Source organism: Micromys minutus, assembly GCF_963924665.1.
Source record: "Micromys minutus genome assembly, chromosome: 17".
Classification (NCBI taxonomy): Eukaryota; Metazoa; Chordata; class Mammalia; order Rodentia; family Muridae; genus Micromys; species Micromys minutus.
Genome location: NC_137952.1, coordinates 36,251,814 through 36,323,281, shown reverse-complemented (window position 1 = coordinate 36,323,281; position 71,468 = coordinate 36,251,814). Strand labels below are relative to the sequence as shown.

The 71,468-nt window shown below is 48.2% G+C and overlaps 1 protein-coding gene across 2 annotated transcripts; it reads right to left on the bottom strand.

The window, feature by feature from the left end:
• Nucleotides 1–21,478: 21,478 nt before the first annotated feature.
• On the bottom strand, nt 21,479–57,115 carry SIRPA (signal regulatory protein alpha). 2 transcript variants are annotated; one of them, XM_080931697.1, is made up of 9 exons: nt 57,068–57,115; nt 56,449–56,539; nt 39,635–39,991; nt 36,692–37,003; nt 35,952–36,287; nt 34,031–34,144; nt 31,619–31,643; nt 25,730–25,769; nt 21,479–23,734 (listed from the first exon to the last, which is right to left on the bottom strand). In XM_080931697.1, the coding sequence occupies exons 2-9, from the start codon at nt 56,528–56,530 to the stop codon at nt 23,477–23,479; spliced, it is 1,524 nt and encodes a 507-aa protein (XP_080787823.1). In that variant the 5' UTR covers nt 56,531–56,539; nt 57,068–57,115; the 3' UTR covers nt 21,479–23,476. The 2 variants fall into 2 exon arrangements, with proteins under 2 accessions (XP_080787823.1, XP_080787824.1); XM_080931698.1 differs by lacking the exons at nt 35,952–36,287; nt 36,692–37,003.
• Between the last annotated feature and the right edge of the window lie 14,353 nt (nt 57,116–71,468).

The following is a 71,468-nucleotide window of genomic DNA, read 5'->3' as shown; positions in this document are numbered from 1 at the left end:
TGAAGTAAATTATACACTCCTCATATTATTCAGCCCCGTACTGTATAATGATAAATTATACAGTTATAGGCCTCAGCCCAAGTTATAACAAATTATACCACAGTGTATAATTATCCAGCACCGCACCGTGTAATAATAAATTAGACAGCTACCAACCTAAGTTGAGATTCCTGGAAGAAACGGCAGAACAAGCAGGAGCCACTGACCTAGTCCTCTGATGGAGTCCTTGTCAGACAAGTCAAGGGTACAGGAGAGAGGGGGTGACTGATTCATTCCTTTTCTCCATTATGTGATGCACCCCTGGGTTGTGGGTACACATTTGGCCTTGGGGCTATGAATTAACCAGCACTCAAGAACCCTTGGCTAAAGAAAACTAAGTGTAGATGGGAAATGACCCACAAGCTTGCATTCTCAGCCTGTTACATTGCCCACGCTGTTACATTGTGCACACTTTAACTTTGCCCACAACTGGCCTGTTTTGCCTACCACACAGTGTGTCAGTCACTGAAACTGAGGAATGTTGTAAAAGATAAAAGGTTTATAATTGACACACCCACAAGAGAGTGGACCCAAGCCCGACTCTGCTTTTCAGGAGCAGGATTTGGGATGTTTACGGGTTATACTGTTTGAATATAGTTGCGGGTTTGAATGAGAAATGTTCCTCGTTGACTTGGGTATTTGAAAGCTTGGTTCCTACTTGGTGGTTCTGCTAGGAGGAAGTTTAGGTGGTGTGGACTCACTGGAGAATGTACGTCACTGGGAGCAGGATTCGTCATCCTACTTCTAGCTCAGTCTCTTGGCTCCAGACTTATAGCAAAGGATATGAGGACCCAGGGCTCCAGCCAGCCACCATCACGCTTGGTGCCATGCCTTACAACTGCTGATGTATTTTAATCCCTCTGAAACTGCAAGCCAAATAAACTCTTCCTTCTAATTCGGATGTTTCTTTGTTTGTTTGTTTCTGTCTAGACAATCTGTATATTAGAGAAAGTGAAGTCAGTATTGATACTGCCTACTATTATTGGGTTGGTGTAAATCTGTATCTTTAAATCCAGCAGCAATTTTTATTTTATGAAACTTCATGCTCTAGATTTGGTGCTTATAGGCTTAGAAAAGTAGTACCTTCTTGGTTAACTTCCCTTAATTAGAATACAGTGCCTCTCCTTATCTCTTCTTATTAGCTTATTTGAAGTCTAGTTTGGCATGTGTTAGGATAGCAAATGCCTGTTTGATTCCCGGCCCCCTTTCATGGGGCGCTGTCCATCCCTTTACTCTAAAGCAGTGCCCAACTTTAAAATGAAGACATGTTTGTCTTACGTAACAGATTTTGTTTCTTGATTTGTTCAGTTATCTGTGTCTTCTGATTGGAGAATTGAAACCATTGATATTTAAAGTTATTATTGAAATGTGTGTTGACTTTTGAGATTGTTTGTATTCTTAGTGATACTTTGTGTCTAATAATTATGGCTTCATATTTCCTTCCATGATTTCTCTGTTATGGTCATTCATTTTTTCCGACTGAATGAATATTTCTTAAATTTTCTGTAGGTTAGGCTTTTTGGCCATACATTTTGTAGGCTGTTTATGTTGTAGAAAATTTTTCTTTCTCCTTCGGCTTTTGCAGATACTTTTTCTGGACATATTAATCCATGTTAGCCATCACAGGTATTTAGAACTTGGAATTTATTCCTCTAGGCACTTCTGGCTTTCAAAGTTTCCATTGAGAAATTAGTTGTTCTGATGGGCTTTCCTTATATGTGACGTGTGTTTTTCCTCTTATAGCTTTCAATATTGTTACGGATACTTCATGTATTAAGTATGGTCTGCTGTGAGGATTTTCTTTTCTGCTATTGTCTGTTTTGTGTTCTGTGTGCTGCTTGTATCTGTATGGGGTTACATGCATCAGTTTGAGGAGGTTTTCTTCTGCAATCTTATTGAAGAGATCTGGCCCATGACACTGACGTAGGATTCTTCAATCTCATCTAATGTGAAGGTTTGATATTTTTCATGTCTCTCATTTCCTGTGTGTTTCTTTCCTGTGATTAAAAGAATTTCCATATTCCTTGCTTAGTCTGTCTAGATCCTCTATCCCCAAGTCCGGACAGTCTTCCTTCTGTTTTATTCATTAGTTTTATTTATTCATAAGGCTTTCCTGGCGTTTTCAGGTAATGGGTTTTTCAATTCCATCTCTATTTGAGATCGAGTCCTCTTCAGCATTGCTGTCTCCTAGTTGGGTTCCATTCCCAAGTCTTAGATTGTCCTCATTTCTATCAGCATATGTCTGTGTTGGGGGGGCATCATTCAAGCATTTATCAGCCCTAAACTCTTCCCACTTAATCTCACTGAGGTGTTTCTTTGAGTCCTTCTTTAACTTCCTTGACTTCCTTCATGACATTTATGACTGTTCTCTTAAATTCTATGTCCTGAAGTTTAACTAGGAAATTTTCATTGGCAAACATTTCCACAGAACTGGTAGTTTTTGGAGAGAAGGTACTTGATAGATCTTTCATATTGTTGGTATTCTTGAGATGGAATCTGGGCATGTGGACTTCCCTTGTTAGCTCAGGCTAGACCCTGGAGGAGAACATGAAAAAAACTGAGTATTTTTCTTTCTATTTATAGCATTATAAGTATATTCACAAATGTGATTCCATTATAATAAAAGGGTCTGAACAGCCCAAAGGCAGGAGGAAATGAAAGTAAGTGCTTGTCCGCCATCAGTGGTCAGCTCTCTGGGAGGAGGTGGCTCTAATTACATACAGGGTGAAGAGGAGTCTGTACGGTATTCACAACACCATATTGTGGGTGAAAAGAAATAGTCCTTGGGGACTACTCATCCCTCCCAGGTGACAATGAAAGTTTGGCAGAAGGTGAGCTCTGTCTGACTCTATCCAGAAGGCATATGTCCCTTGAGAACTTCTTAGCTCTACAGTGTAGCCTAAACAGTGAAACCAAGCCTTGCTCCAGCTAGGCTTTCCCGTATTCACTGGCTGCATATGCTCTTCCTATAGCTCATGAGACCTGCTTAGCTTTGTAAGCAACCTCCTGGAAGGGGTCTCCTGAGGCATCTGGCTTCACAAATTGAGCAGCTACTGTGTTCTAGCTCCTCCATGTTGCATAAAGCCATTGTTGGACTACCCGACCCCTGTCATGTGAGGCAATGCTATAAATCCTGTTATAATAAGTATATATTGGTTCTGTCGCTGTAGAGAACCCTGCCTAATCCACCGGATCAGTTTTTGAAGATAACAGGAGGCATCGTCCAAACAGCCCCACTGCCAACACTAAAAACAACTTGGTACATGCACACTGCCTGCCAACCTTCAAAATCGTAGCTACCCACTCCTTCCCCCAGGATGAACTGGAGAATAGACTCAGAGTGTGGGGAAATGATAAAACAATGCTTCAGTCTCAGCTGCAGTGGTTACTGATGAAAAGAAAGTCCTTTCGAAAGCTGTGTGTGAAAAGGAAACCTTGGCAGCAGATGTAACTTGAAGAAGAAGCCAGAAGATCATTGACCTGCAGGTGGTGGCCGCAACCAGGAACCCCAAGGAGATGGGATATGAGAAAGCCAGGTGGGGCTCCAGATGGGCACCAATGAGAGGGCTCCAGACATCAATGAATCCCTGGATTTCTGGTACTTGGAGCGGGTTTGCAACAGACCTTCCACTATCTGAAACTGCAGGGCTTTGTCTCACTGCAATCTTAAGGCAGGGCCTTGCTTTCAGGGCTTAACAGACAGAAAAGTAAATTCTGCATGATTGGAAGAACAACTGTAAATTGACCCACTTCCTGGGAGTTGGCAGCTCCATGGTGGGTGGAGACCCCAAGGGTTTGCATATCTGATATACTGTATATCTGATGTTTACGTTACCGTTCATAACAACAGCAAAATTATAGATATGAAGTAGCAACAAAATAATTTTGTGGTCGGGGGTCACTGCAACATGAGGAACCGTATTGAAGTGTCACAGCATTGGGAAGGTTGAGGCAGTCTTAGGCACTTAGCCTGTTTCTCAGTTTCTTCTGAACTATTGGCGATTCCATGTTGCATCAAAAAATCCAAGTGCATTCACAACCGCTGGGTTTGTGCCAGGGACAGAGGGTGTGGGCAGAGTGTTCTCAGAGGCATAGCATCTGAGAGTTGGTCAGGTTGATACAAGCAGTGTGGCATCATGGGAGCAATGTTCATTGCTCTGACCACACCGTCTTACTCCTTAAGATTCTTGTGCAATGATATTGCGACAAAATTGACGATAAGCGTTGTAAAATAGAAACAGCCCAAGTCTGCACGGATGGAATTTCAAGTTTATTATGGAGGCAACCTGTTTCTCTTTTCCTTCATCTCCTCCCTCCTCCTCCTCTGGGCCTGCAGGTTATTTCACAGAGGTATGCATGCTCCCAGCTGGAAGTGACCTCCGGACTTCTCCCACTGACACCATTTGTCTCTTGTGTCTGGGTGACTCCAGGAGTCTAATGGTCTCCACATTTCTCTGTGGTGTGCCTCCAGTCTATTTCTATACACAGTCAATGTCCCCATGCCAGTGAGAAGTGCAAATGTCACCTCTTTGCTTCCTCTCCAGCCCAGTATCTTTCCACAGCTTTTCTAGCCTACTTTTTTTTTTTTTTTTTGCATTAAACTCAGCATAATCCTGTTCTTTTTTCCCCTGCCCCCCGGGACTGAGAGTAAGGATTCAGTGGACAATGCGCCCTTGTCTGGTGTTCTTGCTTGGAAGCTTGCTCACTCTATATGTTTGGCAAATGAGAGAATTAATGTACGTTGTTGAAAAGTAAGAAAGTTGTCTCTTATGAGATGTCCCGAATCCGCACAGTCAACAAGGAGCTGCTACAGGAAGCACAGAGACTGTATCCTTGGCACAGCTGTTGGGAGAACTCACAATCATTCGGAATTTAGTTCTAGTCACTATCATGTTTATTGATGTATAATTTGGGCTTCACAGTAACTTCCTCAGATTGATGGTGTTTGGGACCATTTACAAAGAAGAAAATGGGCAGAGGGGTTAAGAACCTTGAATGACTTTAACTCCAGCACTCTGGAGGCAGATGTAGGCTGTGAGTTCAAGGCCAGGTTGGTCTATGTATTAAGTTTCAATTTCAGTTCAGCTAGGGCTACAAAGAGAGACTCTGGAGAGAGAGAGGGAGGGAAGGAAGGAGGGAGGGAGAAAAGGAGAGAGGGAGGAAGAGAGAGAGAGAGAGAGAGAGAGAGAGAGAGAGAGAGAGAGAGAGAGAGAGAGAGAAGAGAAGAGAGAGTTGAACAAGAACAAGGTACACAACTGGGTAGTAGACCTAGGAAGTCGTCAGAGGGTCTAGCCTCCTGAAAGGTTTTGCTAAATAACTTTACAGTGGTCATCTTGGTGAGCGGGAAGGTAGAAGATAGCAGGCCATAAAGTCAGGAGAATATGTCAACTCTGGTTACCCCGGCCCAGCACCCAGTGACTAGGACAAACCCTTCCCTTCTCTATTCTCACTTAGGAGCCAAAGATGCTAAGAAGAATACACTGGATGACGTGCTCAAAGTGCCTGGCTGGGGCCTCATCGCTGTGGAGTGCATAACAGTACAGCAGCAGACCGTGGGAAGCAGGCCTAGAAGCCACATCCCCATGCCAGGCCACACAGGGCTCTACAAGCTGCTTGGCTTAAGGCATGAGTTCCTGTGGAGCCCCAGCTGTCACCAGTGCTGTTGTTCCTGTGTGGCAGAACATGACACTTGGCATGTCCCCAGGGGAATGTACGTGGGCCATTTGTGAAATAGTTGGGATCCCATGGCCTCCAGGTGTTAAGGAGGTGCGACCTCTAAGAGATTTTGCAGTGGCCGGGGTGGGGGGGGGTAATGAACCCTCTCTACTTGGCCAGAGCCGAGCCTGTCTTGCGAAAGGGAAATGGAGTGCCTGGGAAATGTGATGCGTGCCGGGCAACAGCTTGTTTCTCGAAGAAATCTCCCATGCAGGCCTGGTTGGCGCAGCTCTCTCTGTTTAAGTCCCTTTCCTTCCTTCTGGGTTGACACTAACCTTGGCTCACAATTCTTTTTTTCTTCCTTCCTTCCTTCCTTTCTTGTTTGTTCTTGTTTTTGAAACAAGGTTTCATAGACTAGGCTGGCCTTGAACTCAGAGATCCACCTGACTCTGCCTTCTGGGTGTTGGGATTAAAGGCATGCACCACACCACCTGCAGTAATATTTTGGGCAGTTTGCTATGCTCCCAAATAGCTGCAAGGCTTTTCTATGCCTGCTCTATCCTCTTTTAGTTCCCAAGTCAATGACACAGGGGCCTTATATTTTTATGAATAAGTTGCTGACACTATCCTGGGCAGGTTCCAAACTACCCCGTCCTCTAAGGCTGCCTAGTTCCTAGTCTCATGGTCCTTTACCTTTTATCTGAGTCGTGCCTGGCTTGCTCTTCTCCATGAGTGTCCTCATGGTGACTCAACACAACCCTCAGCATGACCTCATGGCTAATCCTCCTGGCCCATCAACCCTGTCTTTTCTATACCTTCTTCTCCTACTTCTCTCTCTGGCTCATCGGGATTCCCTCACAGGGATTGGAAGTCCCTCCCTATTCTTTTCTCTGCCCAGTTATAGGCTGAATCAGTTCTTTATTAACCAATCGGAGATGATGGAAATCAATTTTTATATAACTTTGATACCAAAGATGCTTGACCGTGCCAGTGTTCAGACTGCAGACAACATCTGGGCACAGAAGTCAGCATCTGAATATACAGTGCACAAGACCAACGCCCAACAACCACTGCACTATTACTTTTCTTAAGCTTAGTTTTATTAAGGTATATAAATAGTGTAGCAATTTTGAGTTTATAGTTTGACCAGCTCTGCTATCCAGACACTCTCACTGAAGCTGCATACAACAGAACATGTCCCCTCTCCCCAGAGCCCCCTCTGCTACTTCTGGCCCCTCCCTCCCATCCCCTGTCTCCCGAGCTCCTGACAGATGGGCTGGGCTGCACTGGTTCTTGGTTGTAGCATTTCACATAAACAAAGATCCACATTTGGCTCCTTTGAATCGACATCATTTTCTGTAATTCCCCCCCTCAGTCGTTCACGCCTTTTTTATTGTTCTAAGTCAGGTTATAGTCAATTATTTTCTCAGCCTGAGTTTCTTTATTTGTAAAATGAAGCTCGTGCCTTCTACCCTCTTGAAGGTGGTAAGGCCACTGAGGTTTGGACTCCTCACTGAGAACACACTGTCCCCCTCCCGTACCTCTCCCTACTGCTCTGAAAGAGGCCCCTACGTGCCAGGAAGCTTTAAGCCCAGAGGGTCAAAGGCGTCCTGGAGTTGAGAGGGGTAGAGAGCTGCAGAGTAGATTCACAGCTGCAAACTGATGGCTTTGTTTATCGAAGAGACTGTTATTTTTTAATTCTTTGTCTGGTTATCCTTTCTGCTACCTCCCTCTTCTAAGCATAATTAAAATGCAAGCCGGCACTCCCCAGGAGGAGATAGCTGAACATTTAATTGCCCTGAGCGAAAACTTCTAGCAAAAGGTCATGTTACAATGGCAACCCAGGCTCCTCTGCATTTCCCACACAACATGGGTGATAATGCATTAGGCTGCACGCATGTGGGACCCAAGCTGGAGACCAGCAGCAGTCAGGCTCTAGAGCTGCCATTAAACACTCACCCAGCCTCACTTTGAAGAATGTTTCCCTAGCTTGGATTCATGCCATTGTCTGTCACCCCAGCTGACCTCGACTGAGTGGACAGTCAGGTTCAGAAGGCCTTGGCCAGAGGGGACGGCTCCTTTTACCATAATGTCTTGGCTTGTTGTCCTTGAAGTGGGGCCAGGAAGACATGTCTGCTGAGTGGCAGATACTGGAACTCTCAGAATTAGGTCATTACCAACCAAGTCTCAAAATAGGGAAGGTTTCTTGCACTCCCCCCACCCCAACATATTTAAGAAGGACAAAGGTGAGTTAAATATAAGCAAAAGCCTGTCTTTAAATTTATGGCATCTTAGGACCGCTGTAAAATCATGCCTGGAATGTCATTAGCAATCCCTGTTCAAGGTCAAGGAGAACTAGGTGAAGTTCAGGGATGGCTTTGCTTTTTGGCCAGGGTCTCACATATCTCAGGCTAGCCTCAAATCACTACATAGGTGAGGATAACCTTGAACTTCTGATCTTCCTGCCCTTGCTTTTCCATGTGTCCCGGCACCTGGTTTAGCCAGTGCTGGGATTCAAACCCAGAGCTTTGTGGGTGTCAGACAGGCACTCCAGTAGCTGAGCTGAACCTGCGGCCCATGACATTTATTTATGAAGAGTAAACAAAGATTAGATAACAGGATCAGTTAAAAGCTGATCTCAGGATTTATTTAGGCACTCCATGATACCTCCAGAGACAAGGATTTTTCCATGTTTCTGCTCCATTTTCCCCAGCAAGACGATTTCCAGCACCCTCTCCCATTGATACTGTGAACATTAAATCCTTCATCTCTCTCTTCCCCCAAGCTGTTGGTGGCCACTGATCTATTTTCTGCCTGCACATTTGAATGTTCTCACCATCTCATACACGTGAATCAAAGAATACTTTTGTGTCTGGCTTCTTACTCTTAGTGTGTCCTCAAGTTTCATTCTTGTTAAAACATGTGCGGGATTATTTTCCCCCTAATCTGAATAGACTTTTCTCAAAAGAAGACATACAGAAGGTTGTCTATAAAAGCATCGGCCATCAGATGTATATAAATTAAAACAATAAGGCATTATTCCTTACCTGTCAGGATGGCCACTATCAAAAAAAAAAAAACCAGAACAAAAAAACAAAAAACAAAGTGTATGTGAGAGAGTATGGAAAAAACACAACCCTTGAACACCGTTGTTGGAAATGGAGACTATCCGAATAGCATGGACCTTCCTCAGACAATTAAGAGACTGGAGAGGTTGCTCAGTGATGGGGTATTTGTCTAGCCCACCCAAGGCCCCACGTTTGACCACTAGCAAGGTTAAAATTAAAGACAGAACCATCCTATGATGCAGAAAACCTGCTGTTAGGGATGTAGCCAAAAGAAGAGAGAATCAATATGTGAGAGAGAGCTGCAATCCAAATTCACTACAGCATTATCCATGACAGACAACACATGGACCTAAGTGTTCATTAGGCAGTGTATGGATGCGATATGTATGCTTAAGGTAATCTTTAAAGTCTCCACTTTAAACGCACGAGAGGGCCCACTCTCCCATAGGCAACAACAGGGACAACCAAGGAGGAAATCCTACCTAACGTAAAACAGACACAGAGAAAATTGCTGCATGTGATCTGAAAAGGCCAAGCTCACAGAAGTGGATGTTTGAATTTGGTTCCCAAGGGTAGCGTGAGAAGCTTGGGGAGATGCTGGTCAAGAAGTAACTCAAGCTGGATAAACTCTAGACGTCTATTTATAGTGTAGTGGCTATAGATAATAACGGTATACTGTATTCTTGACAGTTGCTTAGGGAATAGATTTTTAAGAGTTCTCACCTCTAAAAGAGATGAGTAATACACCCACTAATTAGCTTGATTTAGTCACTCCAAAATATATGCATTTCAAAACATCTTGTTCACAACGTGTATGATTTTCGTTAACTAAATACGTTTTTATTTTTAAAAAGTCCAAAAAAAATTCCTTCCTAAAAGACGAGTAATATCTCATTAATGTATTTACCACGTCATTTGTGGATGGACCCTTGGGTTGCCTCTGCCTTTCATCTGTTGCATCCAGTGCTGCTGCGGACATGGATAGGCAGCTCTTCCGTGGTGGATGGGCCCTGCTTCCGGTTCTTCCGGAAGTAGAGCAGGAGGACACAGGGGCTTTGTGTTTGTGGAACCCACCCTACTATTCTTCTACAGCCACTGCGCCATTGTCTATCAGCGGTGAGTGCATTTCCTCGTTTCTTTCCATTTTTGCCAATGCCCACTCTTTCTTATTTACCTGACAACACCAAATACAGCTAGTATGAGACGGCATCTCATGGTACCTTTTCACTTTCCCAGTGTGGGGTTTGAATGGAAACGGCCCCCATAGGCCCAAAGGAAGTGGCACTATTAGGAGATGTGGTCTTTTTGGAGGAAGTGTGTCACTGGGGGTGGGCTTTGAGGTCTCAGACCCCCAAGTCAGGCCTAATGTCTCATTGTTGCCTGTCAACCGGGATATAAACAAAACTCCCAGCGACCTCTCGAGCATCAGGTCTGCCTGCATGCCATCTTGCTTCCTGACCTGAGGATAATGGATTGAACCTCTGAACTGTGAACCAGCACCAGTGAAACATTTCCTTCTAAGAGTTGCCATGGCTGTGGCGTCTCTTCACAGCAGTACAAACCCTAAGGCACCAGTGAAGCTGAGCATTGCTTCTTGCCATTATTGGTTATTTATGGGTTTTCTACAGAGAATTATCTACTCCAAGAACCTTGCCTGCTTTGAAATTTCACTGTTATTTTTCTCTTATTTTTAAGATTATAATAAAATTATACCATTTCTCTCTTCCCTTTCTTCCCTCCAAGCCCTCCCAAATATCTCTTCCCATTCTCTTTTAAATTCATGGCCCCTTTTTTCATAAACGAATTATCCTTAATATAAATATAGAGGATGAATTACTAAGGCAGCTGTGTTTCTTTACCTTATGCTATTCCCCAATAACCACACAGAAGAAATAAGATTAATTCAAAACTGTGCCTCAATAACTGAGCAGTTAAATTTTTACCTTTACCTCCTAAGTTAATCTGGCTGCCTCCCAGCCCCATCCCATGATACTTGCATATTACTATTGATCTGGCTCTTCAGACCCCTTCTTCATGGCTCCAAATTCTCCATCCTCCTCACTGATCTGCCTCCCCCCCCCCCTTCTCTGCTGGCAGAAGCCCCAGCCTATTTTCTTTTCTGCCCAGACATTGGGTGATTAGCATTTATTGACTAGGCAGAGAATAAATGCTAAGAACTGTTTACACAAACTCAGAGACAGGAGATTCTTTGAATAAGCATTACAATGCTGTGCCCAGGATTGAAACAAGTTATGAGGGCAGGGAAATCAGCATTTGAATAACACAAGGGTAAACTTTACACAGTGCATAACCCACTATGCCTACAATAAAAGAGTTAATAATGATTCCTTAAGAACTTTTAAGACACCTGTTGCTTTTTGCTCTCTCTTCCCTCCCTAAAGAGCCTCCTCCTGCTCCATGTCCACTATGAGACCACTGTGTCCTGCCTTCCCCCTTTACACTCCCCCTGCTTTCTGAATATTTACCCCTTACACTCTCACTAAAGAGAGCCCCTTTCCCGTTAACCTGAGCAGATGGCTTGTTCCCCACTAGTCCCCTCTATATTGCTTAGCAATCAATCCCCTTCTCCAGGAATGACTCTCCCCCTTTTACTTTCTTGCTTTCTGCAGTTACTCTGAGATATGGACTCGCATCTGAGGATTTGGAGCGAGGAACTTCCAGGAGAGAACATGGGATGTTTGTCTGTCTGGGTCTGGGTCACCTCATACAATATGACTTTATCCAGTTTCATCCATTTATCTGCAAATTTCAAGATTTTAGTTTTTTTTTTTTTTTTTTTTTTAACAGCTGCCTAGTATTCCATGCTGTGTATGTACCACATTTCATCATCAGTACACAGGATGGAAGACATTTTGTTTGTTTTCATTTCTTTGCTATTGTGAGAAGACCAACAGTGGATGTGGCCAAGCAAGTATGTGTGCAATAGGATGTGAGGTACTGTGGGCATGTGCCAAGGAGCTGCCAGAGCCGTAGCGCATGGCGCATTGTGTTCAGCGCTGTGAGAATTCTGCCCACTGATTTCCACAGTGGCTGAACCAGTTCGCAATCTCACCTACAGAGAGTGCAGGTCCCCTTCCCCTCATGCCTCCAGCAATTGTTCTAGTTGTTTTTGCTGATCTTCATCATTCTGACTGGGGCAAGACGTTGCTAGGAATGAGGAGCATTTTTTTGAGATATTCCTTAGCCATTTCTGAGAACTCTTGTTTGAACCCCTGGCGCATTTTTTTTTTTTTTAAAATAGGTCATTTGTTTCCCGATGTATAGCTGCCAACGATTCTCTCCCATTCTGTGGGCTTCCTCTTCACCCAGTTGAACATATATATATATATATATATATATATATATATATATATGTTTTGAAGAAGATTTTTAGTTTTAGGAAGTGCCACTTGCCAATTGTTGGCCTCAATTCTTACACAAATGGAGCCCTATTCAGAAAGTCTGTTCCCACACCTATATTATATATGGTACTGTCTGTGTTTTTCCTCCACCTATATCCTCCTCCTCCACTATATATGGTGTTGTCTGTTTTTTCTCCACCTATATAATATATGGGTGTTGTTGGTTTTTTTCTCCACCTATATCATACATGGTACTGTCTGTGTTTTTCCTCCACCTATATCATATATGGTGTTGTCTTTTTTTTCTCCACCTATATAATACATGGTATTGTCTGTTTTTTCTCCACCTATATCATATATGGTGCTGTCTGGTTTTCTCCACCTATATCATATATGGTGCTGTCTGTGCTTTTTTTCCACATATATCATATATGGTACTGTGTTTTCTTCTCCACCTATATAATATATGGTGTTGTCTGTTTTTTTCTCCACCTATATCATATAAGGTACTGTCTGTGTTTTTCCTCCACCTATATCATATATGGTGTTGTCTGTTTTTTTCTCCACCTATATAATATATGGTGTTGTCTGTTTTTTTCTCCACCTATATCATATATGGTGCTGTGTTTTATTCTCCACCTATATCATATATGGTGCTGTGTTTTATTCTCCACCTATATCATATATGGTGCTGTGTTTTATTCTCCACCTATATCATATATGGTGCTGTGTTTTATTCTCCACCTATATCATATATGGTGCTGTCTGGTTTTCTTCTCCACCTATATTATATATAGTGCTGTCTGTGTTTACTTCTAGTTTCTATGCTTTAAGTTTCACGTTTAGAACTTTGATTATTTTGGTGTTAGTTTTTATGCAAGTTGACAGATGAGGCTGTGATTTCTCTTTATCACATTCAGTTTCCCAGCACCATTTGTTGATCATGTTTATTTTCACCAACTCGTGTTTTTGGCATCTTTATCAAATATTAAGTGATGAAGATACATGTACATCGATTTGGGTCTTTTCGGTTTTGTCCCATTGGTCGCTATGTCTGTCTTTGTAACAGTACCATACTCCTTTTCTCCGTATGGCTCTTTAATATATACTAAGGCCTGGGATGGTAATCCCTTCAGCACTGCTCTTCCTCCTCAGGAATGTTTTGTCTATCCGTGGTGCATTGTAGCTCCTTATGAATTTTAGGATAGTTCTTTTCACAGGCTTTTTCTGCATCTATTAAAATGGTCACGTGTTTCCTGTCCTTAAGTTCACTTCTACAGTTTATAACATTTATTCACACACACACACACACACACACACACACACACACACACACACACGTTTGTCCTGAATTTCATAGATAAAGCCAACTTGGTCGTGGAGGATAATCTGTTTGTTTCATGTTTGTGTTCTACTTGCAAGTATTTTATTGAAAATTTTTGAGTCTATGTTTATCAGAAATATTGAAATTTTCTTTATAGCTTAACAATGATTGGATGGAGATCTCCTTGGATTTCTGGCAGAATTAATTTTACCAGGACCAGACTTCATCTGCTGCTGGGCTTTTTAAAGGATTTTTTAGAATCACTGTTTCAATCTCACTTGTTATGGGTCTATTCAGGATGTTGACTTCTTGGTTTATTTTTGGTGGCTTGGCGGAATCTAAGAATTATCCATTTCGTCTAGATTTTCCAGTTTAATGGAGTGCTATTTTGTAAAATATTCCACTATAACATTTTGAGTTTCTTTGGTGTCTGCTGTAATGATGCCTGATCATTTCTGATTTTGTTAATTTGGTTCCCCTCTTTCTTTCATTTGGTTAACTGGGCCAGTGGTCTGTCAATCCTTGCATTTTCTCAAAAAAAAAAAAAAAAAAAAGAAAGAAAAGAAAAGAAAAGAAAGAAAAGAAAGAAAATGAAGGAAAAAAAGAAAAGAGGTCCAAGATTTGTTGATTCTTTGTGTTGTTTTTTTCTTTCTATTTCACTGATTTCTGCTCTGAATTTTACTATTTCTTACCATCAACTGGGCTTGGGCTTGTTTTTGTCTAACTTTTCTGAGTTGTATTATTAAGCCATTTACCTGTGCTCTTTCTGTTGCTAGTGGTTTTCTTTATTTGTCTGTTAGGTTTGGTTTGATTTTTGAGACAGGGTTTCTCTGTGTAGCCCTGGATGTCCTGGAACTCACTCTGTAGACCAGGCTGGCCTTGAACTCACAGAAATCTGTCTGCCTCTGTCTCTGCAGTACTGGGATTAAAGGTGTGCACCACCTCACCCGGCTTCTGTGTTTGTGTTGTTGTTGTTGTTGTTTTAATGTAGACACTTAGTGATACAAACTTCCCTCAGAACTGCTTTCCTTGTGTTTGAGAGGTTTTATTGGGTTGTGTTCATTTAGTTCCAGGAGATTTCTTCTTTCTTGATGTCTTTGACTTCTTTAGCACTCAGTCATGAGTTACTTAATCTCCGTGAGTCTGTGCATTACTAGGGTTTGTTTTGTTTTGTTTTGTTTTGTTTTTGCTGTCAGTTTTGTTGCATCGTGGCCACATGGATACAAGGAGTGGTATGTATCTTTTTGAATTTGTAAATATTTGCTTTGTGCTCCAGGATGTGGTCTATTTTAGGAAAGCTTCCCTGTACTGGGGAGTCGAGTGTGTATTCCTTGGTGTTTGGGTGGAATATTCTATAAATATCTGTTAAGTCCATTTGATGTTGAAAAATTCCCGTGTTTTTCTAATTATTTTTTGTTCAGATGGCTCGTGTACTGGAGAAAATGGGGTATTGATGTCCAGTACCAGATTTTCTAATGAAACTGTGCGCCCTAGAATTTGGTGCATGTATGTTTAGGCATCTGTAGTTAGCAGTTCCCTTCATTAGAATACAGTACCTCCATGCACCACAATGTCCATAGCGGCCCTATTTATAATAGCCAGAAGCTGGAAAGAACCCAGATGTCCTTCAGTAGATGAATGGATACAGAAAGTGTGGCACATTTACACAATGGAGTACTACTCAGCCACTAGAAACAATGACTTTATGAAATTCCCAAGAAAATGGATGCATCTAGAGAATATCATCCTGAGTGAGATAACCCAGTCATAAAAGAACAAACATAATATACAGTCACTGATAATTGGATACTAATCCCAGAAAGCTCTGAACACCCCAGAAACAACTCACAGGCTATATGAAGCTCAAGAAAAAACAAAGGCCAAAAAAAAAAAAAAAAAAAAAAAAAAAAAAGAAAGAAAGAAAGAAAGCCTTAGTCCTTCTTAGGAAAAAAATAAATGTATAGCACCCTATCAGAGTATGGTACACCTGGACCTTAAATCATTAATAATCCAAGAGCTAAAATAATAGCCTTGTGGCAATTTTTGCTATTCATAGATCATTATGCTTAATCTATACTCAACAAGAAATCTGTTTTCATGTTACATTCTGTCCTACATGTACTTTATGCTTATGGTAACTAGTGGGATTTCAATGCATGCTATCAAACCTCTGAAAGAATTAAGTACTGACAAAAATATTCATATAATGTTATGCCAAAATGCCTTTAAAAATCTGTATATGTATCCCTCTTTTTAAAAAAAATAAAGTTTTAAGAAAAAAGAAGAATACAGTGCCTCTCTTTGTCTCTTCTTATTAACTCTATTTGAAGTCTAGTTTGGCATGTGTTAGGATAGCAAATGCCTGTTTGATTCCTGCCCCCTTTCATTGGGGCGCTGTCCATCCCTTTACCCTAAGGCAGTGTCCAACTTTTAAATGAAGATGTGTTTGTCTTACATAACAGATGGATTTCGTTTCTTGATTCATTCAGTCAGCCCGTGTCTTTTGATTGGAGAATTGAAGCCACTGATATTTAAAGTTATTATTGAAATGTGTGTGTGTTAATTATGGTCATTATACCATTGACTTTCGAGGTTGTTCGTATTCTCCATGATATTTTGTGTTTTGATAATCATGGCTTCATATTTCTTCCCATGCTTCCTCTGCTCTCCTAACTCCTCTTCTTACTGAATGAATGTTGCCTGCATTTTCCATAGGTCTGGTTTGTTGACTGTAATTTTCGTTTGCATTGTAGAGAGCTTGTCTCTCTCCTTCAACTTTTACAGATAGTTTTTCTGGACATATTAATCCATGTTAGCCATCACAGTTTTTAGAACTTGGAATTCATTGCTTTTGGCTGTTCTGGCTTTCAAAGTTTCCATTGAGAAATTAGTTGTTCTGATGGGCTTTCCTTATAGGTGACATGTGTTTTTCCTCTTATAGCTTTCAATTATATTATATTCCTCATTTACTTCTGAGATCCTTCACTATCTTTGAGGCCTGATCGTCTATATTACATTTGGTTATTTCCAAGACTTCAAGTTTTCTAGCTAAATCACTGGGTTTCTGAGTCGCACCTTCCTTTCAGCCGAGGTCCTCTTCAAGTTACTCTCAAATCCTTAGCTGACATCATTTCCAACTGCCTTATGTTTGTGAGGTCTTCGTTTTTCCTGTCACTCACTGATATTCACTAAGTTCTTCCTCCTTAATTTCTTTTTAATTTGTTGAAAAGCTTCCCATACAGTATGTTCTAATCATCTAATCATGGTCTTCCCTTCTTTCAAATCAATGCTAGTGCAACTGCGGGTACAAATACCGTAGGAGTAGCCAACCACTCTCTGAGTAGACTTGTGATGAAGCCCCGTGGCTTACACTACTTGGGTACCCAAGAACTTGTGAATGGATAGGCCACAGGCCTACAGAAAATAAAACCTGGCAATCTAAAACCTAGCAATAAAACCTGGTTTCTAAGGCTATTGTGCCATGCCCAGAGCTCTGTGCCCTGTTTGGTTAACACCAGAGAAGCTTCCTCTTCTAGATGGAAACTATCACAGAGACCTACAACCGACCAACTGCAGAATGAGAGGTTTGGTCACATTCATTCTTTCTACATATTTTCACTGACTTTGTTGTTTTATTTTGGTGTGTGTGTGTGTGTGTGTGTGTGTGTGTGTGTGTGTGTATGTGTGTGTCTTTTAAACTCCTTCAATTTTTGGTGAACTTTATGATTGTTCTCTTAAATTCTGTCTCTTGGGGTTTATGTAGAAAACCCTCATTGGCAGACATCCATTCCTACAGCACTACAGAGACGATGTTGGCTTGCTCCTTTGTGTCATTGGTACTTTCGCAAGAAGACCTGGTCATGTGGACTTTTTTATCTTTAATTCTTAGTCTGATACGTCAGGAATGAGGAGAAGATGTTGGGCGGGTGGAGACGTTGGGCCTAGAAGTTGGAGATGGCTTGGATAGAATGAATTCAGGTGTGTGGAGGGGACTGAGCTGGTGTCCAGTGTGTGCTCCTGGCATAGGTCTATAGTGGGGGGCATATTTGGCCAGGTGGAATTTGATATTGTATGGAAGGGTCCTGTGTGTTGGGGAATAGGTAAGGCTGGTCTTGGCAGAAGTATAGAGTTCATTTGTACTGCAGGCAGGGTGGTTCTCAGACTAGATTTGTGTGGTTGTGGTAAATGCATGAACGGGAAGGTCAGGGAGACTCAGCAGCTAGATCCATGAGAAGGAAGTGGTCTGTCTGAATGGGTTGGATGGTTGTAAGGGATCTGTGTGTTGTTACAGGTAGGGAGGTCCTGGAGGAAGTCTACACTGGACACATTGCAGGCAGGCATGGTTAGATTAGGCTGGGCCACTAGATATGAGGCCAAAATCTGGGAGGTTTCAGAGAAGACATGGAGAGGGAAGTCAGTGAGATTTCTTGGGCTAGGCCATGGAGGTAGATGTGTAAAGTTTTATTATCGAGTTTTAGGAGTTCTTTATATATTCTATATACTAATATCTTAGTGGATATATGACTTATAATTATTTTATTGTAATAAGTATGTTGACTTCTGTTAATAGTGTCCCTTGATGAACATAAATATTTACTTATTTTTGACATAGAAACTTCCTATTCAATCCTGGATGTCCTGTAACTCACCATGTAGACCATGATGGCCTCAGACTCAGAGATCTGCTTGCTTCTGTCTTCCAGTGTTGGGATTAAAGGCTTGTGTTGTGATGTCTAGCAAGTTACTGATTTTGATGAAGTGCAAATTATGGCTTTATTCTTTTTGTTGTCTGGAGTTTTGTATTATATCAAAAAATGTCACTGTTATATTCAGAGTCATTAATCCTCCCTCCTATGTTTTTTCTTTCCATGAGCTTTATCATACCAGATCTTAACATCTAAATTTTTTGACCATTTGGATTTTTGTCTATGGTGTTAGCAAAGTGAAAACTATTATTTTATTAATTTCTTTCTTTAAAACCTATTATCTATTTATTTTTAATTATTTATTCTGTATGAGTATCTTGTCTGTCTGTCTGTTGGTCTGTGAACTAAATTCATGCTTACTTCCCATGGAGGTAGGAAGAAGGCATTAAATCCCTAGGGCTGGAGCTACTGATGGCTGGGAATTGAACCTGTGTCCTCTGCAAGGCCAAGTGCCCTTAACTGTTAGGTTGTCTCTTCAGTCCCGACAATATGTCTTTTATTTAGCATTGTGTTTAACACATCAACTCAAATATTTATGTTTATGCCCTTTAAAATGTTTCCTGAGTTTATTTGAATACGGTTGTATTCTTCCATCATGCTTTCTATATATAGCTCCCACTTTCCAAAAAGAGGCACCAGGGCTTATATAAACATCACCAGCTCCTTGCCAGTTGGGAAAATGTACCCAGGATCATGACAAATGACTGAGAAACTCATTGGAAAAGTCAGGGGGGGGTCTAGTGCTTGATTCTAATTCCTAACCTGGCAGTTAAGGATCTTAGTGTTCCTAAGATACCAAGCAGGCTTTAAACTATGTCCTTTCTCTTCCTTCTTAGTTTTTCCTCTCATACATACATACATACATACATAATGCATACCTACATGATCCACTACCTAATCATTCTTTTATCTAACAATTTATCTATATCCATCACTGACTTCCCCATCTGCTCACCCTCTATCCCCCCACTCTTTTATCCATTCTCCTACCCCTCAAACAAGTATTTGCTGGATGTTCTCTAGGGGCTGGTCATGGGAATTATGTGTAAGGAACATATTCCAATACTCTACTATCAGGCAGCACCCAGGGTATATACCCACTGTATAAGAGGGATCTTAATCAACCAACACAAAGTCCATGTGTAATTTACACACTGATATAGGTTCCAAAACATTCCAAGATGGCTAGAGCATGTATTATAATGAAGTAGGCCCAGCCTCCAGACTGAAGGGCAAGTAGAAAGTGGGTGTTCTGGGCAGAGCTTCGATGTACAAAGACCCTTTGACCCATTTTTTGAATCTGTCAGGAGGCTGATGGCCAGTGCAGGGGTGATGAAGAGTAATATGGAAGGGGGGACAGCTCTGATAGGGCTCAGTACCTGCAGGGAAGGCTGGTCTCTGCCTAGATCTGGCTTTCCTGAACAACCTGACTCATCCTTACTCAATATTTAGATCTCAGCTTGGGGATTTCCTATCTGGGAAACTGCTTTACCTCATGCAGGCTTAGCAAAGCCTGTGTATTTCCATCTGATAAGAAAAAAAGTATCCCAAACTTAGAAGTAAGGCAAAAGGAGGGAGGGTTTCTTCTCAGTAGAGCGCTGTTCAAAAGCATTGCTAATGGATTAGTTAGTCCTGACAAGAAAGATACCTGAGTTTGTTTATGCTGTTTGATTAGGTCCCAGCTATGATGTACGTCCAATTAGAGAATTTTGTCTCTCTAGGTCTGGTTTTATCACCTTGGAGAATGTTAACAATTTATATCTCAAAGTTCGACTCCCCCTCCCCCCTACATTCCTTTCCTAAAAGCCCTGAGGGCACCTATTTCCTCTTGGCAGCAGGGCTGCCCTCCTGCAGCGGACCCTTGTTCCCTGACTGATGTTCTCATTCCGTAGGCAGCCATGGGTAGGCTCAGCAGTGCTCCGTCAGGACTGGCAGCTGCTCTCACTTCCTCCCACTCCATGAGCTCATACGGGTGTGGCCCATCTTTCGTCAACACTGCATTCTCAGAATTTTGCATAAAGGTCTGCTTCCAAGCAAGAGCTTGAGAAATAGTTATTAACTCAACGATCTGGGGTTTGTCCCTTGGCCTCTCTCTCTGAGCCTCGTCCTTTGCTGTGAAAAGGACACCACAGCACCCATCTGCCAAGATTCCACAAACTGAAGAATGCAAGAGAGCGCTCAGATGGCATGCCTCCCCAGATGACTTACATGCTGAAGGCTTGGTCTCCAGCTGGTCGGTGTACTCACTGCGGGGTGATGGACCATGGGGACTATGGCCTCATCAATAGGCCCTTCCACCAAGGTTCCTAACCTGATGGCACTGGTGGGAGCTGAGGTGGGGCCTGGGTTGAGAAAGCATGTGATTGGAGGCATGTGTTTGAAGGGTGTGCTTTGACTTTCGACTCTTCTTCCTGCCAAGGAACCTCTGATGACATGCTTTGTCCCTACTGCCATGATTGTCTGTATTGCCACAGGCTGGCTAACCACAGATAGAGATCTTTAAATCCCAGAGCCTCAAGTTATTCTTCTTTCCAGTGTTTGGTCATGGTGACAAAGAGCTAACACACAGGGTACACTAAAGCCTCCCTCAGTCTAGGGTCTGGACATCAAAGGTGGCGAATGAATCCCTGCAGTGGGGAGCTCCTGGTCAGATGAGGACATCAAGCCACAGGGGGAACTCTATGGTCTCAGCATTAGTTCTTGTCCTTCAGCAAAATAAACCCTTTCCTCCCCAATTCATGTTTGGTCACAGTGCTTTACTGCAGCCATAGAAAGCCTAAGGGGTTCATTCGTGAGCACCATTGGGCAGGTGGTGGGGAACAGCTCAGCATTTAATGTAGACCTGCCATGTAGCACGGGGTGTTCTTTTCTTTAATCCCCAGGGAATCTTGAGAGGGCCACAGTTAAATCCTACCACCAAGGTTCCGGAGATATCAAGTGGGTGGGTGAATGGTCTAAATTCCCACAACACTGAAGTAGTAGAGAAAGTCTGTGTCTGAATTCTCAGCACAAATGATGCAGCCATGACTCCCTCTGAGCCAAGGGAACAGAACCTCCGCATCTGCAAAACCTAGAGAGGACCAGGTCATACAGAACTTTTCGAAGCCTTGGCACAATCCATCCTCACCCCCAGCCCCAAAGGACAGGCAGACCCCCAAGGACAGAGCATCGAGGACAAAATGAAACACCCCCTAAGGCATCATTGTTACCCAGAAATCTTTATTACAAAAATATTTTGCAAGCCAAAAATTTTAAGTTGCAACTATGTACAAAATGGGGCCTTTTTCCTTCTCATCTGGTCTACAGTAAATCCCACTCCTCACAGGGCGCTTTTGCCTCTTTGTACCAGGGTTCCATACACAGGCCTGGGGGCCCCCAGGCTGCCTGGCTAACGCTATAGCTAAGCACCTTCCCTGCCTCGTTCCTTTCTCCCTCCAAAAAAACTGAAGAAAAATTAGGATGTCAGCGAGGACATTCTTTTAACTCATCTATACACCCGTGCGTGTGCGTGTGTGTATATGTATGTGTGTGTGTGTGTGTGTGTGTGTGTGTGTCTGTGTGTGTGGTGTCTCTAGGCAGAGGAGAAGGGGATGGAGTTTTACCAGCCAACCCTTTGGATTTAGAAGACAGCTCAAGAACATGGCCGGGACAAAGACTAGTTCTGGTTTGCTGGACTAGTGAGGCCAACTCAGCCTATTGGGTCAGCTAACTCCTGGATACTATTATGGGAAGTATCAGGTCACCAGCCCTACAGAGCTGATATCCCTTGCTGTGCTCCTGACATCCCTGTCACTCCTACAGAAACAGGCAGGTTGACTCAGCTTCTTACTTAAATAGCCGGAACCAGGAATCCCCTAGGATTGGGGACATTAGCGCCTCAACTTACTGAGATACACGTTAAGACCAGATCGTCACGGTTGCAACACCTGCTTGCCATTGGGCCCAGCCAGGCCCCAGCATCCAGTTTGAAGGGTGGGGGTCAGAGCTGCTGTCCCAAGCCAGTGACAGTGGGGTGGTTTGCCCTGGCTCACAGCTGTGTTGTCACAGGTATGATCAGGTTCTGTTCCAGTGTGATCCTGCTGAGGTTTGATGGCAGTAACGGACTCCTCCTGCACTGATTACCTCAGAGTGCTGGGATACCAGCTGCTGGCCGAGCGTCCCTTCTCTCTGCATGCCTCTGGAGTGCTTGCGAGTGAACGGGGAGGTGTCACCGACCTTCTCCCCTCGATGTGGAATGGCCAACATTATGTTAGCATTGGATCAGACAAGGCTGCACTTACCACAGTAGCTAGCCATGGAGGCAAAGGGCCAGCCGTGTGGCTCTGTCAGAACAGAGCCTGGTTCGTCCCAGTGACGCTGAGTGCTAAAAAGTAGCAGCTGAGGGGTCCTTCTTGGTCCTCAGGGTTCTGGGAAATGGAAAAAAATCTGTTTCTGCTGTAAGAAAATCCTTCCAGGACAATAAACTGTTAGACCTCAGACTTCACAAGACCCAACCATTCGACACATGACAAAGAGCCAAGATGCTGCTGCTGTTGTTTAAAGTGGGAAAAAAGAAAAGAGAAAGAAAAAGAGAGAGAGAGAAAGAGAGAGAGAAAATAAACCCAACAACAACTAAACAGCACAAATCAAAATTTCTAACACCTTAGCTTCAAGACTGCACAGTTCACATTTCTCAATAATTTACAGGCGTCCACGGAGCGATGCTGCTGAGTTAGTGCTAGCTGGAGGAAGCAAGCCGGGACTGGAAGGGAGGTGGGGCCACACTGAACATGCCCAGGGAGTCTCTGCTGGTCTAGGAGGAGAGGGTTCCTGCTCCCCAGGGCTAGTCAGCCTGGGAGGGGGGGCAGCACTGTTGGCTGAAAACTTGCTGACTCCTTCGGTGGTTCTTCCACAGACGGGGCGGTTTGATCTAAAGGGAGTCTGGCCCCAAAGCTCAAGTTGGGTGGAGGCTGTGAGCTCTTCTCCACACAGAAGACCAGGCTCTGGAGCGTCAAGGAAGCAACCCGGGGGTTGCCAAGACCAGGATCCAGACCCACTTGTAATGGGCTGAGGCACAACGCTTCTTAAATTCCAGGCAGCTGTCTCCTGTTCCTCCCTCTGGTTCTGCAACACCCAGCTTCCAGAAGAAGGGGACACGGGTGTCCGAGAGGTGTTGGAGAGCCACGGAGGGAAGACAAAGGCCACCCTGGCCCCTGGTCCTAGGACCTGTGCCACCTGGCCTTCTGGGGACAGGACTGGCTGGCTGGTTGTCCTCATCACGGCCACTCCATGTGGGACAAGAAAACTTGTGGGGATGAGGCCTAGAGCCGACCACAGCGCCATTCACTTCCTCTGGACCTGAACACTGGCATATTCCGAGAAAGACGGCTCAGGCTTGGGGGCTGGCTGTGCCCGGCTGAGGTGGACCATGTCCAGGTCAGCGTAGGTGAGGGTATCCTCCGGCCTAGGCATCTTGCCTGTCTCAATGCTTGCATACTCTGTGTGGTTGTTGGGCTCAGGGACCCGGGGGGCGGGCTTCTTCTCTTTGGGCAGATTCAGGTCTGCATAAGTGATGTCATTGATGTCATTTGTGTCCTGGATCTAAAAGACACAGAGAGAAAGTCATTCTGGAGCCCCAGGCTGCTGACTCATCTACTGGCCACAAATTCTGCATGCTCCTTTTCCAGAGGGCCCAGCCTTCATTCCTGCCCTTCCCCTGCCAATGGTGTCCCATTTCCAGTCTTTCACTTTCCTCCACACAGAGCCTGAAGGGTCTTTCTGAAACACTATGGTGGTTACCAGTCCCAGCTTGCTTCCTTCATGTCACCTCCCTCTTTCTGGGCGGAACCACCCCCAACTATCCTCCCCTCCCCCTTCCCAAGTCTCTTCCTTGGCCCAGATCACCCACTCTCACCTCTTCCATGTGAGAGACTCCAGTGTACCCAGTACAGTTCAGCTCTCTAGCACTGCTCCACCCTAAGATACTTCTCGGTCCTCAATACCCCTGCCTGGGCCCAGAGCTCCTCTGAGCTTTTCCGCTCACACCTCCCTAGCATAACTACCACCAAAGGCTATGTCTGTTTTGCCACCTTAGTAAATGTGATCTCCCAGGAGATAGGGAACATGTCTTCATTTCCATGTTTATTCCACAACATGTATTTTTCTAAACTGGGCCCTTGTTATATTGCAGACAACAAAGCTAGCACAAAGGCCCAGTCCATGGTGACGGGATAGATGGATGGAAAGACAGACAGACAGACAAACAAACAGACAGACAGATAGGTAGATAGATAGATGGAAAGATGAGTGCATAGATGGCTAGACAGAGAGATGAATGGGATCGCACAGTCAGAAATCATTTCACGAAGGCTTGCCAACAACTCTGATCAGGAAGAATGACTGACCCTATTTCATAGGTGAAAAATGTGACCTAGGAAGCAGATATAAATTTAATGATTTGGTCTAAGTCACCCTGCTGAGAAAAAGAAATGAAGCCTGTTGGAACCTAACACGGTGGACTTCCCATACAGTGGCACCTCTGTCCTGAGCCCTGCAGGTACTGCCGTCTGGGAAACCATGAAGATTGAACTGCTCTCCCTCCCTGGCAAGATACAGAGGCTGGTATTGGGGACCTAAAGCAAAAATCTTCTGGCTCCCCAGGAGAAAAGTGGCCACCTTGCTCCAGGGCCTGACATTTATTTGCATACTCAGAAAGTCTTGGAATGTGAATTTCTTCAGGCTTCAGAAACCAATTCTTTTACCCAGAAGATTCTAGAAGGAAGTACAAAAACAAATAACAGGGGGAAAGGACTCTGGCTGCCATGACTTGAAACTGTCTCATATTTGCTAATTACCGCTCAGCTCATGTCTAAGGCTGGCAGGGGTGGGCACAACAAACCACGGTGTCCCGACCTACAAATACCACACCTCTCCAAGCCTGGCTGTCAGCAGATTATGTCTAAAGTGGTGTCAACTGCTTTGTAAATGCCAGGAAAGCTGGGGCTTTCATTCCAGGTTCGGGACAGGGTTTGGTTTGTTACAAGGCTCCGAGAGACCCTGTGTCCCCAGAGGTGACACTGCTGGACAGAGACAACAGGGCTCAGGGATCTGGGAAACAAACGAATAATAGTGCCTATAAGATCCCCAGCAATGAGGAAGAGAAGCTACCGGGTCAAGGACGGTACCCTTGTCATCTATCCAGGCCATTCGTGACACAGGCTTCTCCTCCTCCACAGCGGTGAGAAAGGCAGGAAAGGGGAAGGTGAGCTACTGAAGGCTCCCCAGTGGAAGAACTGGCTAGAGCTAAGCCCAGAAGCAGGAATGTGCAACAACAAAAGAGGGTGGAATCTGACTCCAGGGCATCGTTTCCTTGGGACACTCTGCCGCTGGTACCCCCTGAAGTTACGCAATGGCTAACAATGAACCCAGAAGCCCCAGGCTAGATAAGGATGCGGAGGCCTCATCGGTGATTCAGGGATGTGCAGATCGTCCTCCCTACCCCAGAGTCTTAATTTAGAACTGGATCTGCAACTCCGGCTGAAGCAAGGAAATCACACCCCAAGTTTCCCAGGAAGGGCAGCTCACCAAAGACTGTACCTGGGTTATTTCCCTGGCGTTCTTCTCGGGCTCGTGCAACCTGAAATGGAAAGAGACTCAGATAAAAATATCTGTCTGAAGAGCTTATGCAAATCAACCAGAATAACATTCAGGTCCTACTTCCTACATGAGCGGAGGAGGAGGAGGGACCGTAAGTGCTTATCAAATGTCTGGACACCGGAGCCAGTCTCACTGAGGAAATTCTAAACAAAGCACACTAGCTTTTCGAAAAGCCTTTGTCGGAAGGATCTTTAGAAATGACGGTATTGGAAAGACACGCGGTGAGGAGGGTGGGATGAAGAGGGACTTCCACACACTGCGGTGGGGGACAAGCCAGGGCAATCCTTTCCGGAAGTGATGGGTGAATTATGAGTAGAGATGATGCACCATCTTTTGAACCATAACTGTACTTTTGGGGGGATTGAATATACAGAGACCTGTACCCTGGACAAGATACAGAAGTAAGTTTTTTTTTTTTAGAAATTAGCATTCTTCTGTGTTCAAAAAGTAGATGAGGAGTTTCCGTTTTATTTTTGTGGTGCTGGGGTCAGGGCTCAGTGCCTTGTTCATGCTAATAGAGTGGCATGTCTGAGTCACTAAGTAAGGTACTCTCAATGAAAATGTGTGGGAACTGGGAAGCAAAATGCTTCCAAAGTGGTGGGCAGACTAATTGCTCCTTGTTTTAGTTTCCCACACCTCCCAAGTGTTCTACATTATAGATATACCTACATATTGTTGTTAAAAGGATCGAAATGCCTTGATTAATAAACAACAACAATCACCGTTTATATACCCAATCCTGCCGTCAGAGCCCAGGCGTGGCTCCCTGGAGGGTCACAGTGACAGTGACTAGCAAAGAAGGGTCCTGCAGGAGTCATACAAATTTTCAAGCACTCGAGCATGAATAATGTCAGAATGAGCAATGGGGTTTGGCAGCAGGGTGTTTGATAGAGCTGTCATGAGTGCCTGGATCATAAGGTGCCCCATGTGGCCAAACAGTCCTCCAGGAGCCAGGAAGCAACAGATAGGGATCATGCCTCTGTCTCCCCAGTAAGCAGTTCCAACCTTCTGCAGTCTCTGCTGCTTGTTTGGTTCATATCCAATCACCATCTTGTTTAGTGTGAATGCGCGTGTACATGCGCGCGTGCACACACACACAATGTTCTGTGTCTGCTCACTTAGCCACTCTTACTCTGCCCCACGTCCCATGCATGAGGGCCTACTGCTGGTTTGCATTTTCCGTTTAATCAATAGCCTTGGCTAACTATCCCCCCCCACTTCAGTGATAGCCTTGGCTAACTCTGCTCCTTCTGGTCACCATGGCTGTGAGGAGACACCATGACTAAAGCAACCTGGAGAGAAAAGGCTTTGTAGAAATTATTCTTCTTCGCACTGTCAATGAAGGAAGTCAGGACGGGAACTCCAACAGGGAAGGAACCCGGAGGCAGGAGCTGATGGAGAAGCCATGGAGGGTGCTGCCTACCGGTTTGCTCCTTCTCAGCCTGCTTTCTTATAGAACCCAGAACCATCTGCCCAGGAGTGGCACTACCCACAATGGGCTGGGCCCTCCCTCCCCCATCAATCACTAATAAAGAAAACGCCCCTCAAGCTTGCCTACAACCCAATCTTTTCTTAACTGAGGTTCCCTCCTCTCAGATGACTTTAGCTTGTATCAAGTTGACACAAAACTATTCAGGACAAATTTCTTACTACTTTTTCTCTCTGCTAACTTAGCTGTGGCTGCTTCTCCATGACAACCTCACATCTTCTTGCATATCTTCATCTCTGTTTTCTGTTCCTCTTTGCCACACTGCCTTACCACATAGGCACAGGCTCCCAACCTTGAAGCTAGCGCCTGTCAAACAGCCCCGAGGCCTCTGCACAGAGAACTCTCCCTTCAGATCTGTGAAACCTTCTTTTAACACTTTTCTTTGGAGACAGGGTCTCACTTTGTAGCCTGGGCTGGCCTTGAACTCACAGAGATCCACTGAGCCCTGCCTCCCAAGTGCTGGGATTAAAAGCACATACACCACTGTGCTCGGCTGAAATCCTATTTTAAACGGCCTTATCTGAACCTTCACAGAACTCCCAAACGCTGTTCTCAGGAGATCATCCCTATCTTTCAGAGCAGTATTCCACACTGTGAGCATTTGTCCATCCTGTTTTAAAATGTGGCCCCACCATTACTCATGTGGGATTCAGACCAGTGTTGGACATATCCTGGATTCTTTTCCGTCTTACACAAGCACCACAAGGCTAACTGACCATCTCCAAAAACTGTATCAAATTCTGCCACTTGGTCATCTTATCATCCTGGTCTCAGGTCCTCGGGCTGTGAAAGGTCTTGCTTTCTCTGCCTCCACTTTTGTGCTTGTAATGCATAAGTGGAAACCAGGTGTGCTGGCTCGCCCCCATAATCCCGATACTCAGGAGGCTGAGGCAGGGTTTCAAGTTCAAAGCCTGCCTGGGTTTTGAGACTCCTACCGCAAAACAAAACAAGAGGAGAGGGAGGAAAAGAAGAAAAAGAGGAGGAGAAGCAGCATTAGAAGCAATTCTTTTTTTCTGCACAGAAACCTCACCATTTACAGTGCAGTCATTTCTACGTCCTGACTGGTGAGCTTCCGCACAGCCTGCTCCTGCCCCTGCTCTAGGCTTCCTTCCCTGTGCTCCAGCTAATGTAGCCTTGCTGATGCTCCTCTCTCAAGCCCTTGGCATTAGCTACTCCTTGTCTAGTGCACTCTGCCTGATCGCCCCACACCGAGGCTCTCACCCACTGCTGCCTGTGTAGGGAGCACTCCCTGATCACCCCACACCGAGGCTCTCATCCACTGCTGCCTGTGTAGGGAGGACTCCCTGATCGCTCCTGAACTCTGGTTATTTTGTCTTTTTTATTTTCCTAGCTCTTGCTGCACATTGATTATTAAGCTTGTAGTTTAAATGGCAATCTGCCTCCCAAGGGACAATGAGACCCTAGCACCTAGTCCTGGGCTAGCCTATGGTGTATAACCCCCATCTTTAAGTACTTGCTGAATGAATGGTTGAGTGTTTTCTCACTGGATTTCCCCCAGTGCCACTCATGTCTGGCTCTGAGCTGAGCTCAACCCAAAACAAATAAACCACTGGGGTAGTCCTGGCGTTTTGAGAATAAATGCAGCGAACGTGTCACAGTTCAACAATGGCTGTCCAAATGAACCTCCGCGCCCAATAAAAGAGCAGACAACACTCGCATGTGGGTGGGGATAACAGGGTTCTGCCTGTCTGTCAGAAGCCTGGGCCCGCAGCTAGCCAGCAGTCTGCAGGGTCCTTTGAGTTCAAAGGCATAGGATCCCCAAGTCACCCTCTCTGAGGTGCTAGGCTGTCTCCCACACAGGCACCAATGTCTTTCGGAAAGTATTTGATCCCATGCTGGGCTAGAGCCACTGCTGCCCAGGAAACCACCATTAAAGCCTGCTCCACACCATCGCTTTGGTCTAGAGACATGAAAGAAGCTAGTGATTTAGCTCCCTGGGTAGACTAACACTGGAATGATATGAAAGGACAGAAAATGTCCTGCTTCTCTGGAGGGAGGAACAGGTGGCAGAGGGCAGGGGAGCAACAATGGGAAATGCGGTGTTGGAACCAGAAATCCTGCACAGACCTGGGCCAGTTTGCTACCACACTGATTTCTCAGATCCCGGCTGCCGCAACGCCAGGAAGGGAAGCTGTGATAATCTCCTGAGCCAGGGGCTCCCTAAGGATGCCATGGAGTCTGAATCATACGCTAAGGTAGGGTCTGTGTGTGAGCGCCCCATGAGACTTCAGCTACTCACAAGTCTGGGAAGCCCTGTCCTTCAACCAGGACAGGAAGAGAGACTCATGATCACCAGTAGGATGACATGAGTAAAGGGACAGACGGCCGTGGGACACAGTAAGTGCTCACTAAACAGAAGCTGCTACTTCCGCCGCCACTGTCTTCTTGCAATGCCAGTTTCTGTCAGAGCTGTACCATCTAACAAAGGCCAGTGAGACCAACAGGAAAAACTGGACGGCGCCCCCTCCCACGGGGAAGGAGTTGCAGGGGCTCAGATCTCACAGGCCCTGCATCCCAGGGATGGCACTCAGGGATGGTTCACAGCTGCTGGCTGTGAGCAGGAAGGACAGAGTCCCAGTGTTCAAGAGATGTGGTCAAGAAAACACAGACAGGCCCAGAGCCACTTCAGACATACCGCGATGTCCAGACAGAGCGGCAGAGGCTCACTGGAGGCTTGAGAGAGTCCTGGGCATCACTGAGGAAGATTAGGAAGGGACAACTCTAGCTACTATAGCGCATACCTCCAGAGGTGTCGTTAGCAGAACCCACTGTGTCTCCATATCCTTTCCAGACCCTGAATGGTACGTGTCTGGAAGAGGCAATGGGAGTGGCTAGGAAGAAAGGTGGAGCCCATATGTGGCAGGAGAGAGAAGAGACCAGTGCTGAGGACTCAAGGCTGGCTAGAACTAACAGTGTGTAAGCACAGGGGCTGGGCCATAAGGCCTTCGGACTTGACCTTGAAGGTCTCTGAGCAGATGAGAGAGACAAGTTTTGCTCCTGGAAGACTGGGCCAGGGGAAGGACCGTGGCAAGCAGAGCGAGGGTAGGAGAACAGGTTTCCTGGGGGAGTGGGGGCGGGGCGGGGGGCGGTCAGTATAGTGATGTGCATGTTCATGGGTGGAGGCTGCGAGGCTGGACAGGGTCAGTTCAGGAGGCTGCCCGGGAAGACCAAAGCAGAAGTCCAGGTTCACCCCAAGGTCATTGTGCACTTTCTCTTTTTGGACACACACGGGCAGGTGAAGCTCCCTAGAGCCCCTAATAGTAGGTGAGGCACTCCTACTATGTGCGACCACAGTTTCTACCAGTGATGGTCCTCCAACCAGGACACAGACTCCTCCCTGTCCCCAGATGTGAGTTGTCCTTGACCCTACAACTGGTTCATCAGTAACTCGCCTTGGCTCTACCTTTGAAGTACAACTAGAATCTGACCATCTTGTAGCCCACATCCCCCCAGCCCACGCCTTCGCCATCTGCTTAGAGCAGTGCAGTTGTTTCCTTACTGGCCCTTCTGCCTCCCTCACCCGTCACCTAGCCTCTGCACACAGAAACGGTGACACTTGTAGAATAAAAGCTGGATCACATCTCTCCACGGAAACTCCTCGAGTTCTACGTCACATGCTCTATACCACTGGCTCCTGCTCCAGATCCTCAGTTCAAACCTGAATTCCAGAAGGAAGGAAAGGAGGAGGGGAGAGAGGGAAGAAGGGGGGAGGGGGGAGGGAGGGAGAATGACAGAGGAAGGACAGAAAGATCTGCACAGCTCATGAGGACATAGCCTCACCTGAACTGGCACAAAGCCATTTACGGTTTTAATACTTCACACTGGCACCTTCACATGGTGGGCTCTGGGGTGCTGTCCTACTCTTCTGGGGAGCACCAGGGCCCATCTTACAAGCCTGAGAAAGCCTTTCTCCAAAAGGGGGTGAAGCCCACATGGCTGCGTGGACTTCCTCATTTCTTGCCTTCCCGTGCCCAGCTAGTTGGGCCTCCCAGCCCCAGGCAGGGTTCTACCTCTTTTCTCGTCCAAGCATGCTAAGCCTGCGTCAGAGCCCCGAGCTTCAGGTCTCTGCTCACAGTAAGTACCGTCCCTCCATGGCCTCTGCATCAGCTCCTGCTTCCTGACCTGCTTGGGTTCCAGTCCTGACTTCCTCTGGTGATGAACAGCAGTGTGGAAGTGTAAGCTGAGTAAACCCTTTCCTCCCCAACTTGCTTCTTGGTCTTGTGCAGGAACAAAAACCCTGATTAAGACAGGCGCGCGCGCACACACACAGATAAAAAATAATAAAACAGGCGAGTATGATATAGCTCAGATGCACTTACCGTGTGGAAGACGTTGACCCCTTGGCTGAAAGAGCAAAAGGGAAAGATGTTATTTAACTGGAAACAAGTTGTTGTGTAACTTCTTTCCTTGAGCTACGGTTTGCCTTCAGGAGTGTGGGGAGAATCAGCCCAAGCCAGAGGGTGCCTTCACCCTCAGAGGGTGGGGTGCCTTCCTAATCTTCACTAGGTCTCTCCATTCAAGCACATAATTTTGGCACTCCCCAATTAGGTCACACGGTTGGAGAGTAGATGCAGACAGGAATTTGAGTTCCCTGAATAATCTGCTGTGTGACCCTGGGAGGGTCACTTCCCATCTCTGACCTCCTTTAACTCACATTCTTTATTCACCCATTCTCGCTTTGCAAGAAAGCGACCGTGTGCTTCAGTGCTTTCCGGTCTGGGATGCAGGAAGGGCATCAGCCCGCAGATGATCTCTGGGGATTATATTTATCTGTAGTTTCATTCCCAGTCGGTTATAAAGCTGTCATTGAAACTTGCAGTGAAATAGGCTCAGCCCTGCACTTTGAACAGGCCACCCAAGGACGGTGAGCTGGGGTGGCTGGGTGGGGCAGGGGCAGGCTTCGGCTTTCCGGGAACTGGATCCTCAGGTGATCCAGTGTGGAGAGAGGCTGCAGCCAGCACGCCGAAACGGAATGGTCCTCATTTTAAACCAGACAATGGATGTCTTCCCAGACTCGCATTAGCTTACAGGTGACATAGGGTTATTCACTCTCAAGACAGCCATGATGGAGGAGAAGGGGTGACTCTTCAGGGTAGAGGAGGGAGAGTCAAAAGCTCTCTGGCTTTGAATTCTGGCCTACCAGCCATGAGGTTCTGAACGAGTTTTATAATGCTGCCATGCCTCGGTCACCTCATCTGTAAAATGGGTCAGTGAGACTCCCAAGGCTGCTGGTAAAAACTGACTACACCATTACATGCAAAGTATCAGAAGTGCTGTGGGCCCCGGGATGAGCACATTTTGGCTGTCACTGCTGCTTGAGCCTGTGTTTGGGATCCAGGCTCTGCACACACTCACCACTCTGGGGCTGGGTGGTCTCCAGTGTCTACAGACCTCGAGGCCACTGTCCCTCCTTTGATCCCTTAAGCACTGATGTTGTGCCACACAATAATGTTTGCACCCACAGGTGCCCCTCTGAAGGTACTCTGGGAACAGTCAGGCAAAACAAACAAACAAAAGCACACTTAGGGCTCAGGTCTTCAGGCGGGACTTGGTTTGGCTGCTGTGTTAAAGGTAAGTCCCGATGGGACAGAGACAGAGGAGGTGCTAAATGGATGGGAAACCGGTGGTCCACACCGTCCCTCCTAAGCCAAGCACTCAGCTACAAGTGGCAGCTGGCGATGGTGCTTGTTTTCACACTGTGGTGTGGCATTTTTAACACCAAAGAGAACAAAATATTATATATATATCGTTTACTGAGTTGAGCTTTTGGTTAAAAAAGCAAACATGGAAAACCAGCGTAAAGCAGTCTCCTCCAGTACAGTGAAGATGTATGTATACTGGGTAGTCCCACTATGTGGACGACCTACCCTTTTACAGCAGTTCACTTGGGCCTCATAACGACTCTTCAGATTGCTGCCCCTGATTAGCTGTGTGACCTCGAACCAGTCAGATGAACCACTTGCCCCCCCCGCCAGTTCCCTCTAATGTCACTGTGACCAAATACAATACTATGCCAATCTCCGAATGTGGGGGGAGGGGAGCTGGCAGGGGCTACGGTTGTGAGGATGGGACAGTCCAGCCTGTTTGCCTGACTCCAAGGTCAGAAGCTTTGCAGAGCCATAACCACACACACATGCATGTGCACACAAGGGAAACATGGCCTGGCCTAGAACTCACGTCTTCCTTCCCCAGTGGTGTTTAATTAAGGCCATGTACCTTGCTGCTGTGAGAGGCCATTCCTGGCTTAAGCATGACTCTGGCTGTAGCAGGTGTCCTTGTTAAACACTGTCTGCAGCTTCCCTAATATCCCACATGGAAATCCTGCCAGCTCTCCCACTTGGATCCCCTTGGCGGTAGTTAGGTGTTCTAACTGGGGAACTTGGTAACATGGAGCCTGGACACATGTAAGGGACACAGAAGGCTGTAAGCAGCTCGGACATCTCCTCTTGGAGGCTCTGAGACTCTCCAGTGCCACCCTAACAGCTCCTTGTTCCCTACCACCTCAGCAGCAGTCCCATGAAGACATGAGACCTGGGGTGGGAATGGTCATTTTACAGCCAGGAGGGAGGACGGCTGAGGAAAGAGCCTCTTAGACCCAGTGGTGAAGCTCTTCCATCACCGCCACCCCAGAACTACCTTCCGGGCTTCCAGGACTAGAAGTCACACAGACTTAATAACCCAGGGGCCATCCAGTAAAGACAGCCCTGAGAGAAAGCAGAGACCCCACTGACCTTTCTTCTGTTTGATCCGGAGGAGGTAGAGGGCAGCCATCAGCAGGGCTACTAGCAAAGCACACGCCACGCCCACACCGATGAAAATGTTCCAGTTGTTGTAAGCTTTATCATCTGAGGACCACAAGGAAGACGGGCTTCATGCACACCAGTCCGAAAAAGAAACAATGAAAGCCTGCTGACCCGGAACCCCCCTCCCCGCCCCGTCATCTCCTCCACCTGGTCATCCTTAGCTGTGGACATCTGGCTGGGTCTTCTTTCATGGCTAAGCCTGCCTGCCTACCTACCCATTCCGGTCACTCGTGAGCAGTGCAAAATGCACGTTGCTGGCAGCCACAGAGAAAGTAGACACAGGACACAGGCAGAAACCATACTACCTATCCTGAGGAATGGAAACTCATCCCTTCTCATCGGCCATGGCAGCAGGACAGACAGACTGGAAACCAACTGTCAGGGGAGGGACTTGGGAAGATGGTGACAGTGAGGACTTTCTGAGCCCTGCACAGCACCCAGGGCTTCCCACATGTGCCCAGGACCTAACCCACAGTGTGTATGTTTGGGGTAAAGGGCAGGCAATGTCCTGAGCTAGTTGTTCTCAACCTGTGGGTCGTGACTCCCTGAGAAGTGTCAAATGACCCTTCCACAGGGATCGCCTAAGAACATGGGAACACACAGATGTTCACATTGCAATTCATAGTAGTGGCAAAATTACAGTTATGAAGTCACAATGAGAATAATTTTATGGTTGGGGGGGTCACTACATCATATTAAAGGGTCATAGCACTAGGAAGGTTGAGAACCACTGTCCTAGACCACAGCACAGCAAAGTCAAAGGCAGGGCTCTGTGACAGAAATGGGAACTCAAGTAAGCGCTCTGACTCATCCTCATCCACATCAGAGGAACCATGTTCTCCTGTGGGTTTTCCTCTGTTACTGAGGCCAATACGAAACTCCACGTCACTCAACAGCGCGGAGGACGGCCTCGGGAACCACCTGCCCAACCTTTCATCCTCTGGCAAGGGGTTTACTTATTGCTTCCCTGCCTGTCCACAAGCAAGCAGAGGCTCAGAGAGAGGCACCAGCTTGTCCTAGATCACACAGCAAGTCAGTGACAGAGCCATCATGGGCGCCAACACTCCCTACCTGCACAGACTATGCATCCTCGGAGAATCGGTCATGGGTAAAATCAAAGGAGCACAACACAGGCTCCTGAAGCGCCTCTAGAGGATGAGTGAGAAGATGGCCCACATTCTCTCCCCTTCAGAGGCTCTGCTCAGTACCAGCAAACACTGGACAAGTGCTAACGAGTCGTTGCCACATGGCCGCAAGCTCTTGAGTGACAGCACACTGGAGGGGCTGAGGTGTCACTGCTGACATGCTGACTGTCACAGAACAGTAGAGCATGGCAGCTGTCCTAGACACACACACCTTGGTCTAGAAATAGTCATGGGAGGACTGTCCCAGGGAGACCCTCTTTGCGGTACTGGCTGTCCTTGAGCCAGATTGCCAGCTTCTATGAGACGTTAGAGGAGGCGCAAGCAATGACATAGCAAGGGGCAGAGGCCAGAGAGAGTGAGAGGTGGGAAGGGGCCATGAGGACAAGGCAATTGTTAGGCGGAGAGAGCAGGAGGTAGGATGCTAGCAAAGACAGGCTCCCTCTCCGTTTCCTCCTCTCTGGTACACTGTGTCAACAAACCCATCCAGACAGGAACCAAACTCTTACCAATGCTGAATCTAGGAGGGTAAATCCTGGAGAAGAAGTGCCCACTTTAAAATTGTGCTTATGTGTATAAACTTCTAGACTGCTCTAGAACAAGCATTATGCAATAACTTTAACATCAAAAAACGGATAAAATCATGATAAAGATTCAAAAAAATAATAATAACTAAAAAAGCCAGTCAGTGGGAGTGGAGGCCTCACCAGGAATCGTATCCATGCTTCCTTGATCACTCGAGTGTGCAAATCCAAACACGGTACGGTTTTTGGCGATCACTGGCTGATGGTCGTGTTTCACTTGGCACGTGAATAGCACGTTCTCTCTGTGAGCGGACGAGTTCACCAGGAAGAAGCTTGTGTAATTATAGGTCCCATCCCCGTTCACGGTGACATGCTGAGGCTTCTCCGTCCGTGATAGGTTTCCATTCTCCAGCCAGTTCAGCTGGAGATCCTTGGGGTAGAACCTCTTCGCCTGACAGGTGAGGTTCACCTGGTTCGCTGCCGTCTGGGGCTGTTGGGTGAGCTCCAAGGTGGGTGAAACTGAAAAGCACAGGCAAAAGCTCTAACCTTAAGCTGCACTGTGATCCCGGGGAGGGTGGGGGAGGGGCTGCAGGGCTGAGCCACTCCCTCTATCTCAAGACCTGCTAGGCATGCATTGAGCGCTCAAGACAGTGTGGGTCTCATCTGAATGGAACCACTAAGCACAGGACCCAGAACACAAACGGTGCCTTGTCTGGGGGCACCGGGAGCTACTCTCACGGTGATAATGAATGTCAATGCATGCAGTACCTATAGCAAACTAAATGAAAACTACCAGGCAAGGGGGCGTGGCTCACACGGGGTGCCCGGCAACTATAGTTGCTGTTGAAACACAACTACCAGCCTGGTGCTAGTCATAGGGTAATGGCTGCTATGTGCTTGAACCAGAAGTCAAGGACATCTACCTCGGATGACGTCAGACATGTTATAAGTCCCACGAAGACGGCCTCCATTCAAGGTGACGTGGGCTACCTCGCAGATGATTTGAGAAGGAATGTCCTTGGAGCTTAGCGCCACCGTGACTGTGCTGGAGATGTTGTAGGAGACATTCTTGCCATTGGAAATGGTTTCCGAGTGGGAGAGTTCTTTCCCACCTTTGAACCACTTCAGGGTGATATTCCGGGGAGAGAAGCCATGAGACTTGCAGGTGAAGTTCACTGTCTGCCCAGGTATGCCCCTGGCTGTTGGGCCGGATATCACCGGTGGAGAAGGTTTGGCTAAAGGAGCATTTATAGACAAGAGACATGATTGTGGTGGCCAAGCAAATGGACTGGTAGTGTAAGCCGCCTGTCTAGATAGCATCATTTCTGGAACATGGGGGACAGGCCCCAGGGCTTTATGCACACTAAGTACATCTACTACTAAACTGTATGGTATCTCTAGCCTGGTAACACTACTCATTAATCTCCCCCCGATGAAGCTGGAAAGACCATGCCCTTAGCCTTCTATCTGGGGAGGAGGCGAAGGTTTCACGAAATGATGGAGTCAGGCAGTAAGGCCAGGCCAGGAACTCCAGGCCCGAGGTCTAAATCTTCTCCGCTTCAGGCCTTTCTGAGATTGCCGACCTATCCCACTCTTTCCTTTAACTACTTTTAACTACATCCCTGGAAACTCTGCCAACCTGGACAAAGGGTTTGCAGAAGTAAACACAGGAAACAAACAGCACTGTAGGACAGACAGACGGATCCCAACGGCTGCTCTGAGATGTGTGCACCTCCCAGAGCCACACCCACGAAATGGGAGGCAAGGATTCTGCTTTCTGGATGCGGTGAGGACGAAATGAGGCCCTGGAGGCTTCCTGCTTCGGGTGACAGATGGACACACAGAGATGCTTCTCAAACACGAAGACACAGGGATCTAACCTTGACCTGGATTTTTATTAAAAACTAAAAATTTTAACATATCTATGTATGTAAGTGAGTTCCTTGAGAGGTCAGAGAGGGCACTGGAGTCCCTGAGCTGGAGTCAGGAGTCACAGGTGGTTGTGAGCCACCCGGCAAAGCCTGCGTGTTGGGAACTGAACTAAGATCCTTGGTAAATGCAGTGCAAGCTTCTCAATCAGTGAGCCTCTCTCCAGCCCTACCCTTTACTCTTATGTTCTCCCTGTAAGAACTTAGGGATTCACTATGTGGGCTTTCTTCTAATCACTCTATACAACCTAGTAGGCCTCACCCACACCAAGTCCCATATTTGAAAGGGAGAGGCTAAATGGAACTTTCACTTTCAATCTGGAGAGCTCTTTTTTAGAGTTGGAAACAAAGATCACTTCTATGTTAAGAAAGCCAAAGGTGGTTCTTGATTTCTAATTAGTAGAGACAGAGAGCAAGCAGCCCCACCAAGCAAGCAGCCCTACTTCTGGTCCTGAAAAGACACAGGGGTGACTAGGAGGGAGGCAGTGTCCCTTGGGGATTAATCCAAACTTCTCATAAGCACCAAGCATCACTTCCAGACAGTAGACATGTTTCCATCTGTCAACACATACTCGCTCCCTAATATCCACCTAATATGTTAAGGGCACAGAAGGGAGATGTCACTTAAAGAAGTCAAGTCATCAGGACACCAGCAGTGGTGAAGAGCCATCCTTCTGGCCCTGGGGACTCCCTGTGCTTAAACCTAACCCACTGCAAATGTAAAACATTGTTGAAAAAGCTGCACCGGTCCTGAATAGTAACAGACGTTTTCTTGTCACTATTCCCTAAACAACACACAGAACAAACTATTCACATAGCATTTGCATCGTATTAAGTATTATACAATGATTTAAAATAGATGACAGGATGTGTGTAGGTTACACGCAAATCTCCCTCATCCTGGATGAGGGCCTTGAGCAGTTTTGGATTCGGGTATCCTACGGGTACCAGGAAAACGCTGAAGTTGACATCTATTGAGTCCTCGGGGCCTGACACTGGCTGTGTGGAATGCATCTCCAGTCTTCCGAGGCCAGTTCCTGGCTTAAGTTCTGGCTTAAGAAGAAATGCTATGAAGAAGATATAGCATGAAGCCACATGTGATGAAAATGTGGCAGGAAGCCACTTGCTAGCTGTAGTTGTGTAGGCAGGTGACACACTACCTGGGAGCTTCAGCGGCTGTCATATCAGGATAAGCCACCTGTGCAGAGGTGTCAAGGCGACTTGGTTGCTGCCTGGAGGGGGAAACTGGTCGTCGTCCACACAAATGAAAAGGAGCACACCTATGTGACCTGGGAGGCCTGTCACAGTGCGTTCTCTGTCCTAGCAAATGGGACGAGCATCCAGTGCAGCCTTAGTTTAAAAGTTCACCGTGTGGGAAAAGCGAATCATCTCCCAACAGAAGACTCCAATAAACTGTGGAATTTCTAGACGCTAGAGTAAAATGGAGCCATTTGCATAATGGAGGGGTCCTTTGTGTCCTGACTGGCTTCTGGGAGAGATTTCTCAGTCACTGACAAGGCCTAGGGTTCTGAATGGAAGGGCGCATCCTGAATCTTTGTGAAAGTGATGCGTGGAGAGGCTGGGTTTCCTAGAGGTTCAGCGCTTCAGTATCTCCTGTGCCCTGGGCTCACCTCTGGGGATGCTTAATGCCTGGGCAGCAAGAAGCCTGTGGGGTCTGCATTCTGGTACTCACTAGTACTTGAACCATGTGCAAGGAAGAGGGGTGGGCAGATGAGGAATGCAGATGGCCTCTTACTTGCTAGCACTGGAGCCTTGAACTAACAACTGGCTTTGACGTCTCTGGTCTGCTGAAGGTTGAGATCAGATTGTGAGCCTGATCTGTTGTGCCTGCTGTGAGCCACACCCACCAGATCCAGGACGTTAGCCTCTGACCTGGTGCTACACATCAGGGGATGAAGAAGGCACAGGCTTACTTACCGAGTACATAGATCTCTGTTCCACTTCCAGACTGAAATTCTGTGTCAGGGCCTACTGCCTTTATCTGGAACTTCACACAGTAGTAGATGCCAGCATCTTCTGGGGTGACATTACTGATACGGATGGTGAAGTCCATATTGTCTCCTTTAGTAGTATCTGCAACATTTGTAACTCGAGGAAAGTGTTCTCCTCCAAAATTGAAGATCAAGCGCCGGCTTTGCCCTACTCCTTTGAACCACTGAATGGGTCCCACAGGCAACAAGGAGGTCACAGTGCAGTTCAGAGTCACCAAATCTCCAGCAGCAACAGACACTGATTTCTCAGGCTGGATCACCTTCAGTTCTTTCCCTGTGGCTCCTGGAAAGAAAGATGGCAGCCATGATTCACCTTAAGAGATCCTGCAAGCTCGGGTTAACCAATGGTTTTCACCGATTGAGCACACACACTGGTATTGAGTTCGGCACAATGTTCAGTGTGTGTTATCCCCCATATGAGCCTGTCTAATAACGCTAAAGCTCAGAGTGCTAAGTCACATCGCGTAGTGTAGTAGAGTGCCCAAGCCCTTTGGGAAGCGTCAGGTCTGAGCTGGGCTCTGAAATCCCAATTTGTCAGTTAAAATGGGAGTCTGAATTCCCCACAGAGGGAACAAACCCAGCAGAGAAGCAGAGGTAGGAGACCCCTGGGGTGTGTGATACTTTTCAAAGAGGGAGGTTCTGTACTGGAAAGTGAGTCCTGAGCAGAGCAGCCGGACTCAGCAGTTTGTGGCAGGAGAGCTGAGAACTTGGGTCCTAGGTGTGGCTCAGTGGCATATGGCTGCATCATTAGGAGTCCGTCATTAGCTCAACAGAGAAGGCCCAGGTGCTCACCCTTCCCCAAGTGCTGCAGGGATGTGGATATTGCTTTAGCTTGGACAGTTTTGATGGTCCTTAGCCTTTGGCTCTGTGAAATGTCTTGCCCAATCTCATCTTGATGTATTTCTAATAGGAACAAACGAGAGTTAAAAAGCAGCATCTGGGATGGAGAGATGGATCAGTGGTTAAGAGCATTGGCTGATCTCCCAGAGGACCCAAGTTCAATACCCAGCACTGACATCATGTGATCTGTGAGTCCGAGTGCAGGGTATCCAGTGCCTCTAGCCTTCACTCATACATTTGCATATGCCGTCAGATATACATAATTACAATAAAATAAGTTATTTTTTAAAAAGCAGGATTTAGGGGCTGACTCAGTGACTAAAGTCCTTGCCATCCGAGCACAGTGGCCTAACTACCTTCCTGAGCAATGGTCTGCTGAATGTATGGATGTAGAATATGAGCGTTTAGACACAAAGACATTAGTGGTCTTTGTGTGGACACGGTGGTCCAGAGGGGAGGACGGGAGAGGGAGAGGGAGAGGGAAAGATGGGAGACTGCAACGGTGAGTCAGGTGATCTTGGTGCCCAGCTGGACTCCCCTCCAGCTTCTATTATGACTCTGTCTATTGGACGGCTATAGCAGGACCCTTGGGTAGCCCCTCTTGGGTTGGCAGAGTAAAAGAGATACCGTGTGCTTGCCCACCCTCCAATAACCTGGTGTTGCTGTACTGTCAAGGGGAGAGAGCCTAAGACAGGAGAGGTCCGTGGATTAGCTCGGCTGTCACTCCGGGCACCCAGAGCCCTGGGATGGGCCTGTCATCAGTTGCTCCCTGTCCTGCCTCACCTCCTTCCCCAGATAGGGCTTGCATTGAGACCTACTTTTCATGGCAGATGTGAGCAAACCCTACAAGTACCAGCCTGGTTACAACCCCATTCTCACACTACAGGGGAAAGAAATGAGATCCGTGGAAGCAGGGGCTCAGGCAGACTAGAAGGGGTAGGGCCGGTGGCCTTGCAAGTGACAGACACAAGGAGGGAACAGGTTTGAGGAGATAGGAAGCCTCTAAGAGCATCAGTGACATCACCAGCTTCTGCCAATAGCAGGGAGCCATGAATATTCCGTGCGAGACCGGTTGAACTGGAACCACCAGGTATGCGGGCCTAGGCCAGCTCACTATTCAGAAGTGGATTCCCATTCAATCAGACATAAGCAGGGAACTAACTGGTGGGTACCCTCTGCTTTGTCATGAAGATTGCCCTAGAGCTCTACATGAGCACTTGCTGTATCCTTGCTGGTAGTTCTAGTTCTAAAACCTACCATCACATTGCTGTATCCTTTACATATCCAGTCTGCCTGTCAACTGCTATTTTTCCCACCGCCAGGATGGTAGATCCATTAGGAAATGTTTCTTGCCTTCTGCCGGTATATACCGTGTCCTCAATAGAAATATGCTTGAGGGGCAAGTGGACGACCTCTGTGATTTCCAGCCCAGCTAGGAAGACCCTGTCCCCAAACCACATACACACTGAAGGAATACATTGATGAGAAAGAATGGGTTTTATTTGCATCATGACCCTAGCAACAACCGGAGCCTCGTCCCTCCTCCATTCAGTGGTACTAACTTCTGTCCATCGTCCATCAGTCGGCTATCCAGGAGCTGGTGCTCAGTTATTATCCTCATCCTCAGAGCACACACAACTGTGAGTCAGCAGTTGATGAGGGAACTCACGGGGAACTTGGGAATTGGGCGCCGACAAGTTGGAGCAGGGCTATTCTTGTGGTGTAGCCAGAGGCCTGTAATCACACCCCAAGCAGGTGACAATAAAATCTGGGGCTGGGGAGGGCTGGCTCCTCCCCTTAACCCCCCTTCCTCTTTTTTTTTTTTTTTTTTAGCTCCTCTGGAGATCTCAAAACTGCAAGCAGATTTAGGCAGCTTAATTAATTAGCTAGTGTTTCTAAAGCGTTTGAAGAATTTTAAAAGTGTGATGTAAGTGCCAAACATTATTTTAATCTCCATGTGTATTTTCCAACAGGTTTTTTTTTTGTTTGTTTTTCTTTTTGTTTGTCTTTTCTTTTCTTTCTACTTGCTTGCTTTTTCTTTTGCTCTGCAGGTTTAGTTCTGTGTCTCAAACTTGTTAAAACGGCTGCTGTGGGCCATGCCCAGGATCATCACACTGACATTGCTAATGAAACCATTCCCTGCTCTTTTCGGCTCCCTGACGGAGAGCTCAGCCTTTCTGGGACCTACACTGGACAGCAGCCCTGTGGGTGTCATTAATCGTGGTGGGTGGGGAACAATTTTCAGGGTGGGCCAGCATCACGTTGCTGGTCACTTCCTCAAGGACCCAGTCACAGCTACAGGTAAGTTTCCTCCATATAGACCTTAAAAATGTGGGGCAACAACCCAAAGGGCAAATGACAGGGCTGCAGAAGTGGATGACAGCTTATCCCACAGGTAAATTATATAGATGATCACCCTGATAATAGGAACATTTTTTATGATAAAATTTAAGATAGCATGCTGGCTATGTAAAAACAAACAAATCTATTGCAAAGCATTTAAAAGAAACAAAGTCTAAAAGCTAAATAATAATATCAGGGATAGAGATGGCTCAGAGTTTGAGCAGGTACTGACTGGCCTGCCAGAGGACCTGGTTTGGTTCCTGCTACCCACACGGAGGCTCACAATCACCTATAACTCTCAGGGGATCTGATGCCTCGTTATGAAGCCTGTAGTGCCCCACACAAGCCCTTACCTCATAAATACCTAATTTAAAAAAATCTAAAGCTTCTAAATAAAAATAAAATCCAATAAAAGAAAAAAAAAGTCTCACCTGATACTATCAAAGATAACTCCAGGCAACACTTTTATTTTAGTTAAAATAGGTGAATAAAAACAACATAAAATCACACCTTCTGAAAACTAAGGAATGTGCAAACGCTGTATTCAACTCAGGCATACTGGAGCAATGGGAACCTCAGGGTGTCACAGCCAAGGAAAGAGACCATCTGATCCTGCTGTAAAACCATCTGAGGGCTACAGGCACAGCCCTGAAAGACTACAGAATCACACAAAACTATGCTGAGCATCAGGGTTAATATGTAACCTCTGTTTGATCCTAAACCTTGAGTTTCGGTGGGGGTGGGGTGGGGTGGAGGAGTTCAAGGTTATTAAAAACGTAAGGATTATCTGAGATTCCTGAAGTGACGATTTCCATGGGGACCACTTCCGGTTTTTAGTGCTTACTTGTAGCTCCCGTGTGAAACAAGAGTCTAAGCAGCCAGTATTTTCAGCGTGTCTGTGGCTCTCTGTAAAGAGTAACTTTACGAACAAACCCAAGATACCATCCAAAGTATATCACTGTCTTAGACTATGAATCTAAAAACTGATAAAGCTACCTTTTCTCTCTTAATTTCTACCTTGGGTGAATTTCAGGTTTTCTGGGTTGGGTGAACACTAAGGGTCACATCCAGCTGTGTGAGGGCCTCGCTGTGAAGGAACACTTGCCTAGCAGGTGTGAGGCCCAGCTCTGGCACCACAATTCCATAAAGAATACATAGAGTGTCTCCTTGTGTGTAAAGAAAACTCTACACGTAACATGCATGTTCCATACATGTCCCCTTTTTGAATGAACTTCTCTTAAGACAGTTGGACCCATTTTCACTGTGGCTACAGCTCCTCATAAGTGTGCTTCCGACAGATCAGATGCTCAACACTGGCTGGTAGGCAGACCGAGCACGTGCTTAGAGGAAGAGGCCCCGGGACAGTAAGATCAGCACTTCTGTGTGCCAGGGCTCCATGGAGCAGAGTGGGGCCGGGTGGGCTGAAAAGTCACTTTCTTATCCCTTTCTAGTAAGTGCAACGTGGAACAGATTAGTCTTTCTTTTCGTAGCTAACATGTAATGCTTTGGGGAAAGATGCCAATAATGAGGAGAAACATGGGTGTGTTTCTAGGGAGGGGCAACTACCCTGTGTGTCTGTTGCTGTGGAACGCAGTGATGAATCATGGGAACCCCATGGGCCGAAGGCTACGTGGCTGTGTCTCTGGCACACTAGTTATGAAGTCAGGCTGGGAAGGAGTCACGTGACTGTGCTCAGCAGGAATTTGGGTCTGGAGGATAAAACAGCTCCTGCCCTGCTACTCTAATTACATCTCCTGCCCCACCCCACTCCCAGTGACCCCTGTCCTGTCACCTGGAATCCTTCTTTTCTTCTACTGGCCAAAGCGGCAAAAGCTTAACCAGTGTGCTAAATGCTACCAACCTATGCAGTAAGATGGGACAGAGACCTGACTGTCGGGTTCAGAAAACATATTTCACTTTTAAAAACAGCAATATTCAGATGAGGCCTTGAAGATGAAGAAAAATGAGAATGATCTCCTAAGAAGTGAAGGAAAACGAGACTGTGCTCCTTCTAATGAGAAAACTAACTCAATTCAGAAATGAAGCCAAGGAGGAAGGCGGGGCCTAGTGACCCGGGATGTGAGCTCTCCCAAAGCCTCATCCCTGAAGAAATCATAGTAACAGTCCAGAGTTCCACATCCCAAGAACCCAAACAGCCTAACACTCACATGGCAGCAGACTACCTCTCCCTAACCCCCACCACAGCAGCAGGCTACCCCTCCCTAACCCCCACCACAGCAGCAGGCTACCCTCCCTAACCCCCACCACAGCAGCAGGCTACCCTCCCTAACCCCCACCACAGCAGCAGACTACCTCTCCCTAACTCCCACCACAGCAGCAGACTACCTCTCCCTAACCCCCACCACAGCAGCAGACTACCTCTCCCTAACCCCCACCACAGCAGCAGGACACCCTCCCTAACCCCCACCACAGCAGCAGGCCACTTTTCCCTAACCCCCACCACAGCAGCAGGCTACCCTCCCTAACCCCCACCACAGCAGCAGGCTACCCCTCCCTAACCCCCACCACAGCAGCAGGCCACCCCCTCCCCCAGGTCACTGTTGTCACCTGTGTTTCATCACCTGCCCTCTAGCACTTGGCAGCCATTCATTGTCATTGTCCACTTGACTAGACTTAGACCAACCTCTGGAAGGCAGACCTCCAGGTGCGCCTGAGGACATTTCCAGACAGGAATCACCAAGGAGCAAGCCCAACCCTGCATGTGGGTGCCACTCCCCATGGGCTAGGGACTTCAAAGGAAGAGGGGGATGGGTGGACAGAACCAGTCAAGAGCCAGCATTCCTTCGTCTTCTGTATCAACGGCACTTCCTCCACCATGCCCACTGCCATGATGCTCTGCCAAGTGCACAGGGCCAAGCGGCCATGGACCTACTCCCTGAAACCATTAGCTATAGCAATTTTTCCTCCTTCCATGTTGCTCTCAGATATTCTGCAGTGCAAACTTAATCAACATATGTTTCATTACTGCTGCTGCCCATACCTGCTGGTGTGACTCGGTAGCTAGGTAGAAAAGCTCATGGTACTATGAAATACGAAGGGTTGGGGGTGTGACAGAGTGCTTCACGGCATGCTTAAAGCCCTGAATTTTGTGTGCAGCACCACACACACACACACACACACACACACACTCACACACACACACACATACACACACACACTCACACACACACTCACACACACACATACACTCACACACACACTCACACACACTCACACACACACACACTCACACATACACTCACACACACACTCACACACACACTCACACACACACTCACACACACACACGTGTGCACACAACACACACACATGCACACTGCACACAGAAACACAAACATGGTAAGTGTACATAAGAAAGAACATACATTTACTGAGGGCAAAGACGTATATATACATAAGTGTGCAGAGTACACACATTTTACTGGTACATAGGATAGGGTTCTGGGTAAGAACACAGCAGGGTGCCATATGTAAAATTTGATGCGTGTGTGCAGAGAAATCATCAGTGGACCCCACAGCGTGTTCAAATGGGAGTGGTTAGTGGGCAAAGTGTATGGAGAGGTGAGCCACAGGAAGAGGTGTCTGAACTTCGGGTCTGTGGAGGGGATGTCTGAAGGTAAAAGTGTGAACAGCGGGAGGGTGACTACCAAAAAGTGGGTGTGTATCATGTGTGCACAGGAGTGTGTGCGCATGTACATGTGTATGTGCTGGTGAGCACTTGTGCAGGTGAGGGTGTGTGTGTAATGCTCGGGAAAGTCCCTAGGGATCGATGTTTATGAACATACGATGCACCCCTGTACTCAGGCTTACCAGTGTAGCAAGCTGGGGTGGTGCCTAGCCCTGATGACACTGTGAAATGAGATTTGTCACAGAGTGGGATCGGAGGAGGGGAACAGGAACGGGGACTGTCATAAGCATTAGCAACTCTCAGTGGGCAAAGTCTGCACAGTGCTCAGCCTGGGTTCCTGTCCTGGGCAGGAGGTACTAACCTTCTGGGAGTACTTGTGTTCTGTGGTTAGCAGAGACAGGAGGCTGCTGATGTTGGATTCTAGAGAAGGTTGTCCCAGCCTACAGTTGCATGGACTCCAAAGCTGGGAGCTTAGGGTTCTGACGGCTGTGGCTGGTCAGTGGTTTTCCTCCCAATGATTCATCTATTCCCGGTTACAAAGCTTCCTCTACTGGTGGGGCTTCTCCTAGATGCCACCGGAAAATGAGGAAGGAGGACCTATCCTTCAATAGCTCACTCTGGAGGTATCCTGGACACAAGGAATGACTATACATCAATAATGCATGCCATGAAGAGATACTTGGGGGGAGGGTCTTGGAAAGGGGCTGAATCCAAGAAGACCTCCTAAAGGTGGCAGTCTCTGAGCCAGGTTGACAGAGATGAGGTAAAAGCAGGCCTGCCAGGGGAAGCCACGTGAGTAAAGATGCTGAGGTGAGCCAAGGGTCTTGCCGTCTAGGACCACAGCAGAATCTGTGGGACCCTGTCAGACTGGAACTGGCCCGGAGCTTGGCCAACCCAGAATTCTGGAGGCTGGCTTCCAATACACAAGTGACGGTTAGATCACCACTGGATTCTCTGCTGACACCACTGGACAGATCACTGAGTGGACATGTTCAGATGGTGCAGAAGGAGCTACCACCCACCCTAAAGCCTCAGAGTCAGAGACAGGAGGCCTGGTCAACCAGAAGGGCTTCCAATTTATCTCCACCACGGGCATCACTGTGCCACATCCCTGGTGGCCTCTTTGAGCGGCAGCAAACTCCTAAGATACCTGGACAGTGGCAAGCTCTGGCTCGGGGCTAGAGGCCTATATGTCTCGTCCCCAGAACAGTGACTTGGCCAAGCAGCTTTTCTCATCTGTAAGCAGGGATCCTGTCCTGTTCCTACTCAAAAACACATGCTCAGTGGTGGAGGGCAGGTCAGAGAACCACATGGCTTCTCATCCCTCCCAACCCCGGGCTGCAGACTCCACCCATTAACTAACCCTTCTGACTCTTCTCAAGCTCCAGATGGACCCTGCCTTCCTCTCACCCCGTCCCACCCGTGGCTTCCCTGTCTCCACCTCATCTCTCTACAAGTCATAATGGATGCAGCCTCTAGGCTGAATAGGGGGCATCTCCCTTTTGCTCTCTGCTGAGGCCCCCACTACGCCAAGACCTAGGACCCTTACAGTGGCCCCCAGGACCCCATGTCTTTGTTCTTTTGCATTCAGACCAGATTCTCTGATCACCAGAGCCTCTGCATGTGCCACACCACCTGTCCATTTCTCATTCCTTAGATACACACACACACACACACACACACACACACACACACACACACACACACACACACACGACTTGTCCCCTCGCTCAGACCTATCTGGTATTCCCTGCCACCTACGTGAAACAGTACTCTCCACACTTCGCCCTGTTGATTTTCCTGAGTATCACCTACTGCTTAACATACTGTACAGTTACTTGATATTCATAGTGCCCGATTTTCTACCTTAGACTTACTTGTAAGTACTTTGAGAGCGGGGACCCTGTCTCACTCTTAGAACAGTACCTGGCATTTGCTAAAAGTTATGTTTTGGGTTTGGATTCTCATCCTCCTACCCACGAGAATCCAGTTAGCATCCTAATCACTCCGGGCCTCTGGCTTCTCCTCTGTAAAATGAGGATAGTGCTGATTTTAAGTTTATGCCACAGATGGAAGGGGGCCCGCACACTTAAGGGACTTAGCCCTGCACCAGGAGAACAAGCTCTCGGTGAAGGCAATGTCTCCCATGTATCCAGGTGTTTAAAAGGAAAGGAGAGAACAGATAAATGTGTCCTCCCGCTGGGGGTGGGGTAGAGGGCTACAGAGTCTCCCTGCCTTCACACACAGAACAAACCACCGTGCAGACTGCACACGCAGGGTCTCTGGATGAGCAACAGCTGGGTCAGACGAAACTTGACGGTGACAAAGCTTGCCCAGTGGTTCGCCCAGTGGCAGGGGTGAGAGGTGGGGATACAAGGGGCAGAAAGTGCAGACGCATGTGTCCTCTGAGCTGTAATGGGCCTCTGGGGACCAGAAGCAGCTAAGAGAGGTTGAAGTGACTACTGCCACATTCGCTGAGTGGTGTTTCAGCAACCTAAGAGCCTTCTGCCCACCCGGAAGTGAGGGTGGAAGTCAGGAACCCATTGGCCTCTTCCCAACCTCCAGTCCTGACTCGCTCTGAAACAAGCACCATGTTGCACGGCATGCTTTCCCAGGGCAATGGACAGACTAGATGGCCCTGCGCCACCTAGATGCTACCAGTCATCCTCCATATGAGCCTGGAGCTGGTACGAGCCTGTGCTGCCGCTCATCTCAAGATGGGACCTCCAACTCAGGCGTCTATGCTCTTGGGCCACCAAAGATATGTATGCATTTCCCTGGCCAGACTAAAGGCCTCTCTAAAAGCAACACACACCCATTAAACCTCATCTACCCTGGTTGCCACGCACTGAGCCAGCACAAGCCTGTCTCCGGATGGGATTTCTCCCCAGCTAAGCTGATGTGATTCACTGATTCCTTTCTTAGAGCTTTTCCAGCTCGGCTAGTAGTTCCCTTAACCCTTTGCGGCCTCTGCAGGAGAGAAGAGAGAGAATAGCTTCCAGATTGCAGCCTGCGAAACCAGGGCACAGGGCAGGAAAGCAGATGTATGGCCCACTGTCAGGCAGGGATGTGTCCACAGAGGGTGACTGACTGATACATGGCCTCCTGGGCCAAAGAAGCTAGCCAGGGAGCCACTGCTGGAGAGACCTTCAGTTTACCTTCAGAGGAAAAACTGAGGCTCAGTGGAGAGGGAAGACCCTACCTGCCCTTTGGAGCCCAAAAAGCACATGACAAGGTTAGCATATAACAAGCCATAAAGACACCTAAAGACCACCAAAGCTGAACTCTGCATGGACCCAGCAGGATAGAGCCATCACCACGCAACTCCGGAGTACCATGGAGACAGGGAGTACCAAAAACACGGTCCAGGTTGCACAGTGGTTGCAGGGTCTCCCCCATCCTTTCTGCCCATCTTCACTACTCCTCGCTAGACACAGATGGGGTCCTCCTAATTACACCATCATGGCAGCATCTGAGAGGTCACTGCCACCAGGGAGTCTGAGGTGGGAGGCTGTGTATAGTGGAATCAATCAATCAAGTTCTGGGGCTACTCAGCTGCACCGACGTGAGCTTCCCGGGGTTTCAGCATGTTGGAAGAGAGTTGTAGCCGTCATGGCCTGAGCCCTGGAGGAGGGACTTGGTGGCAGTTGGGAAAATAGTCTTTGCCTGGTGACATCATCTTTAAACCTTCTCTTTAGAAGGAGGTTTTCCTACTCATGTTATTCTTCTATTCCACTAACAACGTAGATTAGCCCACCCACTGTGGGCCAGGTCATGGGCTAAGGTCCCAGGGAGCCAAGGTCACTGTGTCTACCCTCACACAGCCTAGTTGGGGACGTCAGGGCAGAAAGAATAAAACAGTGGGCACTGGAAGAAACGGTCTGGAGACAACGCATCATTTGTTGACTTGGGTTTATTTTTGCTTTCTTGTGAGAATGTCAGCTCCACGGGAGCAGGGGGATGTGCCTACCTTGTTCACAGTTCTACCTTCAGGTACCTGAAGTATACAGCAGCCGTTCGACCTACTGACAATGTCCATCAATGTTCAAAAATACTGCACAAATATTTATAATTAAAACGACCCTAAGAATGGCAGCACAGCCATTAAGAGTAGACAAACCCTGGCTTCAGTTCTAGCCTTAATTCCTCTCTGGCTGAGTGTCTTGGAAAAAGCCTAGCATGGGTTTCAGAAGCCTCCGTTTCCTTGCCTATAAAATGGGTAAAATGTATGCTTTTTGGCTCTCTGTGGGGGTCAGGTAACAATCCAAAGGAAGACACGCAATCTAAGAATCCATGAGGAATAGCTGTGCCCAACATTCACCGTGCAAGACTCCTCGTACCGCCCCCTTTCACCCAGTTAGACTGAGAGACAAGGATGACAGAAAGCCCTTCAGTATGAAGGTGTGGGTCACAGCATCAGTCTTTCTCATGCCGCATACGTCTGAAGTTTCCAAAAGTGGAAAGGCAGCGTGTGTTCTGTGCCAAGGACAGGTACACAGAGCATTCTTTGCGACCCTTATACTTCCATATCTAGAAGACACTGGTGGTTGGCTTAGAGACTAGGCCAATGGCTCTAGAGTCCTGGCATGGCCATTACCTATTCTAACCATGTCTCCCAGCTGCCCACTCCAACATCCGATCTCCCCCGACCCCAGCACTGCATACCCCCAGCTGCCGATCTGATCTGCAGCTTTGGAGACCCAAATGGATGTGCCAGGAAATCCTGCTGGCACAAAAGACCACGCTGCACAATCGCCACTTCTGCCTCTGCCGTTCCACATCTTCCTGGACCAAAAGCTTGGCAAGCCGCTCGGCAGGGAAGACCCATCCTGCCAGGCCCGCGTGAACAGTTACACAGCATCAGCCAGTGTCACAGACCCTCTCCAGCATGTGGAGGGAAGTAGTTTGGAAACATCGGCTGTCCTCATCTCCTGGAGGATACACTGGTCGATAAAAACTATATAAGAGATGTCCCAAGAGAGCAGGGTGCCAAAAGCCCTGGTCTTTAGCCTCCCTACTTGTCAAGCAAAGCAAGGAGACATCTAAAAGCACAGGCTTTGAAGCTCAGGTTGATTGATCTGGGTGGCCATCCAATGCAGACACCTTGCTGAGCCATCGCCCCCTTACTGGTCAAGGGGGTTAGATGATCAATCATTAATGGTGCATACTCCGGGGTAGCTCTGAGACCCACTAGGATCACACACAGTAGCTCGGAGGCCAGGATTGTGATGATTATTTTTAGCATTTTCTCACAGAGCTCAGGTTCCTGTTAGAACTCTGGCTCTCACAGTAGAAATGTCCAGCCTCTTCTTAAAAGTGTCCACACATACTGTAGGAGGCCTGGCATCTCCCTCCATAGCCTGGCCAGACCTGACTTTGAATCTGGGAACCTGTGTTAAGCCCCTCTATCCCACTGAACAGTGAGCAGCTATCTCCCAAGCCCCTCCAGCTTTCCAGGGCTGCGAAGCCACAGTTTCCAGACATGTGGGTCCAGAGGGAGACACCTAGAGTCAGGTTGGGTCCACAGCTCATTGGCACTAACAAGGCAATTAGATCGCAGAGCTGGTTTCCTCACAACCTGTCCATCCCCCAGGAGAAAGCTTCAGGGGGAAAGAGCTTCTCTGAGTCACACTGACATTTAGTTACTCATGGGCCTTGTTTTTCTGAGTGCCCACTATGTGCAGGAGCATGCTAGGTTGGTTGCTTTGCAAAAGTTTATTCCAGTTTGAGATATGAGCAAGTCAAACAATATAAAACAATGACAGCATGGCAGGTACCAGGTACCAGGATGAGCAAGTGGAAAAGCATCAGGCAGCGATTGTGAGATAGCTTACAGATACCAGGCATGCTCCAAACATCATCTCAATTTGCATTAATTGACTTACTTCTTGAGAAAGAGCTGTTAATGACATCTCTGGCTTATAGATGAGAAAGAAAAAAAAAAAAAAAAAAAAAAAAAGGAGACCCAGGGAAGTTCAGCAAATTGTTCAAGTAGGTGGCAGAGCCAGGCCTGCCTCCCAGGGGGTCCTGGCACTGTTGTGTGTACACAGTGAGACTAATAGTTAGTGAGGCCTCAGAAGCAGATCTGAGAGTTAAACACGTAATGCATACAGCCACAAAACAAAGGAGAAGTAATAAGGAACCTCAGACAGAAACAGATAAAATCATGGGAGAGGGTGAGCGGAATTAGCTCCCCTGAGCAGGAGGCATGCAAACGGGACCTAGAGGGATGAGGATCCAGACAGAGGGAGGCAGGGAAGCACAGGAAAGGTCATCTTGGCGGAACAGCAGGAGCAAAAGCAGAGAGATAAGAGGCTAGCTGGGGGCATGGATTTGTCCAACAGCCAAATTGGGTTAGCTTGCATACTAACAGATATTGTATAAACCAAGTGCCTCTTGTTCATAACACACTGGAGCAGCCTGAGGGTCTCCCACATAGGATTCCCTTGGACTTCTGGGTGTGTATGAGTGGCCAACCAGGCTTCAGCCTACAAAGAAGAAGCCCTGTTACCTCACAGCATATGAACATGTATGCTTGTTAGAAAACATGTAACTGAGGGTCTGACTGGAGACACCCAGGCCCTGCTGTTCCTTTTTTTTTTTTTTTTTTTTAAGGAAACTTGGTTCAAGGCATCGCTAGTTTTGAGCTGGGGTGGACAAGGTGACATGGTCAGAGCTGTGTCCAACAGCCAAGAGTCTGAACACAGTTAAGGAGGGTCCTCTTCCATCAGCCCATGATGACAAATAAGAAATAACCTGTCACAGGCTGTCACACGCAGGCTCTGCAAGTAGCGAGGTGGGTGCGTGTGGGATCCACTCGGCACTTTTAGACTCCCTTCCTTTCGCCCACTGTTCTCCATCTGTTGCAAAGGGCAAGATGCAGGGAGGAACGTTCCAGTGTTAGGGGATCCAGAGCTCACCAGCCCAGATGGGGCCTCTTGTTCAAACCACACCGCTCCCCGTGAAGCCAAGAGGTTACCAGTTCCACTCTCAGTGGACTTCGGGGAGACCTGACCAAAGGCTTTTGCTTACAGGAACTTTCCTGTAACTCTTCAGCCATGCCTCAGGCATGTCCCCTCACTCCAACAATGCGGGCTGCATACTTCTCAGTCATTCATTCATTCTTCTCACCAGAAGCTGGATCCAGAATTCCAGGTCCTTTACCGCTTACTCCTGGGACAAGTTTTGGACTCAGTTTCCCTCATCTGAACATCGCTAGTAAGAGCCAAACGGCACACTGCCGTGCTGGTAAATGAGACTGTGCAGCAGACAAAGCGCTGGGCCAGGAATGCAGCTAGCTACTCAATAAACACAGGTTCTTCTCCCTTTCTCAACACAGTCAAAACTTCTTAAAATCATCTCACATACCCACGGGATGGGGACAGGGATAATTAATGGGCACAAAGCACCCGGAGAACACTGAGCCTTCCAAAAGCCCCTGGACCTTAGACATAGCAGATAACCCCCATCCCACCTCCTTTTTGCTATGAAAGAGGAAGTGAGGTCAGCTATAGCGCTTAGGAAAACAGAGGCACCACCAACATGCCACTGCCTACCCAAGGGTCAAAAGGCTCACTGCTCACCGAAGCTGGAACCTCAACTTCCCTCAGATACATCCTACTAGAGTAAAGAAGTCCATCCCAGGGCTCAGGCCCAGCCAGGGCCAGGCAAGCATCCTGTAGTTGACTGTGAGGCCTACCGCCATCTCATTTCTTCAGAATAGCAGGGTCGTCCCCTACGCAGGCTGTGAGAACCCACGATGGTGACTTCACCAGAATCTTTTTAGAATTTTCCTTTGGCATCATTTGTGGAGCGCAATCTTTAGAAACTTCCTCTCCTGCCTCCCGGAGGCAATAATTCACATGACCAGATCCCTTCACCCAAGCAGTGATCTTGTGAAGCCCAGCGATCACAAGACACCTCCCAGGATGACACCAGTCATTCGATCCAAAGCTGTCTTCTCTAAGCTGAGATTTGGGTTTCTTGCTCAAACCAATCTGTTTTCCTAGAAAACTGAACAACTGCCTTCTGCCTGTCTGTCCTTCTGTCCTACCTCCTCTGCTTGCTGTAAATTCCATGCCCTGGACAAGGGAGGCTGAGTCCAGTAGGAGCCAAAGTACCCTCCTGTGGCAAAGATGTGAATTTGACGCTGAGCCTCAGGAAACTGTGTGTGTGCTGCTGGAAGGCCGCACCCCGTCCCTTTCTCACGGAGAATTTCATGCTCACCCCCCAAGACTTACTTACTATGAAGTTAATTTATGCCCCTCCACTGCTCCCACACTTGCAGGTTATTAATGCTGAATGGATTGGAAGGCCCAGTATTTACCATTTTATAGACTGTTTTAATAGGTGAGGGTGGGGAAAGGGGGTAGACATGCTCTTAAGAAAGGTGCTGTCATTCCCTGATCCCCCTATATCCATGACCACCGCCCCCCCAGTACCCAGGAAAGGCAGACTGCTAGTTTAAACACTTGTTAACTATTCATTTGCCAGGGACTGAGCCATAGGACTCTAGTCAGAAAAAGGTCTACAGCTAACATTTAGATACTAATCTGGGCCCAGCTTTCTGCACTTCAGAGAGATGCCTGTAGATTGCCAAACCCTGGGACATGACAGGGTAGGGCTGGAACTTTGGTCAGGCAGGACAAAGCAGATCAGACCTCTGAGCAACTCATAGGAGAGAGGTAAAATTCATCATTTGGCCCTAAAAGGACCCAAGGGTAACTGAAAACTATGAATGGGGTGGGAACACTTAGTGGGGAACTACGTGGTGGGGAGCACTTGGTGGGAGGACTTAGTAAGGAGCACTTGGTGGGAATCACTTGATGGGTTCCTGGGCTGGGGAGGCACTGCAGCCCAGAGAGAGCTCCTGGACACCCCACGTTCCCACCCTGCTGTTCTATCTTCCCTGGGGCTGAGTCTCTCTTCCCCCTTCTACACTGCTATCAGGTGCCAAGCTTTAGGCAAACGTTGGTGAGGAGGGGGTGCTGAGACCATACTGACCTCCCTGGAAAAGGAGGGTTGTACAGAGACACGAATGTCCATAGCACGGATCCAAGAAGATACTAAATAAGGCTTCCTTCTCTTCCTCCCCAGCTATGCCTTTAGCCTTCATATCCTTTCAGAAGGGACTCGGGATTTTTGCAAAACCCCTTTAAGATGCAGGACTCCTGAATGGTGACCTCACTCCTTGCCCAACCGGCCTTTCAGAGCCCTCCTGCTGGAGACAGCCAGGTGTTTGATGTAGGCCAACAAAGAAGACAAGCTCAGAGCCACAGGTACATGCTGGAACTGCAGGGAGCTACTGGAAGCCTGCCTAAGGAAGGCAGGGGGGTAGCGGGGAGGAGACCATCCAGAGAGGGCTGTGCCCACCACAGGTAAATCCACCGTGTCTCCCAGGGGTCTGTGGATCACTCAGGCCTCTCTCTGTGTCGACACTTCCATACACTAACCCTGCTTGCTCTGGTACTAGGTCAAAAGCTCACTCTTCCCCCATCTCAACAGCCCAGCAGCGCGCGAGGACCTCTGCCCCGACCCCTCTCTCCAATCAAGTCTAGCAAGGAAGCATATGGGGAAGCCAGGCGCCCTACTGCCTAAAGCAATTGCCAGTCGGCTTCCCCATTCAGGTTAGGCAAGGGATACGGTAAACCAACTCATCCCTATACCCCGCAGCCCAGCGCAGGGCTACCCTGTCACAGTCTACAAGGCAGATCCGGATAAGAAGAGTTCTATCCCGGCTTCTAGCCTAGGCTATGTGACCTTGGGCAAGTGGCTGACCCTCTCTGGGCCTCGTTTCTGCATCTGTAACCCTCGTTACAAGGATCTGTCGACATTAGCTGAGCGGCAGTGTGCGGGGGGCCCGAGCCCGCAGCTTGGGGAGGGTGGCAGTGGGAGCTGAGGGTGCTTACCTGCACAGAAACAGGACGCGAAGAACAGCAGGCAGACCAGCAGCGGCCCTAGGCGGCCAGGGGCCGGGCCGGCGGGCTCCATGGGCCGCGGCTGCAGAGCAAGGAGGGAGAGCGGCGGTGAGCGCGCTCGGCTGGCGGGCGGGCGGCGCGGGCGAACGACTAAGGCCCCTCCCCCTCCGCTGCCCCCCAGCGCCACCGCCCGGCGGGGTGATCTGACCCCCTCCCACAAGGAGACGCCGCCGAGCGGGGAGACTCCGGGAGCGTGACGCCGGGCCAGGCCGGCGGGAAAGGGGAGCGGACCCGAGGGAGCCAGGCGCAGAGCCAGAGGCACGGGGGCGGGGGAGCGGATAGCGAGGGAGAAGGAAAGAGGGGGAGAGGAAGAGGGAGAGGGAGCGGGGACGGAGCACGGAGAGCGAGCGCGAGCGGGGACAGCTCGCAGAGCGAGTGCGGGCTGCGCGGAGCCGTCGCGAGGCCAGCGCGAGGGCGGCCCGGCCGAGCGCCCCCGCCTCGCGCCCGCACCTTCCCGCCCGCGCCCCAGTGCGCCCCGCGAGCTGCGCCGCCCGCCTCGGCTCTGCGCGAGCCCGCTCTGCCCGTGCGGGTCCCCGCCAGCCGCTCGGACCTGCGCCGCCGCGCGCAGGGCTGCCAGGCGGTGGAAGCACCGCTCCCTCTGCCCAGAGGCTGGCCGCGCACCACTTTGCGCAAACTTGTTTTTCTGAGGTCGGCGAGGCGGGCTGGCTACTTGGTCCTCTTAAGGTGGACTGGGGAAGTGACAGATCGCCCCTGGGCTCGGCCTCTCACCCGGCCAGTCCTAATCTCCAGTGGGCAAGAGGCTGCCCGCGGCGGGCGCGCTGGCAAGGGTGGAGAGTGGAGGGGGCGGGGAGGTTTGCTCTGCCCCTCCCCAAGAGGCCCGGTCCGTGGGTCCCAAAGCCGAAGGTCGGCTTGCGGGTGGGCATGGGTCTTAGGGGCCCAAATCTTTCCTAGCTGGCCCCGAGGTAAAGCAAAAGCAGGAAGTAAATGCAGGGGGAAGGGGGAGAGGAAGGAGAGAGTGATGGTACAAAAATAGCGTGTGTGTAGGAAGGACTTCAGTGCCTCTTGGTAAAGACGCGCTGGGGGAAGAGGAGCAGCAAGAATGCTGTGGCAGGCAAAGGAGATGGGTAGGGCTCGGCCCTCGGGAGGAGACTGACCTGAGGCCTTCTATCAGGAAGAGTAGATTGAGGGTGGTGAGGGCTCGGGCAGCCCTGTGCTGGGAGAGGCCTGGCAAAATAGTGACCCTAATGAGGAAGATGAGAGAAAGGAGAGCCAGTCCCCTAAGGACAGAGCCTCTGGATGCAAAATCTGTCCTAGCTCTGTTTTGTTTTTGTTTTTAGCTAGGTCAGGTGGTTGGTCAATTGGCAGAAGGCTGGGCACCAAGGCAGGGAAGAGGAATCAAGACCCTCTATTAACTGGAGAGTTTCTGAGTTGGAAGTTTAGAGATAGCCGATTTTGCTTCCCACCATGGTGGTTGAGGGACATAATGAAGCCAGGCAGACCCTGCTGGACCAGCCTCTTAATAAAGAGGATGTTAAGGCTCAGAGGAGAAGGAGGATGATTGCCTAATGGTGTAGAAAGCCCCTTATGCAATGCCTTGCTCGCATACACACACACACACACACACACACACACACACACACACACACACTGTCCTCAACACCCATGGCCCCCTCCCCAAAAAAAAAGCCTGGGAGTTTTTTAGGTTTACTTCTTTTTGTTTTTGTTATTTTGTTTGTTTGTTTTTCTTGCCAGAGAGGCAGGCGGGTGCAGCTGCTGAACGCAGGAACCAGCTTCTAAGCTTTAGATATTTACTCCTGGTCTGAGAAGCTGCAGACTTGCAGAAAGTCCTTGTTTCTGTGTCTCTGCTTCCTCTAAAGCAGACCAGGCCAACATGAGCAGCGACCCAGAACTGCCACTGGGAGAGTTACATGAGCTGATGATATTTGCACTGCCTTTTAAGAAGAGCCTACCATGTACCTAGGGCAAGGACGGTGTTTGAGAAGTGTTTGGCGGCAGTCCTTGAGGGACCATGGGGCAGCCCTAGCAGGAAGATTATTCGCATTTCTTTGGGCCCAGGGGATTACAAGAGAACCCACTTGCAGTCTGGGAGAAGATTGAGGTGGGGGGGGGGGAGGAGAAGACAAGCAGAAAAGAATGAACCGAGAAGGTCTTGTAGGGAGTGTATGTTACAAGCACACCCATGGGTTAGTTTGTTTAGAAAGGCACAACAGTATGTAGCCAGCATGTCTGGAGGGCGGTCCAGAAGCCCAAGAGAATTAGTTCTACTAATAGGAAACATAGGCAAGATTCAAGTAGGGCCTACCATGCTTGATTTACACACTCAAGGGGCCACTATCCTTGGAATAAGAGGTGGCTGGAGGAAGGGGAGTGTGGAGTCAAGGGACTAGGCATTAAAGAGAACTTGGGGGCTGGAGAAATGGCTCAGAGGTTAAGAGCATTGGCTGCTCTTCCAGAGGTCCTGAGTTCAATTCCCAGCAACCCATGGTGGCTCACAACCATCTATAATGAGGTCTGGTGCCTCCTTCTGGTGGGTAGGCATATGCACAGGCAGAACATTGTATATATAATAAATCTTTTTTCTTTTTTTTTAAAGAGAGAGAGAGAACTTGGTTTTAGCATCTGAGCTGGGCTGCCGGGAGAGTCTCCAGCACTTTAAATTATGTCTGATAGGACCACGGTGTCCACTGAAGCCTTATGAAAACCATCCTCCCAAACCCACCTGAGACAGGAGGAGGAAGGGCCTACTGCTGGAGTCAGAAGAATGCAGCCTCCTGCCCTCTGCTGCTCACAGTTCTGAGGCGCACACACAGACACCGACCTGCCCGGGATTAGGAACAGGGAGATTAGGAAGAATACTAATTGTACCACCTGCTGTTTATATATAGCATCTTTGGCAAAGGCGCTCAGCAGAGCTTTCAAACTACCCCCTTCACTCTCACATCTGAGTGTGGGAGAGTTGACATTTGTCCACATAAAAGTCACTTGTGCTCACCCATCAGTGAGTTCACTGAGACTCGTGGGCAAATGTGTAAACTAAATGGGCAAGGTGCAGCCTGCCTGGGGTGGTCCACAGATTATGACAGATAATTGATATGAGCCGGCCATCACAACAGCCAGTCTGGGTGCTTTCATCCAGATGTTATTTGTTCACGGTTCGTGAACTTACCAGCATGCTCTGAGTATCTACTCTGTGCTTGGCAGTGTACTGGGCAGGAGAGATATGGCACCTGGGAAGAGCAAATCAGGCACAAGACCCTGGGCTCAAGGAGCTGACAGGTTAACCTGTAATGCTAGACACATCAGGTTGGTATCAGTGCTCTAGGGAGGGGTAAATAGAGATGGGCCAAGGGTACCCATAGAGAGGGGCAGTGCAGTTCCAAAAGGCAAGATGGGAGACATGTGCACGCTCTCAGCTGGTACCGATTTCTTCCCTCTCTCCTGTCCAGCCTCACTCAACAGCCGTGTGTGTGTGTGTGTGTGTGTGTGTGTGTGTGTGTGTGTGTGTGTGTGTTGCAGTAAGGGGTGGGGGCATGCCATGCCAGAGAGAAGACTTGAATGAACAGGAGGGGAAGAATTGGAGACCTCAAAGCTAAGAAACAAAAGATTTGACTTAAGCAATTAGGGACCTTTTTCTTTTTTTTTTTCTTTCTTTTATTTATTTATTCATTTATTTTTAGCCTACTAATGGCTAGGACATGAATGCAATCTCAGAAGGTTTTGACCTCTGTAAGGGTGACAAATGCATTTTTTTTTGGTGTGTGCTTGGCCCTAAGATCCGTGTTCTCTCTTTGAGGCCCCAGACACCCCTCCGTGTTTCTAGATGCAAGAAACAGGGCCAGAAAGACAGTGACTTGACCAGGGACATTGTGCCGGGCATGCTGGGGCCTGCAGAGACACCATCGTATTGATATAACCTTGCCCACGCTTGCTGCTGATTCCCATACCCTGGGGCTGGCATCAGCAGGCCAGCCTGCCTGGCTGCCTTTGTGTGGGACCTGTCATGAGGCTCCAGCTGCCAAGGACCTATTTTTACAGGGCAAGAGGAGCCATTTGGAGTTAGAGGCCTCAATTCCAAAGCCAGAACAATTAAAAATAAAAGTGCCACAAACCCCGGGGGCAGCTTGGACCACAGGCAGGTTGTCCTGGAGGGACAGCTCTGAGCAGACTGGAGGCAAAGAATGATGTGACTTATTGACTGGTTCTGATGTAGGCCACTCTGGGTCTCAAAGTAGTCACTTTCTGCAAGTGGCTGCCGATATTCCCATTTTGTAGCTATAGAAACCGAGGCTCAGATGGGGCCATGATTCATCTAGGACACGGAGTAGCTGTTTGGTCCCGAAGTAGTCAAGATTTGAACTTTGAATTCAAATTTTTAACAACAACAATGACAATAAAACATTTCTATTCATTCAGCATCTGCCTTTGCAGTCTTGTCTTTTTTATATAAACAATTTATTTCCTGTGCATATGCGCCCGAGTGTATATCTGTGTGAAAGCATCCTATCCTCTCAAACAGGAGTTAGAGGCAGTTATGAACTGTGGGTACTGGGAATTGAACCCAGGTCTTCTGGGAGAACAGCCAGTGCCCTTGGTCAATGAACTATCCCTGTAGCCCCTGCAGTCTCTTGTGACATGGTCACACGGTACTCATTGTTTTACAACAGAGAAAGACAAAAGTTGAAATCACCCCTTCTACCAGGCCTCTCTCAGAGTCTTGCCAGAGCTCCCTGTTACCCAACTTTCCCCTCAATATCATCTACCCTCATCCCTGTTTAAACTCACCCTTCTAGCGTGTACGATGCTGTGTTTGCATTGTGACCCCTATTGCATTCCATGGCTTCTCTACAGGTTGGCTCAGCCCAGAGGCTCAGTGCTTGTCTCTGGGGACAGATCCAGTGGCTGGATTTTAGCCACATTGAGATTGGCCAAGGAGTAAGTTGCCTCCTCCATCTCGCTTGTGTAGATTAGGGAAGTGATGGAGCCCTACCCAAAATGTTTCCTCTAAGGGTTAAATGAGTTCTTATTGGCTGTCACAATTGTTTTCCCTAGAACCAAACCGCAGCCTCAGGACTTTCAAGAATAGGCAGTGGATTGTAAATTAGCATGTGTTAGATTTATAAAGGGCCCTGTCCCGGCTCACAGGTGAGGAATCTCAAGGAGTCATATTGCAAGGCAGGTATCTCTCTACCAGCCTGCAGTACAGCCACCATATTTGGTCATCATTTCTTCCTTCATCTCAGCCCCTACATCTGTGATTTTCCAGTGTGGATGAACCCCAAATCTCCGAGAAAGATTGTTAGACATAGGTGCCAAAACCCCACCCCAGGTAGTCTGAGAATCTGCATCCTTAGCAGGGGTCCCAGAAAGCTGATGCTGCAGGGACAAAAGACAAGTATGATTCCTGCCCAAGCTTCCTTGTAGATGGCCAGTTTGTTCTGGTCCTGTCTTTTTAGGGGAAAGGCAGAGGTAGGAACAGCACCCATGTAAGAGAAGGCAACAGTGCTCCCAGGCTGGGAGGTGGGGCGGGGGTGGGGCTATGACAGATCATTTACCACACCCCCAGGGAGCCATGAGGTAATTAGTGCTTTTCCAGGAGAATCAGAGACTGAACCACTCAGCAGGCAAGCAGACAGGCAGCTAAGCTAGCTCACCAGCTCAGCCTACCCAACTCTCCCCCAAGCTCATCAGGGGTGGGATGCATTGTCAGGCCCTAAACACTGTTCTCAGGCTCTGGGGATCTGGTTTTACCCAGAGCCAGCCCAGCTGTGCTGAGCTGAGCCTTCCTTCCCCACTGCAAGCTGGGGCAGAATGTTCATTGCATCTGTGAATATCAAAAGACCCAGGTTTCAAGGCCGAGTGCCTGGTAAAAACTGCTAATCAGGGCCTGCGAATAGAAGCCCCAACCCAGAATAAGTCCAGCACACTGACTCCTCCCTGAGACACTCTCACCTGGACCCCTAGAAACAATATTACCCCCACTCCACAGGCGGAATGTAAGATGCTTGTCCAAGGCACAAAACTTGAACGCTCCAGAGGCAGACTTCAAAGTGAACAGTGTGACCTCCCTTCCTCTTCAGCACCAGGCTTTGCCCAGAGCTTGATTTGGTCCACAGTACCCTCTCTGAGTCTCCCTACCCACTAAGAGGTAGTTTAATAGTATATATGTCCTTCTGTTGTCAAGCCTGTTGATAGGTCAGGGCACACAGCCTCTGGTGAAAGACACAAATATCACACAGCTTTATTTCCATTGCTGGCCCACATAGCCTAGGGGTGGGAGACCTTTGTTTGTTCCTGGGTCTACCCTCCCTAGCCGTGTGACCCTGAGTGGCTGTAAGTCATGGTGAAATCCAGGATTAGTGGGTGTGGGGAGGGAGAGAGAAGAAATGAGATAGGTTACTCAGATCAGTAGAGTGTGACCTGAGACCTTTACTTCAACAAAGCATAGCTCAGGCATGGTACCTTGGGGTCCCTTTTTCTTCCTCCCCACATGTAAGTCAATCTTCTTGGTTCTCTCTTCATAAATCACACTACCCACATCATACCCTGCCCTGACACCTGCCTTTCTCACATCCTCTCTGGATCCTGTCTCCTTGGACTGTACACTGTGCTCTTCAAAAGCCACACCCCAAAGGTTTTCCTCATCAGCGTTTGAAATGAAATTGGAAACTCTTCTCTCGTTCAAAAGGGCGCCACACTTCCACATGATTCATCCCAAAGGACCCTGCCTCAGGACCTTTGCCCTTGCTGACAGCTTCCCCAGTTCGCTACCTTGCTTGTTCCAACTCTTCCTGCTCTGCTCCAATGCAGTCTCCTCAGGACCACCTGCCTCGGCCACACTGTCTAAACTTGTGTTCTTGCTTTCTCCCACCTGCTTCTCTTGTTTTCATTTTTCTTAAGTGCACTCATATTTCCTGGTGACAGGTAAATGTTATGGGTTGGGGTGACTCTTCACTCTTATTAGGGCTACACATAGACTCCCCTTTTATCCCCAAGTTCCTGAGCTGAACCTGAACACAGTAACCGATGACAGTGGATGGAGCTGAGCAGAAAGCAGGAGTCTCTGCCTGGAAGAGCACTGGTCTCTTCTCAGAGGCCCTGAGATCCCTCCATCCTGAGGGAGGGTTGGGCCTGGCTTGTCTCAAAGGACGGGTGTGTTTGCCCGACTCCCACGACCTTCCCAGACAGGGAGTCCAAGCCTCCCTCTGGTGTCGTTCTGTTTTAGGCCTGGAGTATCGGTTCCTGCTACAGGACTTGCTTGAGTCTGAGGGAAAGACTGAGCAACACACCACTTCCTCTCTGTTGGTATCTGCTGAACTTCGACAGTGGCCTTTGAGGAACAATTGTCACATCGGGCCTGTACAGGGCCATTGCCCTTGGAGTGTGAAAAGCCTCTGCTCCAAGACCATGTATATCAGCAAAAGCCACACTGGGTCAAGGCTGAGCCCATCTGTGCCTACTTGCCCTCTGCACAAGAGAGCTCACAGGCTGTCTAGGGAGACGGGCTGCCTGGACAAGCCCACTGGGTTGGCAGCCAAACCAGACGATGAGTTTCCGCTAGGCTCTCCACCTCTCAACTCTCTCCCCAACTGTCCTTCACACCCGAGATCCCACTTTGGCCCCTACCTGTTGCTATGCATGTCACAAGGCCCTGCAGGGCCCTGTCCTTAGCAGGATGGGGCTGAGTTGCTGATAAGGAACTCACAATCTGTTTAGACAATCGTAGCTCTGAGAAATCTGAGATCCCAGGGTCTGACTGAACTGTTCACCACTTCCCCTGCCACCGTGTCACCACCCTGGAGTCTCCCAAGGGCCCAGAGTCAGCCACTAAACATGGTGGCTGAGAAACAATGTCTCACGAATGAATAGGAATGACACTTGCAGGTGAAAAGATTAGGTCTTTTGCCACCTGTCACCTAGAGGGTTTGTAGTCGATGCAGTGCAACTGTCCCGTGTGTGTGTGTGTGTGTGTGTGTGTGTGTGTGTGTGTGTGTGCTGTCTTAAGCTTATTTATATGTGCTCACCAATGAGTGTGGACACGTGTATATTTACAAATATCCAAGTGTGCTGGACCTGTCTTTGTGATTTTGCATGTCGCTGTGGGTTCTGTGTCTGTGTGTGAGGACTGTACACATATGCACCATGTGCTGTCTGTGACATCAGTATGCAGCACGCATGCCTTTCTGTGTCTGTGAATCTGCATGTCTGGGACATTCTTTGATGTATCTTGTTATGTGTGCTTCTGCCTTCTTCCCCTACTGGGCTCTCCTGGGGGAGCTGGGCTCCTCCTGTAGCATTCCTTCACTTAGAGTTACCTGACTGGCTAAATCCAGAAGTGGTCCACACCCCTCCTCCCCTCCAGCTAGAGGTGTTTATCACTGGGTTATATGCAGATGGCAAATGTGTAGCTGCTAGGCTTAGGGGAGGGGCAGTGGAGGGGGTGTGCAGATGAGCACATAGGGGAGGGGGGAGAGGAGGAGAGAGAGAAAGGGAGAGAGGGGGGAAGCAGGAGAGAGGAGAGAGAGCAGGCAGGGGAAGGAGAGGGGAGAGGGAGGAGGAAGAGGAAGGAAGGGAGGGAGGAAGAGAGACAGACAGTAGAACAGGCCTGCAGCCTTTGGGTGCTGTAACAAGGTCTTTTCCTGAAGTATGGCTTTTGCCAAGAGGAACAGAAAGCTATGCTGTTGTTTTCCTCTCCCTAATCACCATGGAGTTTTAGCACCACAGGATTATAGACTGCTAAGACATCTTAGGTCGGTGGAATTGTGGCGTCTTGAGACAGTGCAATTCTAGGTTTCCAGAGCCACAGTCAAGGATGGAACTTTTCCTGGGACGGTGATGTCTCCTAGGTTTCAAAAAGACAAAAGGTTGAGGTGCCTGTTTAACCTTTCAGAGCGGGGATGCTGGCCACCAGGTTCTTAGGGCCTCTTTCAGTCCCTACCTGTTACTGGGCCTTTCTGGCTGGTATACCCGGCTCCCTGCCCTAAACTCTCCAGCCCCGGAGTTTGGCTGCCCTTCCGTATGCAATCCAACTATTTTGGTTACCTGATCTTTCATCTACTCTCTCATGGTCTCCTGTCTCCCTTCCCCTCCTCCCCCACTCCTCACATGACCCAGTTTAATCTGGTTACAGCCACTCTGGACTCTCCCAGATGTCCCTGCCTCTGGATATGCACTCCCCTTTATCTACAATAAACTGTCTCCTCCACCGGCCCTAGGAACAGTCATGTGCCTTTCGTTTTTCTTCCTTTCATTCATTCAACGTCTTCCGCTGCATTTTTCTCTTCCTGGATTCAGCTTTCTTTTGAATACAATCATGGCCAGGGAGTGACTTTGAAAGCTCACACAGGGCTTTAGTCCAGCTGTTTGGGGCATTCTTGAGGCTGGCAAAACTGAAGAAGGCTTCACCTGAATGGTCTGCAGACTCATCTTACCTTCACAGATGGTGCTTCCAGCCAACATGAGGGTGCCTGTGTTCCCAGAATGTGTGGGCAGTGGCTCAGCTGCCACAGGTGTATAGCAATAAAGGGTAGATATCTGTCCGTAATGGAGGCTGAGTAACCCAGCTAAGCAGGCAGACACACATTCACTGGAATACCCAATGGGGAAGGCTCTCCCTCTTTCTCTCTCTCTCTCTCTCTCTCTCTCTCTCTCTCTCTCTCTCTCTCTCTCTCTCTCTCTCTCCATATAGCTAAGAATGATCTTGAGTTTTTAATTCTCCTGCCTCTACTTCCCAGGAGCTGGGATCACAGGTGTGTATCACTACATCAGATTTTGTGTTGCTGAAGATAAATCTCAGGGCCTTTTTGCATGATAGGCCAATAGTCTACTAACTGAGCTACTTCCCAAGATCTTCCTTCTTTATTGTGCCTCCGCATGGCAGCTTAAAAGACCAGGGTGTGTCCTTTCCCAGGGATCCTGGGAGCCATCCCTGAGGCCTATCACTGCTCTAGACATTGAAATCCCCAGGACTCACCCAAGCTTTTCAGCTTGGTGGCCCATTGGGCTCTGGCTGCTAACCTCCCCTGCTATGTCCAGTCTTTCCTTTGCATAAAACTTGGTTACTTTTTCTTGCAGCAAACCTTTATCCATTAATGGAGCAAAAGCTCCCAGTTAATAAGTGCTATCACAGCAAGAGTTTAGCATATTTAACTCGTAATTTCCCAGAGTTTTCAACATTTAATACACAGGAGGCACTGAATAGGTGTTTGTTGAACGACTGATTGATTGTGTCCATTAAATTCAGCTTATTTCGCCTTTGCCGTCTCAGACCAATAATCCCTTGCACGTGTTTTCCCAGGTCACACTGTCCCTAGGAGCATCTGTGCCTGAGAATCTTTGCAGGCACCAAAACTGTGCAGTCAACACTGTGTCGGATCAACCTTCCTACCTGTGGTATCCAGTTGGGGCTACCCCACTTGCCTCTAGTCTGGAAGGTCACCCACAGTCTGCCACCCAGGAAACGAAGCCAATTGCCAGCAGCTCAGCATGATAACTTGCAGTCCCCCCCCCACTGATCCCAAGTGTGAGTGCCAGACCAACCCATTGGCAGCATCTGCCTCAGAGTCTAATTTGCAATTGCACGTTCCCAGGTTCTTGCCACTTGCTATTTAATAGCCAGACAGCTGGCCTTCGCTGGAAGCCATTTAAGAACCTGATTACCTTTTATCTGAACTTGGCTCTAAGTGAGCCCTGGACTGCTCTGAGATTAAGCATAAAGTCAGCATCCTAAGTCTGGGGCCAGCAGGGACCTAGATCTTTAGGTGCTGGTAGAGGTCTACCTATGGGCTGGGTGTTCCTGGATGACCTTACAGGCAAGAGTGTGGTGGGGCAGCTCCAGATGTCCCTGCCTCCCCTCTTGTGCCACAGGTCGATTTGGGCAGGAGTAGAAAGGAAGAGTGCTAATGGGACCTTCCCTGACTCATATCCTAGCTGGATAAGGGGGAAAGGGGGATTCCATCTAGGCCATTTCCCAACAGGAAAGGTGGTTCTATCCTGTGTGGCTCGGCCACTCAGAGCTAGTTTGTGTTAATCCATCAATGCCACGGAGGTGGGTCCAGGTTGTCATGCCAACTTGTCCTATCACATGGCTGTGGGTTCTTCCACAGAAGGACACGAGACAGTAGGAATGCCCCGCTCCCTGATGGCCAAGCCACACCCCCCAACCCCCTACCTGGGGATGCTGGGGTCAGCTCTGAAACCTAAACTCTGCAGAACTGTTGAGTGGAGATGGAGAAGGTCCAGATGACCTGTGCAGCAAATTAGGAAGGTTCAGGAAGGAGGAGTAACAGTCTCTGCTATTGTCCCCCAGGGGTCCGCAGGGTCAGGAAACAGACTTCAGAGCTGGTTTCTCAGCGGATGTGGAGAGAGGTGCTCTTGGAATTCACCCCTGGGAACACAGCCTTCCCTGATCCCAGGGGGAACTTCACAGGGTCGGGAGGGGTTGGTCTCTGGTGCTTGCTTGGCTCCCATTCATCTTGGGAGAGTCCAAGTCCCTGTCCCAACTGCCATTTCTGCACGTGCCACGTTACTTCACTGCCCAACCCTGTCCGGCAAAGTCCTCGGTGCCTGTAAACATCACCGTGTTCTGGAATGGGTGACATCTATCAAGCACTTTCTCTATGCAAGGTGCATACTAAGTAAACAGTTGCCCGCCCACATCTCATTTAATCCTGACCACCCTGGCCTCTATTTCTCTCTTGTGGTATCATTCACAGGTGGGGGCGATGCCTTTAGAATTCAGCCCTGTACCAACACCTTTCCACCCTGACCTGCCTTCATGGACCAGCACCTGAGTTTCTCAGCTCATCTGCCTCTCTCCCAGCCCCTCCAATCTACCCTTCACCAGCATTCAGAAGGTCTTTCAGCAAGAAATCTTATCATGTCCTTTCTCTGCTTTGACCCGCCTAAAATTAACCCTGGATTCTATAGCCAGCACTGCTTCAAAGGGCTCCCTCTACTCCACCCTCAACTGTAAGGGATAATCCAGCATGCACAATATGCTTCTGCTGTACAGCCCTTTCTCCCCCTCAAATGAGTCCGGGGAGACCAACTTAGGGCTTTCCTGTGACTACTGTGGATCCCTTGAGGTTCTGCTCCAACGTCGCAACCCATCTGTGGGTCTGTGAAACACCCCCTCCTTGCGCCCAGCTTCTTGCCTGGTTCCACATTTTATTTTATTTTATTTTTTAGCTCCTGTCACCTTCTGATACTTTCCCTATTCATTTATTTATTTATGTGCCAACCCCCATGTAAACGTCATTTAGAGCAGAGTTGGATCCTTGGGACCTGGAAAGCTCCTGGCCTGTCGCAGGGAGCGGATGGAGTTTGTTCAAGGATTGTGAATGTGGCCTTAGGAAGAGGCAACATGGCAGTATTATCCCGATTTACAGAAACGTTGGCAGAGTCAAGTACAATCCCCTGCATCCAAAAGAATGAAGTCAGCTTCAGCCCTCGGCTCTGGCTCAGTGCCCAAACTATGACTCATCACTTCGCTTCGCCCCCACCAGAGCCGAGGTAGCATCACGGAAGAGGGAGCAGAAGGAATAGAGGAAGCATAGGGTGGCGGGAGTTCATTGGAATGCAGTCTTTGGGGTATACCATAGCCACTGCAACCCTGAGCAGCACGTAGGGACTCTGGTTTCCACCACAAAGGCCTGCACACAACCGAAGAAGACAGGAGAAAAGGAGGGGACTGGTTAGGAGGAGAAAGGAGGTAGGCAGGAGCAGACGGCATAATGAGGGCGAATATGGTGCGGCACGTTATGTACGGGCATATAATTGTAAAAAAAAAAATTAGAAATTTAACATTTCTAATACTTTTTAAAAAACTCTATTGGGGGACATGCTGGCACTGGTACAGGTGATCCCTGGGTTGTAGGTTATATAACTTGGGTCCCTGTCCTGGAGCTGGGTCCTGGAGTCTAGGATAAGGTCCCATACCATGACACACTTCTGCCCCATGCCTGCTCCTCTTACCATCCCCAGCTCCTATCAAGGGTGTAGGCTGCTGAAGGCTTTGGAGCACTCTCGGAGGTGGTCTTTGACACACAGTTAAGGAAATAACAAGGCACCTTATCCGTTATCCGGTAATGATAGCTTCTGTTGCCAGGCTAGCTCGGCAGCTGGGATATTGCAACCTAGTCTGAGGCTCTCCCGATCCTCCGGTAGATTCCAGTGAGAGTGGACCCCGCCCTGCTCCATCCTCTCACTGATTCCTCACCTTCCGCATACCCTCATCAGCTCTCCGGGATTACTGCTGGGCATGGAAGGAGGGGTCACAGGTGCCCAGCTACACAACGATGGGTAAGGGGTGACCCCGGATCTTACAGAAACCCCAGTGTCCACAGGAGGCTTCCTGACTTGGCCATTTAGTATGGTCGGATGCCATGATCACATCCAAGGTTGACGTCCCACTGTGCCAGGCAGAGGTAGAAGGCACCTGCCTCTAGGCAAACCTTCAAGTGGGGATCCAGTTTGGGTCTGGGGCTGTATCTACACCCCATTCCTAACCGGTATCCCGACACTTTGTCCTTGTGTCTCACTGAGCCTCAACTTCTCCAATAATTCCCCATCGGTGGTTGTATATGGAAACAGAGCATGGGGAGCTCAGGAAGGCTTGTGTGAATGTGGGGTGAGGGTGACCTTCTGGGAGTGACCATCCTGGGATACCACAATGACAAAATAGAGGTACCCGAAATTGTGTACCTTTAGGGCCCTCAACATGTATCTGGTAGGTGATGCTATAAATCTCCAGACAGTGGGCATCTCTCTCCAAACTGTTATTTTTAGAGGGCAGCAGGATTGGCAGGCCCCCTCTCCCCACTTGCCTCTCAAAGATGAGTAGAGGAGAAAAGACAGACTTAACAATGACAAGCAATGTGGCCACTTGCTAGTGGCCAAAGCTGGTGCTGGGACCCATCAGCGGGTCACTTTGTTGTCCCTCTGAAGCTCCTGTTTAACTTCCATGGGGACACCTCCCACTTATACCAGGTTTGCTTCTGAATACTGTCCCCCAGCCTCAGACCCAGCATGCCTGCTCACTAGCTCCCCCTGCCTACTCCTGCATTTTTTCCCCAAGATTTCTCCAAACCTTCCTTCTCTGTCTCCTTCCTTCTCTGCAATGCCCCCCTCCCCACCCCCAACCCCCGTGCCCACTCTGCATCAGCAGTGCCCTTCACCAGCCGCTGCTCAGTGGGGTCCTGCCAGCCTCTGCAACCTTCAGTCTCTGATCCAGCACAGCCAGGCTGTGCCCTGGGTGGTTTCCTAGTGACAAGTCTGTGCTTTCCACAGTTCAGTGGTTCCTCTGGTGTCCTTGGGGTGCAGACCAGCCCCCTTCAGCCTCTTTGACACCAAGATCTTCCCTGGATCTGTGCAACTTCCACAAGCATTTCTGTGAAGATAACTGCGTGTTTTTGTATGGCTACTCCCTTTGCAGAGAGCACCATTCTCACAGCTGCACAGCTAACTCTTACCTATCTGTGAAGACCAACTCTAGGGATGGGGGTGGGGCTCCTTCTCTTTCTTCTCTCCTTCTTTTGTTCCGCCCTCCCTTTCTGGTAGATTATTTTATGTAGGAGTATTTTGCTTGCAAATGTGTATATGTTTTGCATATGTACTTGGTGCCCATGGAGGTCAAAAAGAGGGCACTGGAGCCGCTGCAACAGTTACAAATGGTCGTGAGTTACAAAGTGGATACTGTGAATCAAATCCTGGTTCTTTGTAAGAGCAAGTGCTCCAACTGACGAGCCATGGGCAAAGCCCCCATCAGGTTCCTGTTCATCGGCTAGGCTCCATGAACCTCCCTAGCCCATGTACAGCTCCTTCCTTGGAGTATGTTCGCTTGAATGTCAAGAATGCTCCTTTTCCAACTCAACTGTGGGCCTCAGGATGGAGAGAGGACAGTAAGAGGACAGGCTCTGGGGCTTTCACCTAGCCTCAGAACCTTCCTCTGCCATCCTCCAGCTGGGAAACTT

What these genes read in the sequence shown, in the direction of transcription:
- SIRPA (XM_080931697.1), bottom strand. Translation starts at nt 56,530, where the DNA reads ATGGAGCCCGCCGGCCCGGCCCCTGGCCGCCTAGGGCCGCTGCTGGTC. An exon ending in AACAGAGATCTATGTACTCG is followed by an intron (nt 37,004 to 39,634) that starts GTAAGTAAGCCT and finishes ATGCTCCTTTAG; the next exon opens with CCAAACCTTCTCCACCGGTG. An exon ending in CCGGATCAAACAGAAGAAAG is followed by an intron (nt 31,644 to 34,030) that starts GTCAGTGGGGTC and finishes TTGCTCTTTCAG; the next exon opens with CCAAGGGGTCAACGTCTTCC.